Source organism: Vigna umbellata, chromosome 9, assembly GCF_029865625.1.
Source record: "Vigna umbellata cultivar VRB3 chromosome 9, Vumbellata_1.0, whole genome shotgun sequence".
Classification (NCBI taxonomy): Eukaryota; Viridiplantae; Streptophyta; class Magnoliopsida; order Fabales; family Fabaceae; genus Vigna; species Vigna umbellata.
The window spans coordinates 41,098,940-41,171,028 of NC_142173.1; the positions used below are offsets into that span (position 1 = coordinate 41,098,940).

A 72,089-nucleotide genomic window follows, 5' to 3' on the forward strand; every position below is an offset into this window, starting at 1 on the left:
ATTATATGATATCATTAATATAATAATGTTAGTACATCAGTAATATAATTATCACTAACGAGAAAAATGAGCAAAGACACGTGGATATTTTAGTCTTTTTATTATTCAAATTCAAATTTACTTTTACAATTATGACATTAATTATATATTCTTTTTAAATTACACGTCCAGATATTTTAAGTATTACACATTTATTAATATACCGGTTAGTTTATTTTAAACTTAGTTGGAAATATTTGAAGATATAACACAAGAATAATAGTAAAAAACGTAATATTAAGAATAATAGTAAAAGACGTAATTATAAAGAGTGTGGAGCACTGACTAGAGCGTTTTTTTCATTTGTGATTGTGTTTGAGATGGTTGGATCGGCACCCGTGGTTGGAGGAGGTGTGGATGATTGGTTGGAGGGAAGACTGTCGTTTCGTGAGATATAACATGACTTTTTTTTTTGGAGTTTTATATTTTTCAAAGTAGCTAATAAAAAAAATTAGTCAAATATTTTTATTAAATATTCTTTTAATGTTTGGGTACAAAATATATATACTTATTTAGATATCTATAAATACGTGTGATATTCTTTTGTTTTAATTATCATTTTTTTCTAAAGGAAAATAGTCGAATTTTGAAAAAGTTTATTTTATCAGTATGGAGAAGTACATTGATAATTTGTGTAGAGATATTTTGTTAATAAAAGGAGATAAATCGTTTACATATTTAAACATTTACAAAAACTTAATGTAACTGGAAAGTATTTAAGTTAATAAAAGACATTTTTACTCGGAAAAGAGTTTTATGAATTTGTCTTTTCATCTTTAGAAAATATATGAAGGATTTTGACTATTAAAACTTCAAATTTATCTCCTAATATTTTTCGTATTTTCTCTCAAACAAGATAATTTATTTTGTTGTTCATGAAACTTACAAAAACTCAATGTTGGATTTACATTCATGACCTTCATTTAGAATATTAACAACTAAAAACAAATTTCTTTATGTAAAATTGGTACACCTTTATCTTTATATGATTATACCAAGAATAATTCTCGAGAATTCTTTGGATCTGTCTTAGTTGATTTTGATTTGTTATTTAATTTGCCAAATCAAATTTTGGTGAAAGGATCGAGATTTGCATTTATTGTTGATGTATATACTATGGGAATTGCCAATATTTTGCTCAAATTGTATGATAATTAGTATTGATCTATCTAATTGTAAAATGTTATAACATGATATCATTGTTATTTTTGTTGGGAAAAATAGTTGGTGTTGGTGCAAAAATACAACAATACTAACATCCTAAGCTAGTTGGTGCACAAGATGGAATTAAGGGTTATTTAACTCAAGTGGTGAAACATGTGGTGCAACTTATGATAGTGTCTATAATGGAGCTTGTGGTGGAAAATGTGGTTTAGTTTTTTATGATGCAACCAATTGTGGTACAATTTGTCACTCAGTTTCAGTGAGGGTTAATAATGATAATATTTGTGTTGTGAATGTATATTTTATTGTTAAGAATTTAGATGGTCGTGTGTTAATGAAATTTGATTCTTTGGTGCTGGTGTAAAAAATACAACACTATTATCGTGCTAAGCTAGTCAAAATGAAATTTTTTTACTACAAACAAGTATATATAAGTATGAAAATGAATATTACAAGTAAAAATACCTATTTTGAGAATTTTTTTTACTACAAACAAGTGTTACTTGAGTAAAAAACATAATATCACTTGAATCAAACTTATTAAACTTTAAATATATTTTTAATAAATTTTAATTTTAAATTATGTTTTCATTATTACTTCTAAATGAAGTAAATCTTTTATTAAATAATATTTTATACAAATATTAATATATAACATTATTGTAGAAAACATTTTTGATGAAGATTAAATTGAACTCGTTGTCAAATGTTAGACAAAATGAAGACTCTTTCAAACCATCATTAAAAGCTTCAAAAATTGTAATAACTCGTTAAATTGAGTCTTAAGAATAGATAATGTGTTCTAAATAATGAGACTACATTATTCTAATAATAAAAAGTTAAAAGTATAAATAGAAATTTCATTAAAAGTCTCACTACTTAAAACATACATCATTTCTCTATAGCTCGTTCTTTGAACATCTTTTTCCTTTTCTCTTAAAGTTATAACCTCACAATCATCTTTTTGACAATCAGGAAGTGTCTAGGTAATATCATGGCAACGAGTCTTCACTTTTATCTGATAAGTTTACTCAAAAGAGTAAGTTAGTTTATATTCTTTGTTTGAACTATGTTTTCTTTCATGCATCTATGAAGTAGCATGATGCATGCATTTTATTGGTTTTCTAGTTGGTTCTCTACTAATTAGTGGTTCTAATCGTGCACCCTGATCATAAATTTGTGATCAGTAGGTGTAAATATAGTCCTCTTAGCTGAGAGAGTGGTTGTCGATATCTTAGTGCTATTGAACCTTCTTATCAAGTAAAGGAATCTATATGTTAATTTTTAAATCTTTTTTGGTGTATTGTATTATGATTGCTTTGAATTGGTAAAATTTAGTGTTATCAGTGATTAACATAGTCTTGCTGAAAATATTGATTAATTGTGCTTGTTTTGATGACTTGAGATTATATGTTGAGGTTATAATTAGTGAAATTTGTTGGTGTATCTTGAGGTAGTCAATAAATTGAGTTTTATGCTGGTTTTTGGTCCATTTTGGGGGGTTTTGACTGGTGGAAACTAAAGCAATTATACTTAGATGAAACTAAAGGCTTATGGGTTGTTTTTGAGTCAATTATGACTTATTTAGAGACAAAGTTTGCTGATTCTGGTTTGTGACATCTAGAATTGAATAAATGAGTTTTTGAGTGGTTTAGTTGATATAGTGTATCTCGTTTATGACCAAATGAGCAAATAGGTACTCAATTTCAATCATAAGCATGTTTTTACATCAATTATAGTGTTAAAGATACCAATTTCATCTTCTGGATAGGTTCGAGGTGCACCACGATTAGAAATATAAGTTGTTGTAATCTGGTATAGCATTGACTGATCTTTTTGAGTGTTGGGTGCTCCTTTTGAGCGCTGTGCACCAAAACCCGAGAGCCCTTGGGCTCTAGGACGTTGAGTACCATGAAGTCAGAGAGCTTTCTGACTTGTGACCGCTGAGCGGTGGAATTGGGTTTTGCAAGCCACTTTTCCCTTGCGGGTTTGAATATCTTTTTCCCTTAATTCATTGGGCGCTCTGTCTCTTTGCTGACGTCCTATTTCTCGTCATTAATGTGGTTTTTCCTTGCTTTCTTTTCTTGGTTGTTTGAGTTGGTTATTATTATATTATGTGTATCTTTTGATGTCTTTAAATGCTTGTGAATGGTGATAATGAATGTGTATTTGGTTAAGAATGTTGTGAAAGGAATTCCATAGAAAAGATACTTGTGGTACTTGTGTGTAATGTATTGTTGTAGCAGTTTCGAAATGAAGAATGTTTCTGACACTTAAATATCCATCCAACCTCAAGTAAAGATAGATGGTTATGTCGTGAGGAGTAGTAGGAGATCCTTAGCTTAGAGTCAATTTGACCATAGGTGTATGGCAAATTAACCTTGTGTGGTAGTTTGGGTGGTATGTTGTTTTACTACACATGTGCGGGTCTCCCAATAGTTTGACACCAATACATGTATCTGAATGATCTGTCTAGAGTCTAATTATGCATTTAGGTATTTGATGGTTTTAAGAATGAGATTGTGAGATTATTGCTTTGATTGAATTGAATGTTGGGTTCTTTTATAGAGTAGCTTATCTTGTTGCTTGTATTTGTTTATTTGAGTTTTTCTAATTCGCAATAATTAACTTATTGGTGTGATCAGATGAAGAGATTACAGTTAAAAAGGTGTTGAAAGATGCAAATACGGATACCTACATAGTTACAGAAGTATTAATTTTAAATTTTAGGCTATTTTAATAAACTTTTAGTCTATGTTTATAGAATATTAAAAATAAAATACCTTAGATATAAAATTTGATTTATAATTATATTTTTAAACAATTATAATAATATTTCATATGTTTTCTTTTGTATTGTGTTTATTAAACATATAATAATTACATAATAATAATGATATAAAAATCAAAAAAGTTTCCATAAGATTTATTGTTAAATCAAGTAAAATATATAAAACATAAATTATTAGTTATACACTAAAGGCTAGTAAATGTAAGGGCCTGAAATTATATGGCAGTTGGGTCTTATGTTGAGGCAGCCAGACCCATAAGGCTAAGAGCATTATGACCTTAGTAAATGACCTTTCAAAAATCTGAGTTCCTTATCTCAACTTCCCATTCTTTTTCTAAGGACTCAGTTGTTCATTTTCTCTGCCTTCTCTCTACCATATTTTTCTTTCTCTCTTCCAGCCCTCTTCACTGAACTACTGGAATTTTGTTTAGGTGACGCCAAAACATCCGCAACATAGAGAGCTTCGGAACCATCCGATCAGTTTCAGATTCTAAGCCGGTAAGCCCCTCCATGCAAGCTCTTCTCTGTCCTTGAACTAGCACATGCAATCTCTGTAGTTGCATGTGGCTTGTGCCTTCATTTTTCCTTCTGTTTTTCCACTCAGTTCTAGCTCTAAGAGCTGTTCCCATCGCCATTTTTGGTGGTTGTAGGGCACTTTTTAGGTCCTTGTTGTGAGGTGATGTTAGAGTTTTTCTAGCGAGTTGTACGGTTCAGTCAAGTCACTCCAAGGTAAGGGGAGCTAGAATAATTTCTTATAAGTTGTTATATGTTAGGTGTATGGACTGATTTATGCATCATTGTGTTGTTTGTGTTGCATTTTTAAGTTCTGAGTGTATGGAATGATATGTGCTGAAATGTTCATCTGTGAATATGTGAACTAATGTTGTGTGAACTGCTTTAAACGTGTTGTGTGGTTGCAAGTGAGGATGTTTGATGAGTCAAATCTTATGTAGCAGCTGTATGTTGAAAGTTAAGAGGATTATTAGTGTTTTGAGTTATTTTGGAGGAAGTGGGATAATGAATTTGAGAGTTAAGGGTCTAGGGCTCTTGTAGTATGTTGGGACACTATAGGGAGGTTATTTGTGACTTGTTATAGTCATCAAACTGATCAAAACAGGTGCAAAATGGTTGAATTGAATTTGGGCCCCTAAGTGGTGGAACTTGGTGTTTTAGAGTTGAATTTGAGTTGTAATTACTTTAGAATGGTAGTAGGAAGGTTTTAGATCATCTAGACAAGTTTAATTAAGTATAAACTACAAATTAGAGGTGTTAGAAGTTGGGAAAGATGACTAGAAATGATAAAGGGTGTGTGAGTTGCATAATTCTGCAGACCTTGCGTCCTGCAGATTATGCAGACTCGCTAAGCGAATGTTTTCGCATAGCGAGTCCTCACAGCAAGGTGCTCTCTGTTTAGTCATTTGCATAGCGAGTTGGTGCGCTGTGCTAGTGACTGGAGAAGGTTGTTCTCTGTCTGGTGATTCGCTTTGCGAATCTAGTGGCTATGCGACTGGTAATGATTTGAGTTTAATGTCAATTAATTCGAATAGCGAATTTGGGGTGCTATGCGAGGGTTTAGGGTCTGATAATGTGTATTAGAATTTTTAGTTTAGCATAGCGCATAGACTTGGTGCGCTATGCGAATTTTAGTTGTCCCCGTGTCAGGAAAATTCGTTCAGCGCATCAAGGGTGGTGCGCTATGCGAATTTTAGCTGAAAAATACTCCCCCGTCAGGAAAATTCGCTCAGTGAGTTTCACATTTTTCCTCATCTGTTTGAGCTGTTTGGTGTTGTTTGACTGCCATGGTGTATGTATGTCTATATAACTGATTTGGGTGGCTTGATTTTGCAACATGATTGAGGGTATGTTGTATTGTGTGTGAATTATAGTTTGGAAGTATGTATGAAACAAAGTTGTGATTGGCGTAAGTGTAACAAGTATGGTTAATGGACGTAATTCCATGGATCTCAAAGTGAGGTCACATGGTGGTGCCCTATAGTGTTGGACGTAATTCCATGATCTTCAAGGAGAAGATTCATGGTAGTGCCCTTAATGTTTAGAATGATTTGCATGGTAGCTCAGTCTTGGGGGTTTTCCTGACACTCCAATGGTCTTTCATTCTCAAGTAGAGAGGATTGATCCACGTGGTGAGGAGTAGCAGGATGTCCTAGTCTTGGGTGCTTCCAGTACGGCCCAAGGTGAGTGATAACGGACTAACCTCGTGAGTGTGGTAGGGTGAAACCCATTGGCAATGACTTTGCAAAGCAGTAGAGGCCACCACGAGTGCATAACCCGCCATAGCTCGGGAATCATTCTAGTCCGGATGAGTCAAGTTTAAGTGCAACAAGTCATGTTTGTATAGTATAGTATATCCGTCTTTACTTGCATGTTGCCTGTGACTGCTATAAAACGATTTTTTATATCTAGCTCACCCTTGCTTGTGTGTTCGTGTTGCTTGGGTATGCTTTTCTTTTGCAATGATCATCCACTTAGATGTGAGCAGAGGTGGATGAGATGCCTCTGGAGCAGGCTTTGGAGGAAGACGATGTTGTTGCTTAGTCTCCTTAGGATTCTCCTAGTGTTTCTTGTATTTTGATTTACTATTTAGTTGTTGAGGATTTTTCCCAGTGATTCCTATCCTTGTGAAATACTCTATTTACTTTTAAGTTTTAAATTATGTTTCATTCTAGGATGACGGTAAGCTTAACTACTTTACTTACAGTCTACTTTAACTGTTTTCTTTCATTTAAATGTGGACTTATTATGTTATATGCTTCTATATAATCTGAAATGTTACAGTAAAAAGTTATTATTTTTTTAAAATATTTTTCTTAAATTGTTCTATAGAGTAGTACAAAATTTAATATAATTATAATCACCCCACTAAATGGTTTAAATTATTTAAAATCTGTGAATATACCAAACAAATCAAAGCAATACATTTTAGGTTTAATCATTCACTAAGTCCCTATTTTCGCATGGAATCTCAATTTCGTCCCTTTCTTTCTGAAAATCTCAATTGGGTCCCAATTTTATGAAAATTGCAACAAATCGATCCTTTCCGTTAATTTGGCTGGACGGCGTTAAAAAAATTGATGAGTGAATGCTGAGATGACGAACGAACGCTCGTCCAGCAGCGAACGAGCGCTCGTCCAGCAGCGAACGAGCGCTCGTCCAGCAGCGAACGAACGCTCGTCCAGCAGCGAACGAGCGCTCGACCAGCAGCGAACGAGCGCTCGACCACCGAACGAACGGTCGTCCAGTGTGGAACGAACGGTTGTCCAGCAGTAAGAGGTCGACGAGCGTTCGTTCTCTGGTGGACAACCGTTCGTTCCACACTGGACGACCGTTCGTTCGATGGTCGAGCGCTCGTTCGCTGCTGGACGAGCGCTCGTTCGCTGCTGGACGAGCGCTCGTTCGTCATCTCAGCATTCACTCATCAATTTTTTTAACGCCGTTTGACACTTTTTAACGGAAAGGATCTATTTGTTGCAATTTTCATAAAATTGGGACCCAATTGAGATTTTCAGAAAGAAAGGGACGAAATTGAGATTCCATGCGAAAATAGGGACTTAGTGAATGATTAAACCTACATTTTAAACGAGAAACTAATAACTATTCAATGCATTTGTCCAACAAGAACGATAAGATAATAAATAAAAAGTAATTTTCGTAGAGTCTAACAATATTTGTTGGAAGTGATTCTAAATAATTGAATTGAATATAACCTACAACATATTCTAAGTTACTAAATTTAACCTTTTTAATTTACATATAACAGATGATGATGCGGTGAGGAGGATTTTGCGTCCCGGCACGCAGAGCTTCACCGGAGGTTGCGAATTAGAAGAGCCTCGCAACATCTGACAAGGCCGGGGTGGGTTTTGTGATGCGATCCGGTGAAGATGAGAAGAAAGAGAGGTCTGATAGAGAAAGCTGACCAAAAAAAGAAAAAGCGGGACTCAGAAGAAAAACAAGTTCATCGATTGTTAGTTCCACAACCATAGTTACTTATTTAAAAATTGAAATATAAGATAATTTAAATATTACATGAATTGTATGATAAAATAAAAAAATATATGAGATAAAATGGATGGTGTTAACGTGAACGGTGTTATTAATATTATTGTGTTGAGTTGGTGTTGCTTTTACAGGTACCCAAACCCAGTGCATGCTTCAAAAGCTACTGTTTGCTTCTTTCTTTTCAGTTTTCAATTTTGATTGATTGATGGATGGATGGATGATGATGATATGATGGTTCACTCCATCTCCTTTCCTTTCACTCTTTATGGGTCACAACTCAATGCATTCTTTCTTTTCCATCGTCACATGCATCTTTACTTTAAGTATATTAAATTATACATATCAATCCAACTCTCAACCCTTTCAATCATTTTTCACTTTCTTTTGTCAATCTCGACTCAAAATAAAATACATCTCATTTAACTTCGGATTTATTTATCAAGTCAATTTAACTTAATAATCATGCTAATGATGTCCAAAGAGTATTACTTATTGCTAATATCACTTCTAATAAAAATAAAATATGAATATTTATTTGGTTCATTTATTTCAAAATCTTTTATTAATTTTTTAAACTTTTCTTCATATTATACCAAACCACATGCTGGAGATCTTCTACCATATAGCTGCATGCTCAATGAATCTAATTAATGTAGTAAAGTAATGTGGTAAAAAATTTATAAGCATGTATATATCTTGAATAAATTGTTGTTTGTTCGTACCCGTAGCATTCCTTTCACGAATTAGAATTATATTATTTTACAAATCTAAAAATTACCCTAAAGTGTACATATAATGTTTATTTTTGTTTGTAAAGTTTGTTGTATAGTAATTTCATGTTTATTAAAGTGTGTTTTTGCTTGTAGGTCTGATTATTGATTGAGTGAATGAAACAAGACTTGTATTCGAGTTCATGAACATGGATACATTTTCAAATATAACAAAATATATATATTTTTTAATATATACATATAATAACTAATATTCACAATTTATTCTTATGATTATTATTTATTCTGTTATTAAGATTGCAGCGATTTAAAGACGTTAAAAAAGTGAAGCAAAGACAGGGGTGTTGTGCATATGAAAGTGCAGTGTACGTAGCTGTGAAGGGGACAAGAAGTACTGCATATATACGATGAGTTTGTGGTTAATTTGGTTGGTGCTGCCGTGCATGGCATGCCTCAAATTCTATATAGTTGTTCCACTTGCGAAAACTTTGTTTTCTGGGATGTTACAAACAGCTTAGACAAATATCACAAAATGAAAACCTTCACACACATGAATCAATCAACATAGTTTCTTGACTGAGGTTCAAGAGTATGAGGGGATTTATGTTTCTTTATATAGGTAATTTGACGAATATGATGATATTATTGTATGGTCTGGACGGTCATCCATTGTCTCGTATTAATCGGACGGATGGTTATGTAAAAGAGGAAAATAAGCTTAATAATTATGGAACATTACTCAACCAATCGATAATGCCGGTCGGTAGAAAGCAAAGACGTTCGGCTACAGTCAAAAGACATACCTTACTACAAGATTAAAGTAAATGATAATTAGGGGTAATGGACTTAGATTGGATGGTGATTAGGGTTTTGCTAATCTCAAGTTCATATAAAAAACTATAAATACATGTCAAAGGTAAGAGGTTGAGAGAGACATTTACTTCACATTTATTACTATTTCATTGAACTCCCACACGGACAATCAACTGACTTAAGCATCGGAAAAAATTTGACGGGTACATCTCCGGGCGGTGGCACGAAGATGAGGACTCGAGAGAACAACTTGACAGCCATCGAGGAGAAATTGTGTAGGTGTTTGAAGGAACTCAACCCCACTACCGAAACATTTTGGCGTCCACCGTGGGGCCGAGTAACTCCTTATACCTAATGGTGACCACGAGAAACATGAGCACTGAAAACCCGACCAAGATGATCAAAATGCTACAATAGAAAATGAAGAAATGCAGCAAAGACACGAAGCCGAGTTGGCGCACGTCCAGGCCGAGTGTTTAGCCCGGATTGCTCAGGAAAAGATCCCCGAGGCATGAGAGAGGGCTGGGGAAGGACAAGATAAGGTCTTCTAGGAGGAGAGGACAGAGCAGAATACCGCACCGGACGAGAGGTGGAAACCGACCGAAACCAGGGTTCGTGAAAGTGGAACTAAGACGGTCCGAGTTGAAACCGCCACCGTTAGCAAACAGCTAGTGGTGAAGGCCGAAAGCACGTCCGACCTATTACCGTTCGTCTAGGCCATTATTGATGTCCACATATCCGAACAGTTTGTCCCGCCCCAGATCAAGATATACGACGAGACCACCGATCCCGACGACCATATTAAAACATTTACCAATCGCATGACATTTCATACGGGAAGCGATGCTATTTGGTGTAGGACTTTCTCCCTATCATTGGAGGGGAAGCCTTATAGTGGTTCAACTCACTGCCTCCCAACTCCATTGAAAACTTCGATGGTCTCAAGTCCATGTTTGGCCGTCAATTCGCGAGCAACCGTACTCAAGACTTGACCATTTTCGAACTGGTGAACCTCAAGTAGGAGAAGGAGGAGACACTGAAGGCGTTCATGGACCGCTACCAGAGATCGTTCGGAAAGTGAAGGGTCTCAACTCTGAGCTCGCCCTTCAATACGTTCTGTCAGCCCTCAAATCGGGGCCTTTTAAAGACGGTGTCTACCGCCAGGCTCCCAAGACTATGCAAAAACTACGAGAACGGACGGTCGACGAAATAATGGTGGAGGAGATGAAGCAGTCATACAAAAAGGAGAGCCAAGAAGCAAAGAGGGAAAAGGACGAAGGTAAAAAGCACGAAAGTTAGTCCGAAAAGTCTGAAGGGTTCAAACTCAGAGAGCCGCCTAGGGGGCCTCGTTTTCAACAATACACCCCGTTGAACACTCCCCGAACTAAGATATTACAAGAAGCGCTAAGCGTAGAATTGATGTCGGCGCCAAAGAGATGGTTGACGCCCCCGGGTGCGGATGACAATAAACACTACCTATACCACAAAAACATGGGCCACACCACTGAGGAGGATCATCATCCTCGACCAGGAAACGACACGTCCGGGCCCTCCGGTCGGTCCATGCGATAGAGCGGCCACGAAGAACCATGCCCCCAATAACCTTCACCGACGAGGATTTTCACGCACCGATCCGAAGCAAGACGATCCCATGGTCATCACGATTGAGATCGCCCGTTACGGGGTGAGCAAGGTATTGGCCGACTAAGGAAGCTCCGTCAACATCCTATACTAGAAAAAGTTCCAACACATGGATTTGTCGAAAGACCTGATCGTCCCTTATAACGAATTGATCATCGAATTTTCCAGAGAACGAGTGGACACCAGGGCCTACGTGGACCTGCGTAATCGCCTTGGAACTAGCCGAGATAGTGAAGAGAAGAGAGTGTGTTTTTTGTTGGTAGAAGCAAACACTCCGTACAATGTTCTACTTGTCCGACCGTGCCTCATTGCCTTTGGTGCCATCATGTCGACTCCCCAACTCACCATGAAGTACCCGTCTTACAGGGGAACGATATATACCGTACGAGCGGACTAGAAGACCGCTTCAGAATGTTACACAACGGGATTTAAACTATACCCCCACTTAGTGAGAAGGAAGGCACCCGGGTCGGAGTTGACGATGGTGGACCTCGACCCCCGGATGAACGCTGATGATTGGATGGAACCCCTAGGGGAGCTACAACAGTCAAACTCAGGAACAACGACTTTTATGTCACAACAATGGCTAGAGGATTGACAAGGGAAACCGAACGAGATCTATAGATGATTCTTTGGCGTAACCGCGACCTATTCGCTTGGACGACTGCTGACATGCCGGAGATCCATCCTTATGTCATGTCCCATAAACTAGCACTTTTCAAGGAGGCCCTGCCGATCGCCCAGAAGAAGAGGCGGATGGGAAGCGAGAAGGGAAAGGTTGTGGAGGAGGAGGTTGCCAAGCTGAAGGAAGCAGCCTTTGTGAGCGAAGTAACATATACCACGTGGCTTGCCAACGCGGTCATGGTGAAGAAGGCCACTGGGAAATGACACATGTGCACCGACTACACCGATCTAAACAAAGCTTGCCTTAAGGACGCTCACCCCTTGCCAAGCATCGACAGTCTGGTTGATGGGGCGTCCGACCATAAGATGCTTAGTTTTCTGGACGCATACTCGGGCTACAATTAGATCCCGATGTACACCCCCGACCGGACGAAGACCGCTTTCATCACCGAGAAGGCCAATTATTGTTACGAAGTTGTGCCTTCAGCCTCAAGAATGCCGGGGAAACTTATCAGTGACTGATGAACAAGATATTCGCGGATCAGATAGGAAAATGCATGGATGTGTACGTCGACGAGATGGTAGTTCGATCTGAATCTGGTACCCAGCACATAAGAGACCTAGAGGAAGTCTTTGGTCGCCTTTGGCGATTCGAGATGAGATTGAATCAAGCCAAATGCACCTTCGAGGTGCGGGCTGGAAAATTCTTGGGATTTATGTTAACAGCCTGTGGCATCGAGGCCTACTCGGACAAATGTTCGACCATTTTGGAGATGAAAAGCCCATCAACCTTGATGGAGATCCAAAGACTAGTAGGTAGGCTAACCACCCTTTCTCGGTTCATACCCAAACTGGCTGAATGTATTAGGCTGATATTGAAAAATTTGAAGGAGGAAGCAGATAAGTGGGACGCGAGATGCGAAGAAGCGCTACAGGGAGTAAAGGCAGTGCTAACCTGCCCCCTGATTATGAGCCGACCGGTCGAGGGCGAGGATTACAAGTTTACTTAGGGGTGTCAGACGAGGCCCTCAGGGCTGCCCTGCTGCAACAAACACTCGAACCAAGGCTCATTTACTTCGTGAGCCGAACCCTCCAAGATGCCGAGATCTAGAAGGCTCCAACCATACTTTTAAAGCCATCAAATAGTGGTTCGAACCGATCATCCTATTTCCAAAATCTTGAGGAAACCCGACATTGTCGGTCGGATGGTAGGATGGGCAGTTGAGCTGTCAAAATTTGGCCTACGGTATGAACCAAGAGGGTCAGTCAAGGGTCAACACTTAGCTGACTTTGCGGTGTAATTGCCCTCAACGACCCCCTATTTCGAGTGGGCTCTGTACGTGGATGGGCGTTCGGACAGTCTTGTAGTGGCACTGGAGGTCCTGTGAACTTACATATGCACTCCTCACGGGACGACCGGTGAAACTCCCTTGAACTTGACATATGGTACTGACGCCATAAAGGAACCACTGTCAATTTGGCAAGACGGTGAACAACAAGTTCATTCTGCGAACCACTACCGTCCGGATTCAATTAAATCCCAAGTTGATGAACGACGAGTTCCATAAAGGAATCACTGTCAACTTGGCCGGACGGTGAATGACGAGTTCATTCAACGAACCACTGTCGTCTGGATTCGGTTAAAACCCAAGTTCATGAATGGAGAGTTCCATAGAGGAATCAATGTCAACTTGGTCGGACGGTGAACTACGAGTTCATTCAGCAAACCACTGCCATCCTGATTTGGTTAAAACCCAAGTTGATGAACGGAGAGTTCCATAAAGGAACCACTATCAACTTGGCCAGACGGTGAACGAAGAGTTCATTCAGCGAATCGCTGCCGTCCGGATTCGGTTAAAACTTAAGTTGATGAACAAAGTGTTCCATAAAGGAACCACTGTCAACTTGGTCGGACGGTGAACGACGAGTTCATTCAGCGAACCACTGCCGTCCGGATTCAGCTAAACCTTAAGTTGATGAACGAAGTGTTCTGAAAAAGGAATCACTCTCAACTTGGCGGGACGCTGAACGTTGGGTTCATCTAATGAACCAATGCCATCTGGTTCAAACAAAAACCAAGTTAATGAACGAGCAATTATTAAAAGGAAAATCTTTGTCAATTCGATAAGAACCACTGTCGTCCGGTTCAACCAAATGTCAAAACAACGTGAACAAAGTGCCCGATCAAAAGAACCATTAACGGTAAAAAAAATTCATTTTTGCATTGAAATCATTAAAGTCGGACTCTAATAACTTAGCATAAAATTAAGGAAAAACGAGACAAAAAAATGAAAGCCATTAAAAAGTATGTTCGAGGTATACATCATAAAAATCGTTGAGCTGGCGGAGCAAACACTGGTAAAACAGAGAGTGTCTGCCGCCCGGACACATAATCAACAAAATATCCCCCCCTCCCCAACACTAACAAACTAATACTCCTAAACTATTCCCTACCAGCATCATTATCGTCACTGGTCGGCTCTTCTTCTTCGGCAAGTCGCTCTTCTACTGATTTTCTTCAAGCTGCACCAACTCCCTATCGATGACGTCCTTCTCAATGTCGAAACCTGCAGCAATGACCTGGAAAAAGGCCTTATTAAAACCCTCCTCGTGCTCGTACACGACCGAGGAATTCAGCGCGGCGACCTTCTCTTTCGCCCGTTGGAGCCTACCCAGGAAGGCCTTATTCTCTGCCACCAGCTCCTGCTCCTTTTCAGTTTGCTTCGTGGCAGACATTTTCAGCTGGCCTTACTCTTCGACCAGGTGATTATTCCTGGCGTGAGCATCTTCCAGGAATTCGGCGGTTTCGTCTAACTTTCGCTTGGTTTCGTCAAGACTGAGCTAAAGGTCAGTTTGTTTTTTCTCACATCCGCCGTGGGCAATCCGCAGCGCCTCAACTTCGACTTGAAGATCGGCCAAGATCTTTTTCTCGGCCGCCAACTCCCCTTGCATGTGTTTTGCATTGCGCCGATCCGCAAACTCCTAGAGGTACCACGCCAGCATGGACGCCCAGGTTGACAGCTCCAACATGCCATTTGTCACTTCGCTTTCAGAGAGCGGCTCCATCAACATCCGCTGATAAGCCTTTCACCACCACACACGGTAGAGTTGGGATCCGAACTCCCCCTCTTCGTCACGTATCGAGGATGGTAACTCTGGGCCCCCCTCGTTCTCAGATCTCTCTATGTAGGACGACGACACTAAATTGGGAGAAGACCAGTTATCGCCGCTCGTATTAAATACCTTGGAAAAAGAATGAACTTTTAACCTAACGACTTAGGAATAGATACGAAAAGAAAAGTGTGAAAATGACAGCACCCCAACCCCCTATTTATAGATCTTTTTTTTGAAAACCATCAAGTCATCACAACTGTTAACATGTATCACGTTTAACGACCCAAATCAAGCGACGCTACCACTACCTGAGAAGAAAAACATACGAGTTAGCAACATGTGTTTTTTTGCCCAAACAAAGCTTCAAGATAGTGCCATCTGGTCCTTAACGAACACATCATGCAAAATAGGACACCTGCGGTCAAAACCCTACATCAACTATGTTGCTTAGGGCTTGGGGGCCTGTGTACTGTATGGTCCGGACGACCATCCCGTTGTCTCGTATTAGCCGGACGGACAACCTTGGAAAGGAGGAAATAAGCTTAATAATTATGGAACGTTACTCAACCAATCGACAATGCTGATCGGTAGAAACCAAAGACGTCCTGCTACAATTAGAAGACAGACCTAGCTACAATGATTAAGGTAAGTGGTAATTAAGGGTAATGGGCTTAGATTGGGCCGTGATTAAAGTTTTGTTAATCTCAATCCCATACCAAAAACTATAAATACAGGTCAAATGTAAGAGGTTGAGAGAAACATTTACTGCACATTTATTACTGTTTCATTGAACTCCCGTACGGACAATCAACTGATTTAAATATTGGAAACCTTTAGCAGGTATATCTCCAAACGGTGACATAAAGACAAGAGCTCGAGAGAACGACTGGACAACTATCAAGAAGAAATTGTGTAGGTGTTTGAAGGAACTCAACTCATTACTGAAACAATAATAATGATACATAGTCAGATAATTGTTTTGTACAAGTATATATGGTTATAGATTTGATTTATGGTTTTTCATAACTGTCATAATTTAGTTTCGTATGGAAAAAACTATATTACTTTTGTTTGACTGGATAAGTCAAACAGGCCAAGCAAAGTTGATGAAATGAAGATATATAAACTATATATATCAAGTTTATTTGATTTGATATTTCTTATAAATACATATAAATTAATGCAAAAACAGAAATTAAGTTACAAGTTAAATCGATTCAATAAGTTAGTGACCCATATGAAAATCCAGTCGAATTAATTTGATTATTATAATGAGATTATAAGAAATGAGACGAGAGGTAAGAGAATCAATCGATTCATTTTTATATTTGTCAATATTTTTTATTTTATATAAAATTATTCAAAAGTATTTCTTTAAAAATATAAATTTAAATAAAAAATTAATTTTAAAATAAAATTATATAAGAAAAATAAATTTAATCTTTCTAAAAATACAGTCTCATAATATAAATAAGAAATATACAAATACAATAATTAAATTCTGTAAAATTTATTTAACGATTCATTTTTTATAAATAATTTAATTTAATTATTTGATTCTTTTAAAAAATATTCAAATAAAATAAACTATTGATTAACAAATAAAGAACATACGTATATTGAATACTGATACTTTATTTATCTGGATAAGTACCGTTGCATCTTTTACCCTTACATATACGTTAATATATTTTTTTTTTCATTTACCTATATTGGTTTATTCGTTTTATAAAAGTGTGTAGAAAACCGTCCCCCTTAAATGAACTTTATTTACTTTGCTCCATGTTCTTCTACACTACTTATTAATTAAAGGCTAGTTAGTACAATTAAATTATTTTCCATAATCACCTCTAATTTAGTCAATCATTCTCTTAATTTGTTTTTCAAATATCATTATCGGTTTTATTTCTTTCAATAGATCTCATTTTTAATAGGATAATGATACTTTAACAACATTTTTTGACAATATTTTAACACCATCTACGTGTCATTCTATGATTGGTCCAAAATTATTCTACAATCAATAATAATAATCATAAACACCAACATGGATCAATCACAGAATAACATGTAGATGATGTTAAAATGTTGTCAAAAAAATGTTCTCAAAGTATCATTATCCTTTTTAATATATTTGTTGTGACTCTACTTTTTATTGAATGTAGACAAATTTTCAAAGTGATTTTTTAAAGGCAGAATATATTACAAAAAAATATTTAAATAATAGTCAATTTTATAAATGAAAATCAATTCATTACCACTACAAAAACATGCAATTTTTTCACGGGTTATTGCAGGGATTTCCTCCGAAACCGCCAGCCATTTCGTGTAAATTTATAAATAAAACTTTATTGATATTTAAAATAGTCTTTATAATAAATAAAAAATTTGGGTTTTGAATTATACTTTAAATTGGTGTTTAACATTAGTTACAAATGTTATAACTACAAAAGAAATTAGTATCTAAATTGAAACGTGGCACACACTGAACATGAAAGTTGACATTAGACGTGGCACACCGTTAGCCACCTGGAAGAAAATTTAACGCCCTTGCTTTTTGAGGACTAAAAATTTGAGTTCATTAGAAACCGATTTAAAGTTTATTTCACAAACAATTATAATTTCTTATTCTTAATAAAAATTACTTTAGATACCATCATTTTTAGTAAAGTTGTCATAGTGAATTAAAACCCGTGAGCAAACCAAACCTATCATGGGTTTGAGCATCGTCGAGTTAAACAAATTTACAAATTTTAGTAGGTAAAAAATGAACCTGATTCTCTAAAAACTCGATTCATCTGGATTGTACTCGTGGTGAGTCAGGATGACTCACCAACCCAGACATAATATATATATATATATATATATATATATATATATATATATATAATTTTTGGGATTATTTCGATTTTGTTTAGAATTATAATTTAGTTTTCGAGACTAATGATTTATTTATTGTCTAAAATGAGAAAAAACCAATTTTTAAAATAGGTTTGAATTTTTTGGATATTGGTTATATATTAAAAAGAAATGTTAGATTGAAGAAAAAAAAATAATTAAGTGAACCAACGAGTTTAACCCAACAATCTGTGTTGGGTCAAATGGGGCTCAAATTTTTTGATGTCAATAATAAATGAGTCGAGCTTGATTGACTCACTAAGTAACCAATTCATAATGAACCGGGTCAGATGACTCGTTTTGATAACTCTAAATTTTAGTTTATAAATTGATATCTAAATTACTCACTATAGTAACTAATTATTTTTGTGTGACTAATTTATTTTTGTATTCATTGTTATTTAAGAATTTTATAGTAGTGGTAACATAAAGCAATATTGTATTACATTTATTGTTTATTAAATTAAATGTATTTCATTAAAATTAATTAGTACTCAATTTAGCTTATTTACACTTGAGACATTATATAATTAATAAAAGAGAATAAACCAAGATAACAAAAGTTATGACTAATAAGAAAAACAAAAGTTAAATTTCTAAAAGATGAATAATACATCATAAACTAGTACGATTTATATAATACAAAACTTATATATTTAACTAACAACAACTTTTTCTTAATAGTCTTTTATCCCTTCACAGTCCTTCCACCTACAATGTCATTTATTTATGTATAACATGTGATCATTTTAGGTAGACAAACCACAACATAACAGACGGCAAGGTAAGCTAGCCTTATTATACGAGACCATACAAACGATAAGTTTTCTCATAACATGGAAAATTTATCATTATCATATCCTACTAATCACTTATAACAATGATCATATGTCTAAGCAAAGCTTACCCTCACGACATACACATGAAATCACTTGTATTGAGTAAACTTAGAGTTTCTACAGACGTTATCTCTCATCCCTGTCTCAAAAGAGCTATAAATGTATATATGTCAAGGTCGGGTCATCCCTTTCAAAAGCATGATAGGATGAATTTTATATCTGCGAGTTTGATCTCTTATTGAAGCTTCAAATATGAACCTCCATCCATTCTCACAACTAGATATCTTCCTCTAAGTGAGTAGAATACTAGTAGAGTCATGATAATATCTACACAAAATCACTTCTCAATACACCATGTATAATCACATCAATGTAGTACTCTCTCACTGATGGTCCCTACTTTCACCAGATTCGCACCATGGCTCACACATCACATTCTCATATAATCTTAAGTTATCGCACATATGATAGATATGTATCTTACTTCAATCCAAAATAATCTCGTAGCATTAATAGCCTATTGTTCATTTCAATTTAAAATTTAATAATTCATCATTTATTTTCTTTTGTATTAGCATAATATTAAAATACAATATTTCCATTAAGTATGTCAAAACAACAAAAAGCATTTGTCTAACCACATACCTCTAACCAAAGATTCCAATGATAAAAAACATGAATAATTTCTCAAGAACCATCTGCCAAAATTTTAGTTTGATCCAACGTTTAGCGAATCAAAATTTGAAATCATACCAAGATTGCCCATAATCCAAAACAGGATGGCACCCAACGTCCTACACTTGGTGGCTAGTGCTAGATCGTCTGGTGGTCACTATGAAGTGAGCGCCCAATAGCCGTAGAGTGGCATCGATGACCTATACCACTAGAACCACTAACTTAGGAGTGCCTAGAGATCCCTGGGTATCACTAAACACTGTAAATCTCTTGTGGTCATTGTCTAGGTTCCCATAAATGGTGCTCATCAATTATGTGGTATCTCCCAACGCTGTATCACATTTTTGCTCATAAATTGACTTGAATGGGCTGTTTATCTCTACTATTCATGCAACTTTAGCTCCTTCTTAGTTTAAAATATTTTAGTCCAAATTAATGATTAGATAGATCAAATTGGATAATCCTTGCGAAATCAATTCAGCTCCATGAACAACAAACACCAATTCAACCAAAACATCAAATCCAAATAATAAGATAAAAATTTAAATACATATTTTTAGCTTCTAATGTGCCATGTCACATACTCAATCTCACACAACCGTTTTTATGACAAATTCAAATACTTCAAAAAAATTTACTCAATTAAACAAAAATATGCAGTTTCATCCTAGGTACATATAACATATTGATTCAAACACTAGTACAAAATTTCATTTTTAACTCGTACATTATGCCTCGGTTTTTTTGGAACCGAAGCGTATCAGACGCGGTGGCAGAGTTGTAATTTTCAAATCATTATATGCTTCGGTTATTAAATAACCGGTGTCTAAAAGATATATTGACTCGGTTGACAGAATAGGCCGAGGTATATACCTCAGGTGAAAAAGTTACTGCCTCGGTTACCAAATGGACCGAGGCATATGGGCTTGGACTTGGACTGAAGCACGAGAAAACCTAGGAGCTCTCTCTTCTTCCTTTTATTTTTCTCGCTTCTCTCTCGTTCCCTAGAAGCTCTCTCACTTTCCTTTTATTTTTCTCGTTCCCTAGAAGCTTCTCTCTCGTTCCAATCTCGCTTCTCTCGTTCCAAGCTCGCTTTTCTCTCTTCCAATCTCGCTTCTGCTGTTGTAAGTGTCGCTGCCGCTGCCCCGCTGCTGCCCCGCCACTGGCGGGAGCCACCACCACCTCGTCCTGGGCGACGGCTCGAGTGCAGCTTCCACCTCACCTGCCATTGCGTCTCTGGAGCGAAGAGCAAGCGGCCCCGCCGCTGCCCCGGCGCTGCCCCGCTGCTACAAGGAGCCACCACCACCTCGCCTGTGCAAGCGGCCCCATCTTTGGAGTGAAGAGCAAGCGGCCCCGTCTCTGGAGTGATGCGGTGGCTGTTGGCGGTGGCTGTTGGCGGTGGCTGTTGGCGGTTGCTGTTGGCGGTGGCTGTTAGCGATTGCTGTTGGCGGTGGCTTTTGGCGGTGAAAAATCTCAGATCTACAGATCTGAAGGCCCGGCTCACCCGCAACAGAGATCCCCAACGTCCCAACCGACTCTCGTTCCAATCTCAGATCTACAGATCTGATGCCTCTTCGCGGATTCACGTCTGGGGAAGTGTCGTTCGCAACCTCACGTTGGAGCCGAGGCCAGTCGTCGGACCGCCGTTGCTCAACAAAGTCGCCGTTGTTGGCTCCATTTTTGTGTTTTCTTTTTTGTGTTTTTTTTTATATTGTATGATTCTGTTATATTTATGAAAGAATCTGAATATGATTTTAGCCTCTCTGGATATTTTCCTCTCTGGTTGTGAGATTTTGCTTTCTTTTTCTGGTTGTGGTTTTACAGTGTTTGAGATTGAAAGATGCAATAGAGAAAATGATAATAAGTTAATGTGATGGAAGGCCTGGAACATTGGAAAATCGAAAAACACTATACTCACTATACTACCTCGGTTCAGGTCTCGAACGAGGCAGTAGAATCCAAGATATTGACTCGGTTCAGCAGAAACCGAGGCAAAATTCTATCATTTTTTGATTCGGGTCACAACCGAGGCAAAAAGAGGTAACCTTTTTACCTCGTCTGGATATGCACCGGTTACCGAACCGGTGTCTATAACCCAAAATAACCGAGGCTATATCCTTTTAATGCAGTAGTGAAATTTCATCATCTAGAAAATATAATTTCAAATCATTCACCATAAAACAGATTATGGCATTTTAGCTTCACACAGAGATCCAAACTCATCATATAACAATATATTTTTAAATTGAAATCTAGTTTTTCTTAGTTAGATAGATGCTCATAAATTTAAAAAGGTGCTACCTACAAACTTCGACTCTCTTAAACTCCACGGACTCAATCTCACATAGGTTGCTCTACCTAAATAGAAAACTCTTAGAACCTATCAGGATATACCCTAACTATCATAATTTAACAAAGATTCACCTTGAGCCCTTGGATGCCACGTGCATGTCCAAAACACACCACATGCAACAAATTCCTCAAAAGACAACAAAAGATGAATTTACTTTGTTCAAAATTCTAATGGGGATAAGATTGTAGACCTCAACGTCAAAAATCAAACAATGCACTCTGATACTTAAACAAATGAAAAATGAATTTAAAAATGAAGTGAGGAGGAAAAGTTTAGAAAGATGATGATTTTATAAATCATCTTTTATTAATAGAAAATCTATTTATAATTTATTATATTTATTAAAATATTTTAGTGTCGTTTTTTTAAAAACTAGTATTACTCTTAAATATTTTTTATGCTCTTGCAAAAGAAAGTTCGAATAGTAAAAATATAAAAATGTTTTAGTAACTTGTGATTATATTTTTCTCTAATTTAATTTTTTTAGGTCATTTGTTATTTAAAAGAAATAAATGTTTTGAACTTTATATTATAATAAAGTTAAAATGTATTTGTAGATTTAATATAACGTTTTTAAATATATGTAAAAATTAACCTTTTTTAATTTCTTTTCTTTTCCTTGATTAGTATTGTAACATATGATCAAGTTTATACTAAAGACCAAACGACCATTTATTACATTTGGGTCGAATGATTTAAGTATCACGAAATTACCATTAACACTAATTAGCTTAGAGCAAAGTGTGATTACTATAAATTTGGTCGCTGTTAATATGAAACTCATTCTAAAAACTATAAATACAAATTTAAGGTAAAAATGTAGGTGATTGCATTTAATACACATTAATTACTCAGGAGACTAAATCTTTGCTAATTTAATCTTTACTAACTTTAACATCATAATAATCTTTGCAGGTAACGTCACAATTTGACCTAACGAACAATCAAGAAAACAGTGACAAAGTATTGACTCATACTTTTAGGAAATACATTAAACAATAATCAATAACCTCAATCTCATAACTAAAACAAGTATATATATATATATAAACTAACACTAGTGTAGAAATCACTTTAGACGTCCGTTATTTTAGGCTTTTTACATCTGACCCGTATCGGACGTCTATATGGGTGACATTGATGGGACGTCTGACCCTACACAAGTCGGACGTCTAAGACCATGGAACGAGTTTGGCCTCTATAATTCATTGGACGTCTCTGTATACACTAACAGACGTCTATAGACGTCCGATGTGGCATTAATAGACGTCTAGTGGGTATTATTTTAAAAAAAATTATTTATTTTTGTTATAAAACCACACCTGAAAAATAGAAAATTGTCCCAGAACATTGTAATATTATATATCAACTCGTTTGAAGTTAACAAAGTAATAAAAAGGTTTAATAGCCAATTTAATCCTCACTTTGGTTGAAAAATCTCAATTTAGTCCCTCGTTATAAAAGTGTTTTGAATTAGTCCTAACTTTTAAAATAGTGGGTCAGATTGGTCCTTTCTGTTAAATATAAGTTAACAAAATTAATGGATGATGATGTGACACAACTTAAAGCTAACGAGGGACCAATCTAACACATCAGCTTTAAGCTGTGTCACATCATCATCCATTAATTTCGTTAACTTATATTTAACGAAAGGGACCAATCTGACCCACTATTTTAAAAGTTAGGACTAATGTAAAACACTTTTATAACGAGGGACTAAATTGAGATTTTTCAACCAAAGTGGGGACTAAATTGGCTATTAAACCTAATAAAAAACAATCCAAAACCTAAACTATCAAAAGTTAAAGTTAAACTAAATCTAAATATGTTGAACAACGATAATAAATCTTCCTACCTAAGTCCATTTTGCAGAAGATAAGTTGTCCACTCTTGTCTTATCTTCTTAATTGCGTCCTCTGGTATAGCAAATGTACTCTTGAAGCGCTGCAAAATGAAGAAAGATGCATTATGTACCTATCTTATAACAAAGTTAAGTTGTTAGAAACTAAGAATCTAAATAAGTTAAGCATCATTACCTCATTCCAGTCAACTGTAATAACAACTCGAATGATGGTCTTAATCCAAGACATGACATAGTACCCACATTCCCATGAATCTAGCTGTTTGTTACACTAAAATGACAAACTAAATAGTCAAACATTTAGATCATTCAATAACTAGTAAAATAAATTAGAACTATAAATGACTTACAACCTTTGGATACAGGACGGATACTAGTTGACCTCGATTTTACCCATTATTCTATGGTTTAAACCCTCCCTTGGTCCTCAAGTTTGTATGGAAATCTCATTTGGGTCCTCAAGTTTTTTTCTGTCTCAATTGGATCATATTTTTTGTAAAAGTGAGCACATTATACCATAACCGTTAAGTGGTGTGAGACGGCGTTAAATTGATGTGAGCTGGATTTTTTCATTTACTGATGTGGCATTGTGCACTAAAATTGACTGTTTGTTGTGTTTATCCACGTAGGCTATGAAGCCCTAACATTTAAACCTTATTTTAATGTTTTTCAAAATGGGATAGTTTGAGTTTGTAAAATTCAAACTGAAGTTAGAGTATATCCATAGCCAGAGGAATGAAAAAGTAACAGAGATCTCAGAGTAAAATAATATGCAAGGGAAAACCAAATAAATTTGAAGACTCAATCCGTGTTCGATGTAATTTTAGTGGCAGAAGAAAAATGGGATTGAGTTGAAAAAGGTGAAAAGTTGTGCTTCTGCGTCATCTACCTGCGGGCGGCTATGGAGGTACCAAGCGTGGAAGCCAAACGTATTACAGTTCCAACATTATTTTATTTTGGTTCAAGCACACCAACAGTCAAATAAAAAAACACAACTCATTATCTATTGGATAAAACATTATCTATATTTCCTATTGACAAACATGAACTGTGGCTTCCCAATCTCATTCTCTGTATATAAATATAAACCCACCTTTCTATTCTTTCCCAGTAAACCAGTTTCGTGCTTTTCCATTTTTCATCAAACATTTCGACACACATTTTTCGCATTGGTTTATTGGGTTGAAGTTTAACTAAGATGAGGCCTGGTGCGGAGTTGTATTTCTTTAAAGAACAGCCAAGGAAGGTCATCAATGGTCCTCGTCCTTCTCCGCAATCCCCAATTCCAATTTCAAATCCCTAATTCTGATATACCTAATATGAATAAAGGGTACTTATGCCACATCAGCACTATTTTTTTAAACAAAACAGTCCACGTAAGAAACCCTAAACACATCACCACATTCTCTGTGCTCCAGCTCACACCAATTTAACGCCCTCTCACACCACTTAACGGTTATGGTACAATGTGCTCAGTTTTACAAAAAATATGATCCAATTGAGACAGAAAAAAACTTGAGGACCCAAATGAGATTTCCATACAAACTTGAGGACCAAGGGAGGGTTTAAACCTTATTCTATTTACATTGAAAACACAAGGTAATATTAATATAACTATATTTATCATAAAATACGAAGGTCAAAATGAATTTGAAACATAAAAAGAGAAACATTTACCCTTGAAGCATGTTTCTTAAGTTACTTTTCATCTTCCTGTGCAGTAAACAAAACCATACAATTTTACATTGTTTGGGAATGATGAGCATCAGCTACCAATGAGACCTATCATGATTCATAAATAGTTAGTAAAACTAACTAAGAAAACTTTAATGAAATTTTACATCAAGCAACCCATACCCATCAATGTATGGCACAAAGTATATGTCTCTGTTTGACTCAGCCATCCATGTTTCCAAATACTTTTGTTTGCTCTCAATTGTGTTACTAGAAGGTTGGATGGTCTGAGGTTCAACAAATCCGTACATGGAAGACCGACGTTGGTCCAATATGACTGTGTCCATGTACCTAAAACAACAAAGTTAAGTTGTTAGAAACTAAGAATGTAAATAAGTTTAATATGAAAGACAAAATTAACTATCTTACATGCATCATAGTTGAAGGATGAAAATATTCAACATCCTGTCTCCCCCAATGATCTCCAGTGCATCATTGAATGTGACATATACTGGGATATGGGGGGATACCAAATACTCTATTATCCCAGTACACTTCTACTGGTCCTCTGTTCAACCTGGGTAATTTTGTCATGAGCTTTGCTAGAGGATCATCCTCCGCTTCAGCCAAGTCATCATCTTCATCTATGACTGACTGATTCATCGGCTTCTTGTGGGGACGTATAAACTGAACATAAAAATTTCAAAGTTATCAATAAATATTTTTAAATTTAACATACAAAGACTAATAATAAAAATATTATACCTGTGGTGTAGCAATGTGTGACATGATCAATGCTTTAGGCCAGGCTATAAATGTTCCTATGGCCTCCCCCACAAAATGAATTTCTGAAGTGCGTACAGGCACCTAAGGCTGGGGATCCCGAACCTTGTCAATCGTCACACGCACATGGTGGGGTAATAGGGGAACACCATGAACAGTCTGCCCTCCCTCAAGTACTCGTCCAACAACCACAATGCGTGGGGGATCCCCATCAACCAACAGCTCATACTGACCATTATACGTAGTAGGCTCTACAGTAGAGCATGATCCCCTAGTGCTGACCCTAGGTGGTGTGGGAGCTTCAGTGGGCAACCCCATGGTGGGTTGCGTCATGGAATGCAACTTCTCTTCAAGCGCTCTTTGAATTTCTTTTTGTTCTTGTAGTTGCTCCATGAATCGTTGCTCCATTGATCTCATGCTTTGGTTGAGCCTTTCCTCCCACTGAAGATTCATCTTCCTCAATGCCTCCTGACTCATGGATTGAGTGTTTTTTTTTTGCAGGGCCAAAGTACTCACGAAGACCAATCGCCCCAGGAACTCCACGTACACGTCCTGCGTGCTCGAGCTTTCCAATGGCCGTTGTTAGAATGTCGTCTCTACCTTGGCCAACAAATGTTCCCTGAGTTTGCTGTTCAACCAACTCATCCCGCATATTTCAAAAACTTTGTAAGAAGGAAAATGAAATGATAAATACACAATCAAACAATGTTTTGGTTTAAACTTACAATTTTTTGTGAGATCAAGGTAGCTAAGGAAGATGTCATTCTCCCATCAGATTTAGTACAAGCAGCCTTCCATAGCTCGTACCTAGCAGGTGCAGGTGTTATGTCGGGGGACTCAAGTCCTAAGGCCTCCGCTCGAGTCTTCCTCATCTTCTTCTCAAGTTTTGCATAACCACCTCGTGATAACACGTGTGGTGCATCATTTAGCCTTTGCCTTTCTTGGGCGGCTAACCTTTTACCTTGTTAAATCATGTATATTCATAAGTGTAAAATCATAATAAATTGCATTAACTAAAGACTCTGTAGATGTTGAGACAAACTTGCCAGTCGGCAGACTCTCTAGATGCACGAAACTGCATCTACTCCTCTTGTGTGAAATTGTAGTGTTCCCATGGATTCTCATGTTGTCTGTCTCCAAAGACATATACACGTGTTAGTCTTGTCTTGAAATCCCTCCATCTGGTTGCTACAAGAGACAACACTTTCTTTCTAAGCTGAGTAGTGTTTGAAATTTCATAATTTTGCTGTTTAAAATAAAGAACATGTTAATGACATAAACCTATAAGAGAAAATAGTATATTAAATTTCTTTTGAGTATACATATTTGAATATATTTTCATAAAAGGTTCTTGTGGACCTTTAGGGCATCCTCACAAGAATTAAGAAGGATAGACACATGGGTTTTTGCTAACACACCCAGATAACTCCTAAACCTATCAGCATTTGGCCCTAATGGCACACCTGATCTGGGGTCAATGTCAACATGTCTCCTCTGTCCATCAATGCGTTTGGATGTCACTTTTGACAATCGTGTGACAGATCGACGACGTGATCTTGAGGTTGACATACCTGCAAAATATATACAAGGTTAGTACTACATCAAATATGATGAATAAGACAACATTTTAAAGTCACTAAAAAAAATATCACAAAACCTATTAAGATATTGTTTTCTCCCAGATCCCTTCATTGTGATCACTACGAATTGCGTGGATGTCATCGGCTACGTCATGGACCTTGTCTTCAATGGGTATTGATGCAACAGATGTATTCTCAAGTATATCAAGAGAATCTTCATCATCATAGCCGTGCATGTTTTTTCCTTCCAAAACCACTGACCATTTTTTATTTGTTGGATCATTTATGTAGAATATTTGTCTTGCTTGACTAGTCATAATAAATGGTTCATTAGTGTAATTCATCTTGTTGAGGTCCACCAATGTGAAACCAAAGTCATATGTCATGACATTGGAATTGATATAAACTCATTTACACTTGAAAACTGGGACTCTAAAACTGACATAATCAACTTTCCATATTTCTTGTATTATTCCAAAATAACTCATGGATGCTCTGATTGGATTTTTGTCTTTAGAACTAGCAAAGTGCACAACCTCAACTTGTAGTGTAACCCCACTATTTTGAACTCTACTTTTGTCATCTTCTACCTTTGTCTGAAAAGAAATATTGTTTATTAGTACCCACCATATGTAATGACATCTGTGTTCAGCTCGCGAGATAGCCTCAATAGACTTTCAGAAACATCTGGAGTCGCATAAATCTTTTTCTTAAACCATTGTAAGAAGGTTTTGACATATTCATTAAGATGCCATTTTTCACTCATTCCTGGGTATGCTGCCTTTATTTCATTAACGTGTTCAGAAATGTAAGGAATCACATCAACGGTGTTATTTAAGATGTACAAATGAGCTTGATCAACTTCTTTTCTACTAACACACTAAATTCTCACACCTTGAACACCCTTACCTTCACATTTTCCTTCATGTCTGCTCTTAGGAAGACCCATTGGTTCACAACTTGGCATATAACTTGAACAAAATTCAATGGCTTCTTCTGCAACGTATCGCTCTATGATTGAAGCTTCTGGTCGATACTGATTCTTGACATATCCCTTTAAGATCTTCATGTATCTTTCAACAGGGACATCCACCTTAAGGAAATCGGTCCATATATTCTTATTCCTTCATTTTTCAATTAATCTAAACCTCTAGAGTCAACAACTTTCTTGCAAATGACATTAAAGAACAAACTCAGACGTGTCAGAATACCTCTAACAGAAGGAGGTAATATGCCTCAAATAACAACTGGTAACAATTGTTGCATCAATACATGACAATCGTGAGACTTTAAACCAACTAACTTTAACTCTTGCATAGCAACAAGGTTACTAATACTTGAAGAATAACCTTGTGGAACCTTCACACTTCTTAAAGAGTTACAAAAACTTTGTTTTTCTTTTTTAGAAAGAGTGTGACATGCTGTGGGCAGATAGGTGTGTCTTCCAATTGACTATGGATATAACTCAGAACAGATTCTCATGCAAACCAAATCTTGTCGTGCTCTTATTCCGTCTTTTGTCTTCCCTTTCACGTTTAATAAAGTTTCGATGACACTGTCACAAACATTTTTTTCCACGTGCATGACATCTATACAATATCTAACATCAAGTTTACACCAGTACGGAAGATTAAAAAATATTTATCATTTTTTCCAAATGTTTTTTGCAAAAGTACTTTTACGGTGTTTTCCGAAGACAATGTCAATGTTTTTGACTTCGTTGTACACCTCATCCTCAACATTTTCATTAAATGTTTTTTTCAATCTACAGTAAGAGTGATTACGAGGAAGGAATTTTCGATGTCTTGTATATACTGTCTTTTGACCATGCTTCAATTGAAGGTAACTAGTGTTTTCTTCACAAATGAGACATGCAAAATGACCTTTTACACTATAACCGCTTAAGTTTTCATATGTTGGGAAATCATTTATAATGCAAAACAACATTGCACGCAAATGAAAAGATTCTTGAACATCAGAATCGAACACTTCGACCCCTTCTTCCCACAACATTTTCAAATCATCAATTAAAGGTTTCATGTAAACATCAATGTCATTTTCAGGTTGTCTAGGACCCGATATCATCATGGACAACATCACATATTTTCTCTTCATGCACAACAATGGAGAAAGATTGTATATCATCAACATAACTGGCCATGAATTGTGTTTGCTACTTAAGTTCCCATAAGGATTTGTACCATCAGTTGCAAGTGCAGGTCTTAAGTTTCTTGGATCTGCACCAAATTCTAGAAATGTTTCATCGATCTTCTTCCATTGTGGTGAATCAGCTGGGTGTCGAAGAAGATTATCGCACTTTCTTCCGGTAGCGTGCCATTTAAGGTTCTTTGCATCTTCTTTAACAGAGAACATACATTTGAACCTAGGTATTATAGGTAAATACCACATCACTTTAGCAGGTGCACCATCATTACCTTCATCACTAGTGTTTTTGTCATTTTTCTTTTTAAAACGGGATAAATCACACGTTGGACAATACTTTAGCGAAGCAAACTCCTTTATGTACAAAACACAATCATTAAGACAATCATGTATCTTTTGATATTCGAGTGTCATTGGACATAATATTTTCTTGGTCTCATAATGATGAATAGGTAGAGTATTATTTTCTGGAAGCATATCCTTCAACAACTCCAACAACTCTGTGAAACTTTTATCAGTCCATCCATTCCTTGCTTTTACACTAAACAACTTCAAAGTTGCAGACAGACGTGTAAAGTTGGGTATCCTGGAAATAACGGTTGCTCTGAATCATGTTTAAGAGAATCATACAAATTAGCTCTTCCAAAATTATCTTCACCGACATCACGTATCATGTCCTCTAAATGATCACTCATTCATTCTTCCACATAATCTGTTCCTCGTGACGTGGTAGGCTGGTCCAGTACTTCTCCATGCCAAGTTCAAACGGTATAAGTTCTCATTATGTCAAACATGAATAGATGGTCACACATATTGTCTAAGTCTTGAAGTGTTTGATTAAGACAACGAACACAAGGACAAAAATATGTCTCATTCACAGACTTAGCATTTTGTTCAACATATTGCAAGAACTCTGAAACACCCTTCTCATATTCTTCATTGATGCAACATTCATTCATCCAGCTATGTTCGTAATATAATTCATCAGTTTCAATTTTTTAACTCTCACAAGGTTAGGCCCTACCTATTCAGAAAAATTATTTTTCATAATTTGCTAAGACACATGCAAAGAAGTCTACATCATAAATTTGATAAGATTTCGGCAACATTTCGCATTGGTCTCCGATATACACGAAATGAGAGTAGTCAAGGATGACCACAATCAAATATGCATCTAGAGAACAATACAAATACTGAACCGAAACTTTATCAATCTTATCCATAAACTCTAACGTACATGTTATAGCAAATTATGAAAAATAATTTTCTCAAACTGTCCAATCAGACAATTCAAAATTTAACACAAATAATTAAAATATTAATCGTTTGTGTTAAATTTCAAACGAGAACTAAGTTTAGCTCAATTAGATACTAATAATCTAACATACCAATCATAACAACACAACAAAACTTTATCACATGCATATTCAAAAGTCAATAACATGCATACGCAAAAGTCAATAACATGTATATCTCCAAAAGCCAACAACATGCAAATCCAAAAGCCAACAACATGCAAATTCGAAGATTAATAACATGCATATTCAAAAATTAATAACATGCATATCCAAATGCCAAAAATATGCATACCGAAAAGCCAATAACATGCATAAACAAAAACTTTTAAACAAGAATGCTAACCTTCTTAACCGATTACAAACGTAGTGGAGGAACTGGAGGATTGGAAAACGCAAAAAAAAGTTGTCCAAAACGCAAGAAATCGCCGCCCAAGGAAACTAGCAAAACTGCACCAAAACACCGCGAAAACTCATTTCAATCGATTCAAATGGAAGATAATCCATCAAAGACTATTTAATCGGAGTAAAAGTAAGTTTTAATGGTCCAAAAGACGAAAAACGTACATGAAAATGCAAAGCCGAGAAAGAAAACACGAGGAGGAAGATGATGAATAGTGCGCGTAACTGCCCCGAGTTCGCGCAAAGTGTAATAAAACACCATAGACGTTGGGGCCCTCTCCCATCGGACGTCTATAGAGATATCAGACGTCGGACATATGGGACTCAGACGTTTATGTCTATTTAAAATTTAATTTTGGCGGAGGCTATATACGTCCGATATATGGGGCCCGGACGTCTATAGGGACATTAGACGTCTGACATAGGGGCCCGAACGTCTACTCTACGAAATAAAAGTGACTTTTGAAATTCTTTGCCACCATCACACGTCCGACATGGGGGCCCGGACGTCTAAAGCAATGGAACAAGGCAACTTTTCACCTACCTGTCAGGTTAATAGGCGTCCGACATGGGGGCCCAGACGTCTGACATAGGGGCCCGGACATCCAAAGCAATGGATCAGGGCAACTTTTCACTTACCTGTCAGGTCATTAGGCGTCCGACATAGGGGTTCGGACGTTTATAGGGACATCTAACGTTCGACATAGGGGTCTGGACGTTTAAAGCAATGGATCAAGGAAACTTTTCACTTACATGTCAGGTCATTAGGCGTCCGACATAGGGTCTCGGACGTCTATAGAGACATCAGACGTCGCGGACCAACCTGGTCGAACGTCTACAACAATAACTTATTTACAGAAGTGTCACCGGTCATTTTTTACGTGGAATATTCGGAGACCGAACGTCTAAAGGGTGGCATTAAAGGTCTTTTCTGCACTAGTGTAATATTTATAAATAATTAATTTATTATGATTAATCAAATATATTATAAAATAAAATAGGTGTAATTGAATAAATTAGACATTTTTATATTTATTTTATGTAATTCTTGAAATAATAAAGTGTATTTGATGATATATGTTCATTAAAAATTAATGTTGACTGAATACATATGTTGGTGATAAGGTGTAACTGATCTTATATGTTGTATTTACTTCAGTTGATGGTTTTAAGCAACAAATTAACAAAGTGAATAGCATATTTTTTTTAGATTGATTTAAAAAACGTTTTAGAGTAACAAATTTAAAATGTAAAAGCCTAAAAATTATTGAATAACTCAAGAATTTTTTTTTGAGATTAATTAACAAAAAAATTTAAGACTAAAGAAATCACTTATGTAACTATTAATTACAAGTTTTATATGATAAATTCAATTTCATACTTTTATAATAAATTATGCAATCACATGTTTAAATTTTGATAACACTCTCATATAAAATATATGGATAGAAAGACTAAAATATTTTTTAAATAAGTAAAATGTTAAAAAATGAAAGATCTGAGAACGAATTTAACTCGAACAGAGGATTTTTGGGGCGGTGGAATATAGGCATAATGTTGGTGCCAAATTCCACCAAAGGAGGATCTCCCATTAATTAAGTTATCTTGAAATTTAGAGAATCCAAATCTGATCTAAATTTTTCATTTCTCTTCACCATCAAACCTTTTTCCAAAGTGCACTTCCTTATGACTTTCATCCTTCATTTCACTATCACTATATACTATATGTATTCACCAACATTTATATGCCATTTACTTTTAATTCTTTTAAAAAATATTTCATAAAGACTACTTTAGATGTTCTATTTATTATTATATAAACAATTATAACAGTAGAAATAAATTTCATAAGAATTATTTTCTATTATATTTTTCTTTTGTTATTTGAAGATTTTTTTTTTATGTATATAAATGACGCTATGAAGTTTGATTGAGACAAGATTATATATTATCTTTTATTATATTACAAGTTCTTCATGTTATTAGAGATATATTATATTTTTTTGTGGAGGATAAATAAAGAATGCATATGTTTATATATTTGCTTATTTATAATATTTTTCTTTATAGAATTTTACATATATATAAGCATAATTTATATACTTGTGTATTGTCTTAACTCCGTTTCTTCAATTAATCATCTAATTACTTATTTAATGAAAATTATTGTCTAAGTTCATGTTACAATCATTATATCAAATATAAAACTTTATGTCCATGACAAATATTTTATTTGTAAAACTTTATGTCAATGAAAAATATTTTATTTGTAAAACTTCATGTCAATGATTTTTTTTTAAAAACTAAAATAAAATATTAATATATTATAATAATAATAATGGAAATATGAATATGTTTTATAAGAACGAGCAAATTTTAATTTTTTTTTCTTTACCTTAAAATTAAAGCCTCAATTCGATGATAATCATGATAGCTTTTATGTCAACTTATCCTGTTTGAATTACAGAAATGAAATTTTATTTTTATAACAAAATAATAAAAAAATATATAAATATTTTCATTTAAATTTAATCCTTTTTATGTTCTCTTAACTATATCCCGTTTAGAAAACCATTTTTCTTTTATAATGCCAGTTCTCATAATTATGGGTGCGTAAAAAAATTTAAATATACATATTTGATACATAATCATCCATTTCGTCACCATATAAAAAGATCACATTACCACAATATAAAAGAAAAATAAGAAGAGGCTTATACGAAAAAATAATCAAATAGTGAGCAAAGTTAATGCATAAAGAAAAAAAGAGACTTCAATAAGAGTCATCTAAGACTTGTGTCCACTTTTTACACCATTGCGTTATCATCCTTTTAGAATTGAAGAAAATAAATAAATAAATTTTTAATAGTTTAAATTAATTTATACATAAATTAAAGATAAAAATTTAGAAAAATTATATTCAATAACTTTACAAATTAGTTTATGAAAAAACTAATTTTATTCTTCTAAAAACGTTTACGAATGTTTTTAAAACACATTATAAATTATATTATTCTTAAAGTATGATTATTTTTCATTATGTCGATAATATGAACCATTTACTTATTCGAATTATAACTAATTATGGTTCAAGAATCTCACTTGTTATTTCTAATAATTTTTTTAATGATTTTATTTAAAAATCGTATTTTAAAATTATGTTTAAAGAATTTATATTTTTTTATTAATGATATAATTGATGTAAGAGGGAAGAGGGACGCTTTTTACCATCAGAACGAAACACAAGTAATATGATGAAAATAAATGAAAATTGAGTAGAAACAATATAACATTTATTTTTGGTTAAACTCTACTTTTTCTGATTTTCACGTGTTCAATAATATGTAAAGAGAAAAAAGAGCAGCTTTTTTTTTGTGCTGTTTCGGAGTGCACGTGCATAGTTTCCCTTTCATCGTCCATCATTTTTTTCAACCTTTTTTGTTTTTTATTCATAAATAGACAACCACTTGAATTTATTAGTCAGCAAATTATTAATGGAGCATGTTAGTGTATAACAAATGTTACAAAGTACAAACTCAGTAGTGTATATAAGATTTGTTGCCAAGTAGAAACTCACTAGTTTTTTTATTAAATGAAAATAAAATTGGAACTAATTTTAATTTTAAAATCTTGTTACATATCCACACAAGGAAGTGTATAAGTAAGGTGGTCCTTGATCATCACTAACCCTAAGTTCGTAATATATATATATATTTTAAATAGAATTATGGGAAAATGATATTCGAACTTGACACTTTAATTCTTAAAGATAATTTATTTCCTAAATATATATAAAAGAAAAAAAATAAAAGAATATAATATTAAAGTTATTATAGCATTTTTCTTATTACCGTTGATCATAAATACAAAGTGGATTACGTTACAACAAAACCAAACATATTAAGAAAAGTAACAACACTATTTTTATAATTTATGAATAGTTTCTATGTTTTTTTCTTGCATGTTTTTTTTCTCTCTTTAGCTCTTGCTTCATAAGTTAAATATAAGTGTTGCATTTATTAATATGATTATACACTATTTAAGAAAATTCTCACACCCTTTTTTAATTTACACTATCTCTATATATCTTTTGTTTAATGAAAAAAAAAAGGAGGACGAGGAGAAATTTAATTGAATTTTCCGAAAGTATTTTTTTCCACTAGAAAAATAAGCATGAGAGTAGCATTGTATAAAAAGTCAAGGTGTTAACATATTAACTCTTTTTGTTGATGTAAGTGTATATTATTCATATAATGTGGTCCAAACTCCACATCTCATCGTTATCTAAAGGCTAAAAAATTTGTTGAATTGCTGATTTTGGTCTTCCATTTGTACAAAAGAGAAATCTTTTGACATCTTTAATTTAAGTATTAATTTTGTCCCTTTTGGATAATCTCCTTTACGTATGATTTGTTCTTACTTTCCATTCACTTTCTAATTTATTCACCTTTGCTTTATTCCCTTTTAGGATAGCTTAATAATGATACATAATTTGAAAGTCAATTTCGATATATGTTTGTGATGTAACTTAAAACAAAACAATTATTAGTTAATAAAACTGCTCCAACGGATAACTATTCATTCTTTTCATTTTCAATATTTGAAAGCTATATTAAATATTTATAACTCTACACAGAAAAGAAATTTAATTCATAATTAAATTACATGACTAGCATATATAATCTATAATATAATATACAGGACTGAAAGAATAATGTAGCCTTTTTCAGGTTTAATAATGGACAGGTGTTTATGCAACAATACTCCAATTATTGGTCAAAGATTATTCAATATCACGATCTTTCTAATTTGTTTGTTTATTGAAAACCATGATCTTTGTGATTAGTAGATATTAAAAGAAATGAAGGAAGAGATTGGTCAAAAGAAAAAAGATTCATAAACCACAACCTGAAACAGTGAGTTAGTGAGTGAGTAAAGAAAGTTATCATGATCATAAGTCAAACGCAAAAGCCAAAAAAAACAAGGTGGTGAGTTCGAAAAAAGAGAAGCTAGCAATGAAAACGAGGTGTAAACGTGTGTTATTAGTTGGTTTAGAAAACTTTGTTCGATGGTGAAGATGCTTTTGGGATGCTCATAGCACAATGAATGTGCATTGAAAAAATAATTAATGAGGATTATGAAGAAGATGTAGAGCATAAATAAGGAGCCGACAAGGGTGCTTGTGGCGCATAGCATTAATTGGTTAAACAATTTGACATGATAAGCTGCGTTTGGCATATTAGCCCACTAATTGAATTAATGGGAAGTCTAGGTCGTAGCTTCATAGTTCTACAAGTGTGTTCAGTAACTATCCCTATTGCACATTATCAAAGTTCCAAACATTGTGCTTGACTTTTCGAAAACGATTGTTTCGGGTAGTAGGCTATGAACTTCTACAACTTTCTGTTACTTAATTTAATCGATTCGTTTAGAACTTTGTCCAACTAAAGCACAACAAGGAGAAGATACATGCTTCATGCTTTTCTAAATTATTCTCATTGTCCTCTTCGCCCTCAAAAACGAATCCTAACCAAATCATGACCACCTCTAAAACATTGTATTGGATGAGGAGGTTAAGAAGTATATTTTAAATTTAATTTAATTTCATAAAATTAATTTATAAAGTGAGATTTGTATTCATTTATATACTTAAAGTCGTATTATTTTTAGTCGATGTGAAATCTCTAACATTCTTTCACATAAAAACATACATTTCGAGTGTACAATTACATATAAGTGATTTCATAACTAATGACAAGGTAAACCCAACAAACAACAAAGCGTCCGATAACAAGTGACACAATAAGTCTGATAAATAACAAATTTTATTAGGATAAAGCTCATATAAGACTCTGATACCATGTATAATAGGAAAAAGAAAAGAAAAATATATGTTGTCTATTCCTATAAGTCTCGAGGTTAAAACATAAAAGGAAAATAAAACCTAACCAACTTCAAAAAATCTAACTATACAACACAAAATAAAATTCATTTCTGATAGTCAAAGATTTCATATTAGTTAAAATAAAATAAATTTATGATAATTATAGTAAATTAATTTTAAAAAGTTGATTTCAACAGGTTAAGTTATAATTAAATTTAATTATATTAATATATTTTAATTCTTTAGGATAATGGACAGGTGAAAATGTATAATTTTTTTTAATGATATGAATGGTACAACTGGATACAACTTAATGATAATCATATTGCAATAGAGGAAAATGTCAAATGTTTTTGTCATGGCTGAATTATATGGATGTTTATTTTCTTTTTGTTGTGAAAGGAAAAGCATGGAACAGTGGTTAGTGGTTGACGTGATGAAGATCTTCAAACCTTAATTTTTTTATACTCTTAATAAGAAGATAAGAAGGAGTGGATTATTAAAAAAATTATGATTAAATATGATTTTCGTTCTTTAATTATTATATTTTTATAGGGTCAACTTCAGTGCACACTCCAAACCTTCCAAATTTCTAACTTAAGGAGTATTTGTCATTTCTAAAAGTATTTCTCTTCTTTTAGCTTAAATAGGAGTTGTGTCTATAGAGATCATTTTGACGTACAAGTCACCTAAGTGCATAAACATGATGACAAATATAATAATTAATGAATATAGTTAATATACTTCATAAAATATGCTATTTATACCACTATTAAAAGATTCTTACTTAGATGAATCTAGATCACATGAACTAATTATTTATTAATCTTAAATTTTCCTAGTTAATTGCTGATCTTCTAGTTTTATTTATAAATTTTATAACTAATAGATAGTTGACATGATCTCGTCTTAATTAAATAGGTACGAGCTGAGTCCATGTCAATTTAGTAAGTCGATATATATTTAGCAAATAGCCAGTCATATATTGTCATGTCCAAGAGATTTGAACATATACAACACATATTATAAACAATGTATTTCGTTCATATACTAATTTATAAAATATTCCATTTTTATCTATAAAAGTCGCATGAGACATAATTTTCAATAAATAACACGTGAAGTGTTCTATATGAGAATCAAAATTTTACAATAAATTATAATATAATCTTCACATATTGTTTTTTGAGAAAAATATTTTATATAATTTTTAGAAGATATACACATGGAATATTTTATAATTAAATTTAAAATTGAAGATTAATTTTTATAATAATTTAAAAATAAAAACGTATTTAACTTTAATATTTAATTTAAAAAAAGCTTTTGAAAGTAGTGTTTGCAAGGAGGTCATGGTTTTCCAAGATAAATGGAAGGTTGTAAGAAATTGTACCAGAGAAATTAAATTGCAGAATCAGCTTTGAACTATTCAGGCCTCATTTGAGGGCTGAGTCTAAATTTGTTTGAAGGGCGCTTCTTCCTGCACTCACTTTGTTTCTGTCTGCACGCCGCTAAATTCAAATATTTCAATTTAACCCTTGGGTCAATATTTAGTCAAACCTTAATTTGACATCTTCATTTCTTCTGCACCTCCTTCCATCTACCTTCTGCCGCTTCCTTGTTTCCTGCACCTACACAGATCGTTAAGACGACAAGTCACCATGTTATGGCGCCAACCCAAAACCACAATATGAAGCGAAGAAGAAGAGATTAAAATTGGGTGCACTCGTTTCGGATTCACCGTTCTGGAATGTACTTTATCCCTATTGTCAGGTTTTGTTTGATGGATGTGCGCATACCCTCCAAAGAGTATGAGTTTGAAGGCCAAAGGATGGTTGGTGGCAAGTGAGTGAAAATCGAATTGTGTAAAAATCCAGATTGGGTGAGAATAGGATGGAGAGGAAGAGGCACCTGTGTTGCATAATGGAGATATGCATTCCAATGAATTGGTGAAGAAGATCATGGCTCTTGAGTTTCCGCATGGAAGAAGAAGAGAAAAAAAAGGAAAGAAATTTTTTGGATGGGATGTTACCTGAAAAGTTAAAAAAGATACATTTTGGATTTACTCTTCTAGAAAGTATTTCAAGATTAAAAAATACCTTCTCGAACAGTCATTATAGAATATAAAATAAAATGTTAATTATGATTTTTAATTCTAATTTGGTTGTCTTTACTTTCAAAAAAGTTATGGAAGTAGCCCTTCACGACTAATTCTACTACTTTTTTTTACGTCACAATGACACAGTTTAAGATATATGTAGGTGTTATTTTGTTTACTAACAAATGATTTCACAGAGTTTAAGATAAGATATGTATACGATGTTGTTAGGTTGACAAAATATGTGTAATGTTTCTTTATATATACGATATTTGAATAGTCCAGTAGAAAGTTCAGATAATTTATAAAGTGAATAAAGAATTCAGATAGTAAGATGAGAAGTTCAGATAGTTTGATAAGATGTATGGAGAATTCTGATAACTCGATGAAAAGTTCAGATAGTTCAATAAAGTGTATGAAAAACTCATATAGTTTGGTGGACGATATAGATATGCTTAGTAAGATGCATAGAGAACTCAAATAATTCAATGAGAAGCAAGATAACTCGGTGTTATCCAAGTTACCTACGGTGCCCACCAAGTTATGAGTTATCCATACATTTTATTGAGTTATCTAAGCTTCCCATCGAGCTATTTAAGTTTTCTATCCACCTAATCTTTCTAATAAGGAAAGATAGTATGTTTGTCTTGTCGACTTTACTAGATTAGGAATATGGCCCAAAGATTTCCACAAAGTGTCTTGTCGACTTAGGATACAATACAATATTTGTCAAGTAAAGGAAAAAAAAAGCTAATCATTTCAATTATTGAGGACTAAAAATTTTGCAACTTTCTTATAGAGTAGTGATAAAAGTAGAAAAAAAAAACACGTGATAGTTTAGAACAAAACATAATTAACCTTAAAATAAAATTTTAAAATTATACTTTTGGAAAGTATTTTCAAATTCTGAAATACTTTCTAGAATACTCAGTCTGAAATGTTTTTTTTTAACTTTTAAGATTGAATGTTCCGAAAAGTATTTTATAGTTGCAAAAGTACCTTCCGAATTTGGAAAATATTAAAAATAAAGAGCTGTAGAAAATTTTATTATAATTTTAGTGAGAGGTAGTTTGATAGTGACTCATTTAATTTACAGTAGCAGGAAGAAAAATGGAAGGTGAAAAAGAAATACTCTTGAATGAAGGGTACCTTAATTTGGGCCCAAATTCTACAATGGGCCACTAAGTTCATGATTTACAACTTTTGTTTCTACTCCAACCACTTGAAAAACATTACTTTTTTCATTCCATGGTTTATTCCTGCACATACACGAGGGTGTTGGAAAAGTCTAAATGACCATTTGTTTTAATCATATCTAAACTTCTTAATTTTTTTTCATTATCAGTAAATATAATTATTCAGTCGTTATTTTAATATTTTTAAAGTATTTATCATGTAATATCGTCTTGTCAGGGATTAAATTAGTGTAATATGTATATATAAAATGTAAGAACATAGAAAATAGAGTATTAGAGTAAATAAGTGTATTAAAATAATGAGACCGAGTATTTTATTTTAAAATAATCGTATAATATAAATAAAATTTTCTAAAGCTTGTTTCATTATCTAAATACCTTCTATCTCTCTAAAACATTGTTCTCTTCCCTTTCTCTCACATCTCTCTAACTTTTCTCACGATTGGATCCTCTGTTTGACGATTGGGAGGTACCTAGACGAGCACAGCGTCAAGGGCTACTAATCTGACCGATCAATTGATCGAATCGAACAGGTAAGCGGTTAACCCCTTTCTTTAGCGTTTAAGGTTCTTGATCCTGTGAAGGAATTCTATTTGCATGGATCAATAGTCCCTCTTCTTCAATTCTTGACTCAATTTAAGTTCTAAGGTTCCTCTTCTATTACCATTTGGTGATTTGTAGGTGTTTTTAGAAGTTCATTACAGGCAAGTTACGGTCGGGGTGTTTGTTTGAGCGGTGCGAGTTTTCTAGAAGTAAGGGAAGCTAATAAACTACTTTCAATAGAAATATATGGTGTGAATTTGATGGTTTATGATGATTAAAATGCTTGAGTTAGAAAATGTGGTTTTGTGTTAATAATCATTTCAATAATTGGATAAAATTTATACTTTGTATGTTAATGGATTTTGTTAATGTGTGAAATCTATTGTATGTATGTTTGTGATGTTGGAATTGATGTTGATGAATTTAAGTTGTATAAATGAGGCTATTAAAGGTAAAGAACATCTTGAGTATGGATTTGTTGGTCTAAAATGGGAGCTTAAGGTAGTAGAATGGTGTGATGGGTGGTTTAACTGATTTTGGTGAAGTTGAGGTTGTTTATGAACTGGTTTTGGTTTTGTTTAACATTTGGAATGTTAGAAAAATGAGTTAGGAGGGTGTGGTGGTAATGAAGTAGAGTTTTACTTGGTTTAGAACTAAAATTTTATGAAGTGGAGTAGCGAAAGCTTGATTTTTGTGTTTTGTGTGCAACTGGTCAATGTGGAGAGTCAGTATGTGCTTAATGCGATGCAGTAACAGAACGCTGCATTGGTTCAGCAGAATACGGTGGCATTGCAGCAATTAGATGCTGCCTGGGGGTCAACAGAGGTCTCTCAGAGGCAGTATGTGGAGCTCATGAGTAGTGGCAAGGCTACAACTAGACCTTCATCATCTTCTTCGGCTCAACCTCAAGAGTGAAGTCTTGAGAGTTTCTTGCAACATCGTTCGACCAAGTTTAATGGCAAAGTCAGTTTTGATGAAGTAGATAAGTGGTTCAGGGATATAGAGACGATCTTTAATGCTAAGAGATGTTCAGATGAGAACAAATTTGCTTTCATTGTGTATTTGCTATCAGGGAAAGTCAGTCATTGGTGGAATAGCATAAGGATGCTATAGGAGGATAGTGGTACTCCTATCTCTTGGGAGTTGTTCAAGACGAAGTTATACACGGAGTACTTCCCTGATAGTGTAAGATTTGCCAAGGAGATAGAGTTTCTTCAATTGGTTCAGGGGAATATGTCAGTATCTGAATATGCTGATCGGTTCAAGCATCTTATTAGATTCCATAATCTGGTTATGGATGAGGAGTGACAGTGAGTGAAGTTTGAGAATGGTCTAAGGGGTGACATCAAGTTGTTGGTCAAAGTTTTATGCATTAAAGAGTTATCTGCTTTGGTGGTGATGGTAAGAGTGATGGAGAAGACAAAGAAGGAAGTAGAGGGTCAGTGGAGTCAACCGTTGAAGATTGGAGGGCCATTTGGGTCTCAAGGAAGTTTCAGTTCCAAGAGGACACCTTACTCTAGGCCTCCTTCCTATGGGTCTAGGGGTTCATCTTCTTAGTCTTTAGTGTCGTCAAGGCAGTCTAGCCATACGGGGAGTATGTGATGTTACATCTGTTGAGGACCACATCCTCAGTCTTTTTGCTCTCAAATGACCGATTATAGGGGGTGTAACATTTGCAGAACTGAAGGTCATTATGCCAAAGATTGTTCCATTGCTAGGAGGACAAGTCAGCAATTACATTAGGCGAGTAGATCTCAACCGAGGGGCAGTGGCAGACCGTAGGCAACAGGCTGTGTGTACGCTTTATTTGGGTCAGAGGCAACCAGTTCAGGTAATCTTATCATCGGGAGTTGTTTGTTGCTTGGGTAAGAGTTGAGGTGTGTTGTTTGATTCTGGAGTGACACACTTTTTTGTGTCTGAGGCTTATGCTGAGGAGTCATGGTTGGTTTTGAGAGAGCTATAATATGATTTGACTGTATCGACTCCCACTTCGGGGTTGGTTAAGACATCTACATTGTGTGCTAGATGTCCAGTGGTGGTAGAAGGACATTAGTTCAAGGTGAACCTTATGTATTTACCTTTGCAAGGATTGGATGTGATCTTAGGGATGGATTGACTTTATGCCAATCACATTCTCATAGACTGTGGTGGAAGAAGTTAGTGTTTCCTGAGGTAGAAGAGTCAATGTTGCTTTCTTCAATGTAGTTAAAGCAAGAGTTATTGGAAGGGTCTTGTTGTTTTCTTGTGCTATCTCACTTGGAGGTTGATCAGAGTGGGCAGAGTCTAGATCACTTAGTTGTGAGTGATTTCTTGGATGTGTTTTCTGAGGAAGTGTCGGGGTTGTCTCCTTAGAGGGAGGTTGAGTTCTCTATTGATTTAGTGCCAGGTGCAAGGCCAATATCAATAGCTCCTTATAGGATGGCTCAAGTAGAGTTGTCTGAGCTAAACAAGCAGATTGAAGATTTGCTTGAGAAGTAGTGATGGAGAGTAGTCCCAGCGGGAAACAAGCAGGCAGAAGCTCCAAACCAGAAGAAACCAGCCATGACTGAAGGTGCATCGGATTGATGAAACAGTGTAGTGGTTTGAAGTGTTTTAATGGAGAAGAGGTGTATGGGTGAAGCCTCACAGCTCAGAGGGCCTTCCTAAAGAGGAAGGAAGCTTGAGGAAAGGAAGAAGAAGTAGTAAATCAAAGGTGACTTAAGAGCACAAAAGCTGGAAAGCAAATCCTGCAACATATCATTAAGCTCAAAAGTGAGGAAATACAAAGAGGAGGCCCTCTTATTTATAGGTGAAGAGGAGCCTAATTGCTGATTTAGTTCCCTCCTAAATTCAAATAGGATGCACGCCCATTTTGATCCAGTAAGGTCCATGCCTCATTCCAGCTCAGCCAAGTCACGTGAAAAATTCTGGTGCCTTTCCCATTCCGCAAGCACCTCCCATTTTGGCTCCTTTGCTTTCCTTTATTGATTTAACTTCTTGGATGACTCAATCATGGTCTCCAAGCTTTATTAGTCCCTACAAAACAAAGTATAAGTGCTTTAGTTTTGAGAAGAAGGATTTTTATAAGTAACCTTCCATAGAATTAAAATGTTAGGTGATCCTTCTTCTTCTTGAATCTTCCTAGCCATGGCTCTAGTAAGAGTTCCAATGTGATTTCTTGATGGTCTTCCATCAAGTAGTTTATCCGGCCGAGTGTTTCACCTTGAGGTGCGCTTGTATTGCTTGTGAAGAAGAAGGATGGTAGCTCTAGGTTGTGTGTGGACTACAGGAAATTGAACAAGTTAACCATTAAGAATAAGTATATGTTGCCTAGGATTGATGACTTGATGGATCAGCTGCATGAAGCTATAGTGTTCTATAAGATAGACCTGAGGTCAGGTTATCATCAGATTATGGTAAAGGCAGGTGATCTGCAGAAGTCTGCCTTCAGCTTCAGATATGACCACTATGAATATGTAGTTATGCCTTTTGGTGTGACTAATGCTCCAGCCATTTTCATGGACTATATGAACATAATCTTCAGGCTGTTCCTAGATAAGTTTGTTGTTGTCTTCATTGATGACATACTTATTTATTCGAAGACTCGTGAGGAGCATGTGGAGCATTTTAGGACAGTGCTTGGGGTGTTGAGAGAGAAGAAATTGTATGCCAAGTTGTCCAAGTGTGAGTTTTGGATGGAAGAGGTATAGTTTATGGGCACGTAATCTCAGCTTGCGGTATTTATGTGGATCCAGCTAAGGTGCAAGCGGTGCTTCAGTGGGAGAGACTTGTAGGTTTGGGGGGTTACTATCGTCGTTTCATAGAGGGATTATCTAAAATTGTAGCGCCATTGACTCTGTTGACAAGGAAGGATCAACCTTTTTCTTGGATGAACCAATGTGAATCTAGCTGTCAAGAGCTAAAGCAGAGGTTGACGAGTGCTCCAGTGTTAGTGATCCCTAACACAGGTAAACTTTTTGAGGTTTTTTGTGATGCTTCCTATTAGGGGCTAGGTTGTGTGTTGATGCAAGAGAGGAAAGTGGTTGCCTATGCTTCAAGGCAACTCAAGGTTCATGAGAAGAACTATCCCACTCATGATTTGGAGTTGGCAGCGGTTGTGTTTTCCTTGAAGATTTGAAGGCACTATCTTTATGGTGCACAGTTTCAGGTGTTCAATGATCATAAGAGTTTGAAGTATCTCTTTGATCAGAAGGAGCTGAACATGAGGCAGAGGAGGTGGATGGAGTTCTTGAAGGACTATGAGTTTGATTTACTCTACCATCTAGGAAGGCGAATGTGGTAACAGATGCATTGAGTAGGAAGACAATGCATGTGTCTGCATTGATGGTCAAAGAGTTAGAATTGGTTGAGAGCTTTAGAGATTTGAGGCTGTAGGTGGATTTGGAGTCAGATCGTATCAGATGTAGTAGCTTGGTAGTTTTGAGTGATCTGTTGAGTCGTATCAGAGAGAAGCAGTTTTCAGATGTTGAGCTACAAAGATCAGTGGCTTTGATGGGCATAGAGCAGGGCAGAGACTTTACTTTGGGGGCTTATAGCATTTTGAGATTCAGAGGCAGAGTTTGTGTTCCTGATGGTAATGAGCTGAAGAGATTGATCCTCAAGGAAGGTAATCAGAGTTGTTTTAGCATGTATCCTGGCATGACTAAAATGTATCAGGATCTCAAAGAGTCTTTTTGGTGGTCTGGGATAAAGGGAGATGTAGAAAGGTTTGTTGCTTCTTGTCTAACCTGTGAGAGAGCTAAGGTGGAGCATCAGAAACCTGGTGGTTTGTTGTAGCAGTTGGAGATTCCTGAGTGGAAATGGGATAACATAGCTATGGATTTTGTTACCCATTTACCACAAATGGTTAGAGGTCATGATGCTATTTGGGTTGTTGTTGACAGGTTGACCAAGAGTGCTCATTTTCTAGCTGTGAATTTGAGAATGTCTATGGTGAAGCTTGCTTAGTTGTATATCAGAGGATGGTGAGACTGCATGGGGTGCCTTCTAGTATCGTATCAGATAGAGATCCGCGGTTCACTTCTAGATTCTGACAGACGTTACAGAGTGAGTTGGGCAACATACTTCAGATGAGTTCATCTTATCATCCCCAGACTGATGGGTAGTCAGAGAGGACGATCCAAACACTTGAGGATTTGTTGAAGACGTGTGTGTTGGATCATTTGGGAGTCTGGGATGAGGTGTTGTCGTTGGTGGAGTTCACCTACAACAATAGTTTTCAGTCTAGTATTGGTATGACACCGTTCGAGGCATTGTATGGTAGACGTTGTCGGACGCTTTTGTGTTGGTTCCAGGAGGGAGAGTCTGTGTTGACTAGGCCATAATTGATTCAGCAGACTACTAAGAAGGTGAAATTCATTCAGGCAAGGATGAGAGCGTCTCAGAGTAGACAAAAGTCCTATGCTAATCAAAGAAGGAGACCGTTGAAGGTCGTAGTTGAAGATCATGTTTTCCTCAGAGTGACTCCTACTACTGGTGTGGGAAGAGCCATTCGTGCCAGGAAGCTATCTCCTTGGTTCATTGTTCCTTACCAGATTTTGAGACGTGTAGGGCCAGTGGCGTATGAGATAGCCATGCCACCCCAACTAGCGAATCTTTATTCTGTTTTCCATGTCTCACAGCTCAGGAAGTATGTGCCTGATCCCTCTCATGTGCTAGAAGTGGAGGATGTGAAGATTAGAGAAGATCTTTCAGTGGAGGTGCAGCCTGTCAGGATTGTGGAAAGCCAGACGAAACAACTTAGAGGAAAGATAATCAATCTAGTTAGAGTTGTCTGGGACAGGTGACTCTACTTGGGAGTTAGAGGGAGTCATGAGAAAGTCGTATCCGCACTTGTTCTCTGGTAAGTATAATTTTTGAGCTCGAAAATTTTGTTGTTGGGGGGAATGTAAGAACCTAAAAAATAGAGTATTAGAGTATATATGTGTATTAAAACAATGAGACCGACTATTTTATTTTCAAATAATCGTATAATACAAATAGAAAATTCTAAAGCTTGTATCATTATCTAAATACCTTTTATCTCTCTAAAACATTCTTCTCTTCCCTTTCTCTCATATCTCTCTAACTCTTCTCACGATTGGATCCTTTATTTGACGATCAGGAGGTACCTAGATGATCACGACGTCAAGGGCTACAAATCTGACTGATCAATTGATCGAATCGAGCGGGTAAGCGATTAACCCCTTCCTTTAGCGTTTAGGGTTCTTGGTCCTGTGAAGAAATTCTGTTTGCATGGATCAAGAGTCCCTCTTCTTATTTTCTTGACTCAATTTAAGTTCTAAGGTTCCTCTTCTATCACCATTTGGTGATTTGTAGGTGTTTTTAGAAGTTCATTGCAATGCAAGTCACGGTCGGAGTGTTTGTTTGAGTGGTGCGAGTTTGGTAGAGGTAAGGGAAGCTAGTAAACTACTTTCAATAGAAATATATGGTGTGAATTTGATGGTTTATGATGATTAAAATGCTTGAGTTAGAAAATGTGGTTTTGTGTTAATAATCATTTCAGTAATTGGATAAAATGTATACTTTGTATGTGAATGGATGTTGTTAATGTTTGAAATCTATGGTATGTTTATTTGTGATGTTGTTATTGATGTTGATGAATTTAAACTGTATAAATGGGGCTGTTAAAGGTAGAGAACATCTTGAGTATGGATTTGTTGGTCTAAAATAGGAGCTTAAGGTAGTAGAATGATGTGATGGGTGGTTGAACTGATTTTGGTGAATTTGAGGTTGTTTATGAACTGGTTTGGGTTTTGTTTAACATTTGGAATGTTAGAAAATTGAGTTAGGAGGGTGTGGTGGTAATGAAGTAGAGTTTTACTTGGTTTAGAACTAAAATTTTATGAAGTGGAGTAGCGAAAACTTGATTTTTGTGTTCTGTGTGCAACTGGTCAATGTGGAGAGTCTTGGTAAGTCATTTGGGACTTGTTAGAGTCCCTAAGTTGCTTGGAATTGTTCCACAAATGGTAGAATTCAATTTGAGTCTCTAAGTTGAGTTTTTTTAACTTTTTGGGTGAGATTGAGTCTACTTGTTTATATTGAGGTTAGAAATGTTTAGACAACATTGGTTAGGTATATTTAGGTATATAACACAATCTAGGAGGGTTAGAAGTTGGGGAAAATAGTTAGAATTGGTAAACTTGGTGTAGGTTGCGTAATTCTACAGATTTGGTGTTGTAAATTATGCAGCCTCGCTGAGCGAGTGGAGTCGCTTAGTGAGTGGTTGTGGAGGCTGGCTCACTGTTGATGATTCACACAACGAAAAGGTGCGTTGAGCGATTGTTTGAGGTCTGAGAGTAGTGTGAGTTTTATTCGAATAGCGAATGGGTGCGCTCAACGAGTGTTTGGAGGGTTTGGACACTGTTTGAACTCTTGCATAACGAGTTGGGGCTCTAAGCGAGAGGGTGGGGTCTGGTACCACTGGTAGTTTAGTTCGCTCAGCGAGTTGGGTCGCTGATCGAGTGGTTTGGTGGTTAGGGGTACTGTTAGTGGATTCGCATAACGAGTTGGGTCGTTGTGCGAAAGAAGTCTATGGTCGCTTAGCGATTGTGTGCGCTGTGCGACTGGTCCATGTGTTAGTTTCCTCTTTATTTCCTTGTTCTAGTTTGATTTAAATGAAGTTTTGGGTTCATTGTGAAGTATGTATGGATGTGTAATAAGGTATATGATTGGTCATGTCATGGGTTATGTTTCAAAATGAAAGTATGGTTTCAAAGTGGTGAAAGTAAGTTCCAAAGTGAATCCTCTTGGTGATGTTCAAGTATGTTTAGAATGAATGCAGGAGTTTAGTCTTGGGGTTTATCCTTAATGCGATACAACAACAAAACGCTACATTGGTTCAGCAGAATATGGTGGCCTTGCAACAATTAGATGCTGCCAGGGTGTCAATAGAGGCCTCCTAGAGATAGTATGTGGAGCTCATGAGTAATGGCAAGGCTACAGCTAGACCTTCATCATCTTCTTCTGCTCAACCTCGAGAGTGAAGTCTTTAGAGTTTCTTGTAGCATCGTTCGACCAAGTTTAGTTGCAAAGTCAGTCCTGATGAAGCATATTAGTGGTTCAGGGATATAGAGAGGATCCTTAATGCTAAGAGATGTTCAGATGAGAACATATTGGCTTTCACTTAGTATTTGCTATCAGGGGAAGCCAATCATCGGTGGAGTAGCATGAGGATGCTACTAGAGGGTAGTGGTACACTCTAGCTAACAAATGCACATATATTTTTATACTGGTTCACTCCAGCTAATCTACATCCAGTCTCCTTATCCATAGAGGGTTCCACTATAATTTTCACCAATACTACAACTGAGTATTGTCACCACTCTTGGTATCCCTAGACACTCCTGGTATCCCTAGTCAGCGAATAACCTTTCGTTACCCTAGACTAGTTGAGTATTCGCACCACTTCTGGTACTATACAATTGTTAACGGTTTAAAATACTGTTATCTGTGATGTAATTTTGATACTAAATGCATGCTTTTTTACTTAGAAACTTGCTTGCACTCATGCTTTTTAATTAAGTTGTGTGAATAAGAGAGTTGAGGTTGAATTTGATGATTTTATGACTAATTCCCTTTGTTTTGATAGAAAATGAGTTAATACAAGAAGCAGAGATGAAGTGCTAAGGATATAGAGCTCAGAAAGGCCTGAAAAGCACCAGAAGAGGGAACCGCACGAAGCTTGGGCGACCTGCAGGAGGCTTGAGCGTTGAAAAATCGACGTCCACCTCCCGGGCGCCCTATATGGGGCGCCCGAGCGTCGTGCGTTGCAGATCTGGCCTAGTTTTTGCTCTGTTTCGACTCTTTTCGACCGGGCCTTGTTTCTACTTTGCTCCAACTCTATTTAAAGGACCCAGGCGCTCTAGGTTTTGTATCTCTGGCTAGAGCAACACAACAACACACTCTTTTATTCTCTAAAGGCGAATCTGGAGGCGGGAGCTTCCTCTTCTACTCTTAGGGTTTCACTATCTCATGCTTTTCCATTATTCATATAGTTTCTCCATGTCTATGGGGAACTAAACTCTATTTTTTGTTGGGGAATGATGTAACCTTGTGAAATCTCATGTATTTGAATTGATTCTTAATCATATATGCTTTATTTATTAATTGTTAGGGAATTCATCCGTTTCAATGCTTGCTCTATTTAACTCATTTAGTAGCATGATTTATGAATTGCATGAGTGCCGGGAGGTTCCTTACAATTCAGGTTCTTGTTGAATTCTCCCAAGGGTAATATTTCTCAGGGATGAGGGTATGAGTACTTGGTCGTCTTAAGCTCTTGATCTTCAGACTTAATTTTCTAGGAACGCTAGGAATTGCACGAACTAGGAATTAAGGCAGGCTTATTGCGCTGAGGGATCGGGTTCTAAGTAATTTAGTGAGTGACGTTAATATTAATGTAAAAAAGAAGAATTCTTATATACATGAGAGTAAACTTGGTGAAATCAAACCCTAACAACATATTCATCTCATTTTATAAACAACCTCCGTTCATCTTTGTGTTACTCTACTATTGATCAATTTGCATTCATATTTAATTTTATGTCTTTGCATTTGAAACCAACAATCGCATTTTATTTAAGTCTTAATTAATTGAGTCATCACACAACTGTTTAGTGCCGAGAGTCTTCAGGGATACGATACTTGGTCTTACCATTTTATATTACTTGTGCGATTCGGTACACTTGCCGATCCATCAACAAGTTTTTGGTTTCGTTGCTGGAGATCAAAAATATTGTCAACAACAATCCTGATATCCTTTGACATGCTACCTAGATTTCCTTAACTCCTCAGAGTTTCAACAACAAGTGTTTTAATTCTCTTTAGAAATGCAATAAACGATTTTTTACAAGTCGTTTAGACTATTACTCTGACAGAGATGATATGTGTACAATACAATACTGTCTAGAGACTCCCTGGGTGTTTCTCTCTTTTATATTTTTATCTCTTCTTACAATAGTAAGCAAATAATATAGTGAAGCTCAAACGTGTTGCTTGATTATTCTTCTTTTTCTCTACTCAGATAATTTCTTTTTCTTGAGCCTTTTTGCGCTTCTCTTCTAAACGCTTTTTGTAGGATGAATATTTTCGTTGTAAGCTTTTCTCTTGTGTTATCCTCTTGATTCTTTCTTTGAGTGATGTATTATTTAAAGGCTCTTTGAAAAAATATTCGTTAGACTGAGCTCTTGGCCTTGAATCTTGTGTCTTCTCTTTCTTTTGAAGCAGTCGTTTGTTAAAGTCAACTTGTCAAAGCATACATGCTTTTTCAGTACTTTGCTTGAAGTAAGTTGTACTTTCTTTCAGACACTTCTTCTTATGAAGAGAACATTATATGAATGTCTCTTTTGTCTCAAACGTCCACTTATGATATATTTCAAATAAAGTAGTGGATGCGTGTAGTAGGCTATCCACATAAAATAGAGTAGATTGTGCATGCAATAAATATGTCTTATCTCTTATTACTTTTGTTGTTTTTTTGATAAGTGTGAAAAATACTTGTTTTTATACTTATATATGAGCTCAAAGTTGTACTTATTCATGTGTTTCCTCATTAAAAAGTTGTAATAGGAAGTAGAAAGTTTTGTAAACAATTGTACAGGAAATTCTACATTATTTGGAGTGTTGAAAACCTTGTTTCACAAAGCGCACATCATCAGTCGCTCATCCAAAAGAAGACTTCTCGCACATTGCACCAGAACTATGCGCTGAGCGAATTGAGGCAGTTGGAGGTGTGCAGTTGAGATTTTCGCTCAGCACATGCATAGTTGTGGGTTGAGCGAATTAATTAAATGAAGTTGGTTTTAAAAGTCGAGACAAAAAGAAATAGGCTTCTTCTGACATAACACAACACGAAAAATACTGGAGAAACATCAGGAGACGACTCTAAGGCTTCAAGACTTCACTTTCTGCAAGGAATTGCAGTAAAGAGTATGTTCTAGATGACTAGGAGTGGCAAATTTTACTGTTCATTGGAATTGGTTATAATGACTCTTCATTAATCTAACTTTCCTGTGCAATATATGTCTATGTTCATGTTTTTTTCTTGACTTGCTTACGATTATACGAAAGTATAATTTGATTTAAACGTTCTTTGGTACTGGAAGTATTTTTGGAACTGGAAGTATTTTTGGAACATAAACGTAAGAAAAGCAACCAAAAGTAATGATGCTAGGAATAGTTTTCGATCTTTTGGTCATTCTTAACATCAAATTTTAATGCAAAGTTTCTGTTAAATTAATTCAGGAATTAATGATTTAATAGATGACTTTAGAACTTGTTTTAAGGAATTAAATCAAGATACGTTGATGTGAATGCTTGAATATAGAATGTATACTGTTGAAGATGTTACTGTAATGTTAGTCTAAAACCAATTCCAATGACACTTTCATTTAAATTTACAATATCAAATTTCTACGTTTGTTAATTTTATGCAATTTTCCAAGTATGGAATCAAAGACTGTAATCATTAAATTGATCTTGATAAACAAACTTGATTAGATAACTTGACTCAAATTCCCCTGGGAGACAATACTTTTACTTATTCACTTTATTACTTGAGACAATTTTGGTACACTTGCCGAAGGGTTATCATTTTTAAAAGTTAAGCATTTAATGAAATTTAATGCTTGTTCAGAACAATAAAGTGCTTTTTCAATTCTCTACCATTGAGGTACATTTATCATTAAAGCTTTTTTTAAGATAATAAGCATTGAGTTGGAACTTCCTCGTTGGACGAAGTAAAGATTTTAGCTTATGGTATCGTCTAGGCTGATGTAAACGATTTTTGGAATATTGCCTTTTAGATCTTGAGCATTTAACATGTTTCCTTCTTTTTGAGACATTGCCTTGACCCCTTTTTGATTTTTGAGAGTTTTAACTGAATACCCTTGGGTACATATAGCTCATGTGTGTAGCTTAACTCTCTTTCGACGCTTTTCCTTGTGGGTCTTTTAGCGTTGTGTTGGAAGCTTTTATTCTACTTGTTTTCCTAAGGCTTTTCTATGCTGATGGATGATTTAGGAATCTTATTTCTAGCGTTTGTCTTTCTATCTATGTAATTCTTTAGACTTTGGTATTTTCAGATTCTTATTATCTCGTTTAATGTTATTTGATTAAACTTCAAAACATGAGAGTGTTTGGACGTGTAGACGATTTTGTCTTAACAATCTCTCCCTTTTTAATATTTAACAAATACACATCTAAACAATATGATCCCTTTTGGTTCATCGCAGAGTTTTATCTCTTTTATTGTTTTTATCTTGTGCATGCAGGTTAGTGGACAAAGTCAAAATATATATGAAAACAATTAAGTAAAGCAAGGTAAACAATTAGAGCATGAAATATAATGCGGTAAAACATTAATGATAAACACATAAACATGAATTTAAATATGGAATCCTAAGATGAACTTCTAATAATCTGGAGAGTCCCCCTCATTCTATGTTATCCTAGACTATCAACCATGACTGTAATACTATGTCGAAGATAGTATCCAAAACTATCTCCTCCTTATTTGATAAATGATAAAAAGGGTATTCCAAAGTGAAGTTTAACCAAACATATTGTCCAACTATTTTGACTTAGAGTGTGTGAAGGTAGATATTTTCAACAATCAGGTGCAATTATCATACATCACATGATGCTAGGTCTATATGCATGTCTATGTGAACTATCTATGATACAGTTGTTAATTACCACAAGGTATGAGTATTAATGAATATAGTAAGTCACACACTTAAAAGTATTTTTCAATGTATTATTTTAAATGGGTTAAACATTGTGTTTATGACTCATGACTAGAGGGTTTAAGGTCATTTGAGGAGGGGCTTGGTTGTGACGAGTTGAATAAGAAGTTGTAGTTGGGAGGAAAGTGTTTCAAGTCTTGCTTCGACTTTAGCATCCTGCTTCGCTAGAGTTGACCTGACCACAATTAGGACATCTTCAAGTATGAGTTGTGAGGATGATAGGGTAGGAACAACTGATTGTGGTTGATCTGACAAGGGTGAGTTCTCAAGCTGATCTGTTTAGATGCTTCTTCATTGTGAATTTCTTCCATCTTTGGTGGTGAGGTGGAAGTCTTTGATCTAAGTAACTCAACATCATTTTCTTTTTGTTTCTTCATTAGCCTGATGAGGTTTATGCATATGACTTCTAGTTTGACATTTTTCAGTATGGCCTATAGCTTGTTGAAGGGAGGTGCACGAGGAAGACTAGGTAGAAGTCAGTACCCAATGTCATATGCATCTCTTAGGAAGGCATCATTGGTGTCATCAAAATGATAAATCCTATTTGGTTGTAGAAGACACGCTCCTTTGGGCTGTATTTCATTCGTTTCGTGCTTGAACAAGAATGGACTTGTTGAAGCATGATCAATTTTCGACTCATCAGTCACATTGAATATGCTTTGCTTCTAGTAGAGATAAACATTTGATTCATTATTGTGAGCATGGATATTCTTATCTCAAGTCTGTCTAGGGTCTGTCAACGATGGTTTTGTGGGTGCTCATCTTATTTCTTTGATAGTTCTGACCTTCTTCATCTTTAGACATTTTTTATCCACAACGGGAAACTTTGGAGCAATTGCCTCTAACATTACAAGTACCTATCTTAGACGCCTTTTTCCATACTCATTTTCCTACAGTATTGTCAGAGCCATGAGTGATAGAATTCTATAGGGAGGCTACCTTTCACATATAGTGGATGGACAACAGGGAATTGAGATAGATGAGTATAGGACTAAACATGATCAATATAACCTCTTACTGAATTCGAATGGTTAAATTCAGCCTATGATCGCTCTATTGCCATCCTAAATTTGTATTCTTCAATGTCTATATGTTGATATGTTGGATGTGAGTCATAGCAGATGAATGCCATAGCCCCTTTTGGTATATGGTTAGGTGGTGATTGCTTGAGGTTGGGATATACTTCTTTCACGATAATGGGTGTTGGAAGAGCAACAATAGAGTTTTGTGGTAGCTTTTGGTATTCTGGTGAAGGGGTATGGTCGTATGACGATTGATAGGGAGTTATATTATAGGATATTTCAACAAGGAGTTTGTGAAAGGGTTCAAAGGTGGGCATATTTTTACGACTGTCAAGTGGAGGCCTAGGTTCATAGTCTTGGTTTTGCGGGGTACGAAGAAGTGGATAGTCGACGTGTTGGTATGGTATGGGTTGAAAGGCTAAGGGATAGAAGGATTGTATATTTAAGGTAGGTCTGAAGGTTAAGTCATGGATTGTAGATGGTTTAGGTGGTTCTTGAAGAAGTTGATTTGACAGTGGTTCAATTTCAGCACGCAAAGGTAGAGGTAGAAGTGTTTGAGGATCATTAGGTCGTGGAAGAGTTTTAGTTGTATGTGATTCCATGGAAAACATGTCTTTAACTATAGCAACCTGGTTTCTTTCAAGATTGATTGGTCGACTAGCATCACTTCCTTGGATTAGTGAGGAGTTTCTACACCTTGAATGATCTGAATATCAGTTTTTGCCTAACTAGATTTGAACGCTTGAGCACTTGGCACTAGTTTTGCAGACCATCTGATCACCAGTTTTTTTTTAGTGTTGGCTCTTGGTTAACAGACTTGTTTTTTAGTTCTTTTCTCTTGTTTGAAGATGTTGTCCGTTTCTTCAGTTTGTTTTGACTTTCAATGGTTAACCTTTTTGTTTCTAAAGGAGGAACCTTGCTGAGTTTCTTCACTTCTAGCTTCATTTGTTTGATGTTCCCGGTATTGAACTTTTGACTTCTGACTACACTATTTACCAGAATGGGGTTTCTGTCTGGGGATGAAGTGGATGGTGACATTAAGTGGTGTTCCATTAATTGGGAGATCAAACAAGGGTAATAACTCCAAAAGTTGTAACTGTCCATTCCTCTAATTCTGCTCATCAAGTTTATGTAAATTAAATGGGGTAGATTGAATGGAATACCAATCATCATATGGAAGATGGCAAATCTACCCAATTCTGTGATGTGATCGCAAGAGCTATTTTTGTGAAGGAATGTCTTAGAGCAAACTTGTTGAAGTATCTTTGCGTGTGGGGTCAGATCCTTGTAGATTAACTCTATATCCACATATTCAGGTTTGAAGTTTTGCCCATAGAGTAGCTTCCCAACTTTGCCTTCTTCTTTATACACAAAGTCCCAATTGTCGTAGTATCAATTGTCCACTCTAGGACATTCAGTAGCCTTGGCTATGGTCTTGATGTTGAGAGTTACTATTCTACCTAGCACTTTCAAAGTAATTCTCCTTTCCTCTTAGTTCCATATTTGTCCAGAACTGATAGATTAGTTCAGGTAGAATGGGAGAATCCCGTTCAAAGAACCGGTGAATCCCGCATTGATGTGTGTCATGCAGTATGTCGTAGCCATGGATTCTTAGTTCCTAGAGATCAACCAGTGTTCCACATAAATTCTGATTGCTTTGTCCATGGGTGAAGGTAGAGTGGATGCCCTTTTTGCATTTGAGAAAACTTCATCAAAGGTGATGACTTCTTCAGGTTGAACAACCATGGTTTTATAGAGGCTCTTTTTAGAAAAAAAAAAAGAGATTTTTGAGAGTATGGTTGTTGTGGCTTGAGGAACACGAAGACGAGGGTTTTTCGTAACTTTGGAGAATACGAAGGGTTTCGATTTGGCAGTATTGATGTGAGAGGAAAGAGTGTGATCATAAGGTTGTAATTGTCAGAAAAAGAAATCCTCATTTCTTATTTAAATGAGTGCTACCTAATAGACTATGACGCGGAGGGTTAAGTTCTAAAAGGAGTTATATCTTGAGTGGCATGTCATAAATCACACTATGATTTTGTTATATGCGATTTGTGCTTAAGCTTGTGAAGGTCTGTGGAGGGATTGCATTAGATAATGTTGAGTATGACATCAGACATACTATGAGTCCTATACGTTTGACTCTCTAAACGCTAGGAGAACACACTAACACATGTTGAATCAGATTCATTCAACAATCCTTCTACCAAGTGGATAACATCAATTGAGTAATACATCATTGGTTTAATCCTTTTTGACGTCCCTATTTGTGTAGGAATGTCTCAGATAGGTCCTCGTTTTCTAAAGTGTATCAAAATGGTCCTTAATTTTGAAAATTGATATCAATTGAGTCCTTTCCATTAAGTTGGCTGGACGGCGTTAAAAAAATTGATGAGTGAGATGCTGAGATGACGAACGAACGCTCGTCCACCAGCGAACGAACGCTCGTCCACCAGCGAACGAACGCTCGTCGACCTCTTACCGCTGGACGACCGTTCGTTCCACACTGGACGACCGTTCGTTCGGTGGTCGCCGAGCGTTCGTTCGCTGGTGGACGAGCGTTCGTTCGCTGGTGGACGAGCGTTCGTTCGCTGGTGGACGAGCGTTCGTTCGGTGGTGGACGAGCGTTCGTTCGTCATCTCAGCATCCCACTCATCAATTTTTTTAACGCCGTCCAGCCAACTTAACGGAAAGGACTCAATTGATATCAATTTTCAAAATTAAGGACCATTTTGATACACTTTAGAAAACGAGGACCTATCTGAGACATTCCTACACAAATAGGGACGTCAAAAAGGATTAAACCTAACAAATACTATATAATATAGACGTCAACATACCAATAAAGAGAACGGTCGGAGTATGACGTGTAATTAAATGTGAAATTACAGTCATCCAGAAATAAAAGAAACTGAAAATTTAAACTTGAACAGTTGAAAGGATTAAACACTATAAGTGTTCAATCAGGAAATTCCTAAGAAGACTACTCCGCAACATCAGTAACCTCCAGCTCTTGCTCCAAGGGAATCTCCGCGACAACATCTGCTCCCATCCAAGTGGATGATCATCGCCAAAGAAACATACCCAAACAGCACATAACAAAAACAATGCAAGGGTGAGCTAGATATAAAAAGCATGTTATACAATAGCACAGTTAATTCATGTTATCATAGATAGATTCATATACAAGAACGAGTAAGGCATACTCATTAAACCACAACTCACACACTCACACGACTCATCCAGATTTGTATAACTGTCGAACTATTGGTCGTCTTTGCACTTGCATAGTTTAGCTGGTCCCCCAACACTATGCAAGGTAAATTCTCCAATTTGTCTATGTCTACCATCAAAGACTATAGACGAGGACCTCCCTCTACTCTCACCACTTACATTGTTCTTCTCTACTTGAGCATGAACAATGCTTTGAGTGTAGGGATAGACATACCAGTTCAAAGCTCCACACAGTTATACAGAACAACCACTGTAAGACCCTAGAAAATTAACTCTGCAAAACCTCTGTCAAATCAAATTAATGCATTAAAAACCCCTCTATAGTGCATTAAAAACGCACCCAAACACTCTGATCACGTATGCCATGTGTCGAGAATGGAATGTTCTGAAATCAGTAGTGGAAGACAAGTGTCAGCAAGAGAACGGACGTTGGTTTTTAAACAAAACTGACTTTCTGAAAACAGCGTCACTCTCTGCATGCACTCATTTTCTCCAAAAATCAGACCTTTCATTTTCTCCTCCTTCTCTCTAGAAAACCTTTCCTTCTCTCTACTGAAACTTATCCCTCCTTTCTCCGATCCCATTTCAGAAACCGTAGAAGGAGTCCCGGCGTCATAAGCTTCATTCTGAACCGAACATCTTCAGAATCTGTAACTGGTAAGTCGCTCGTCCCTAGTTGTTGTTCGTATGAACATGCAAACCAAGCCTGGTTGCATGCATTCACTGTGTCTGAATCAAAATCTTGGTTCTGTAAATTGTTCTAGTTTGAAAGAATTAAGTGACCGTTGAGGGTAGAAAACGTTAGTTGGACGAGCCCCAAATCTTGCGTTTAGGACAATTTGCTCACAAAATCCAGGTAAGGGAAGCTTATTTGATTTAATTCGTATGTTGTGTTTTGTATGAACGATCGCTGTTTGATTTGAATGAATATGGTGTATGCTGGTTGATCTGTATAATGATGTTTGATTTGTATAAATGTGAAAATGAGTTATTAATTCAAAGTATGAATTATTAATGTGGATGCTATAAAGTCTAAAAATTGATATTTGATGTGAAGAATAAAAGTATGAACTGGTATGTTGAAAAACTTAAGTTAAAAATAGTTGCAAAATTTGAATATGAACTTCTGACTATGATTATGTACGTTCGTCATCGAACGGTCCTCTACCGTTCGGTTTTCTAGTAAACTGGTTAAAATGGAATTCTTTCATTTGGAAAGGATTCCAGCAGAGGACGAACGCCCTCTTATATTAGTCTTACGTTCGAGCGTTCGGCCAAACGTAGATATCCTGAGTGTTGTGTGAGAAATTGAGAAGCTTAAAAGTATACATTCGGACACTTAGTCATTCTGTTAAAAACATAACTTTCCCATCTCGCCATATATAAATCCCTTTTTCTATAATTTTGAATCAGCGATGGGTCTCGACCTAAAGCGTACGTTATGAGTGACGCTCGGTCTTATACCGAACGCTCGTTCTTTCCTTTAATTGACAAACGAGAGAAATAGCGTTCGCCCAAAACTTCAATAAATATCCATTACCGCGTTCGGTCATTGACTGGCGGTTAGTCTCTTTGATTAAATCATACTCTGTATAAGTATTTAAACACCTTGTGGTGTCTCTATTCATTTGGATTCGATCTATAGTTATTGTACTTAAATTATTCTAAGTATCATATGAAATGTTCTAGGATCAGTTCATTTAACTGATTCAAGTTGTCACAACGTCCGTCATTGGAAAGGTATTCGTTTCCTTCTGTTCAGAAACGAGGATTCCTATGTATCGTGTTAACGTTCGTCCTTATCTTGAAAAGGACTGAACGCTCGTCATTTTATGAAAGAGGAACGAAAGATTGAATTGATATTAATGTGGAAAACTGTAATGTGCGAACGGTATAAGAAATGAAATTATGGTTGTGGATTTTGAACGAGCGTTCCAGGGAGGAACGACTCTTGGATGAAAGTTGAGATTTGTAAAGTATGAATGTGGCAATGCTAAGCTGTCGATTCATCCTGATATTCCGTGAGTGCTCGTTCTCAAGTAGAGAGGAGTATGTCATGTGTGGGAATGACAGGAGGTCCTAGTCCATAACTGTAACTTGGACGGAACGGACTAACCTCGGGTGGCAGCTGATGAGAATTACAGCTATTCCACCTGGGTGCACAAACGTCGTAGCTACACAAGATTCATACAGTCCGGACAGTCAGTCTAGCATCAGGGTTTTGATGGAAGTGTCTATTAGAATGTATTTGATTGCTGGTATATGTGATTGTATGTTATTAATTGAATTAAATTATATAAGCTTACCCTGTGTATTTTCCTTGTGTTGTCCTGTATTTGTACGTCCGTCCTTGTCCTTGCAATGATCATCCGTGTGGATGTGAGCAGAAGGAGATGCCTTGTTGGAAGAGGCGTTGGAAGAACAATACTTGGGGGAAGAGAATTTAGTGGAAGTCGAGGTGAAGACCGAAGAATAGGACGCTCGGCCTGTGTTTTCTTATTTTGTTATGTGGACGTTCGTCCGTTTTTGGTTTTTATGTTTCTTTATGATCGTTCGGTGTTGGTTTGTAAACCGTTCGGTCAAGAATGATTAAGTCGAACGTCTTTATTCTTATTTATCTTCTTGTAAGGCCGTTCGGCCAGAACCTGTGCTTTCGTTTTAATTAAGACTGATTTGGTTTATCACTAAATGTGATTAATTCTACTATATGGTGTTTACTGTATTTTTGGGATGTTACAACCACAATCCCCCACATAACCACTTTCATCCATCTCTCCCCAAGATGTCCGAATCATACTCAAATTCATCATTTTACATTCATAATCATATTATCACAGTAATTTATCATATTTCATACATTCTCATATTTTCACATACATCACATCGCAGCATATATTCCAAACATTTGTACACATAATTCAATTCCAGAGAAAATCAACTTAGAACCCAACACTATTTGCATAACACTATTAATCCGAACACTATTCATCTGAACGCTCTTTGGACGAACACTATTCGCCGAACGCTAGAGGACGAACGTTATTTACCAAACACTATAAGGCGGAACACTATATAGATCTAACTCTCAATACTTTTTGAACGAACGTTACGAAGACCGATCGCTACTAATACGAACACTCGCTACTACCTACGGACGCTCGCTACCTGAGAACAAGCAACATCAAGACCGAACGCTCGTAACCACTTATTGACGCTCGCTACCTGAGGACACCTGAGAACAATTATTATCAAGATCAAAAGCAACTTATGGACGCTCGTTACCTGAGAACAAGCAACATCAGGACCGAACACTATCAGATTTAATACATTACTAAGAAATCGAACACTGAGATCAAACAGTGTGGACGAACACTACCAGACCAAACGTAATGAGATCGAATACTGTGTGCACGAACGTCTATAGACTAATTACCACGAGACCGAATACTATGAGGTAAATACTGTTTGAACGAACGCACAATATACCGAGCACTATCAATGAACACTGTTTGGACGAACGCTCAATAAGACGAACACTATCAGATTACTGCGAATACTGTTTAGACGAACGCTACACAGATCAAATATGATATGACCGAATAATCACTGTTTGGACGAACGCTTTACAGATCCAATACGAAGAGACCGAATAAACACTGTTTAGTCCAACGTTGTACAGATCAAATATGATAAGACCGAATAATCACTGTTTGGACGAACGCTTTACAGATCAAATACGAAGAGACCGAACGTATATAGAAAAATACTACAAAACCGAACATGTAAATACTTTTTGGACGAACGCACATAAAGTCAATACTATGAGACCAAACGCACATAGCCAAATACAACGAAACCCAATATGTAAGCACTGTTTGGGACGAACGCACATAGACCCAATCGTATGAGACCGAACACTCAAGTTTGAAACCTATCAATTTAAGACCGAACGCTAAAATCATAAGCTTAAGTATATCAGATCAATATCGGACGCTCAAGATTAACACTTAAGCATACCAAATTAAGACCGAAAGCTACTAACACTAAGACCGACCGTTTAAGATCCAAACCTAAGAACACCAAGTAAAGACCGAACGCTTACCATTACTATTACATCAAAACCGAACGTTTAATAGGAAGATCGCTATGAGGTGGAATACTGTTTAGACGAACGCTAATGCTCGTACATGATAATACAAAACCGAACGTTTAATATATTTCTAACTTTACCTAAGGACGAACGCGAACGCTCGATACTTTAGAACACCAAAACCGAACGGTCATACTATTTGGCTGACCACTAATTGGTCGAGCGAATGGGACGAACGTCCCATTTTGGCTCACCAAAAATTGAACGTACGCGCGTTCTGCAGAATTCTGCAGAATCGCACCAGATTTTCCAGAAAACCCAGAAACTCCATTTTTCATCCCCTTCTTCCCAGATTTGCATCAAATACAGTATATTTCAACAATCAAACAAAAGATCTAACTCCCCTTACCTCTTGAAGACTTCCTTGAATCTTGAAATGCAGTGTCTTGATCTCCTTCCAAATCCAAAAGCTTTCTACTTCTCCTCTCCCAGATTTGCAGCAAGCCTTTCACTCCTCCAGATGCAGCACCGAACACCCCTCTTGAATCAATCTCTCCCAAGACTTGCAATCCAAGGCCTCCTTGCACTTCAGCAGCTCCCACTTCACCCTCTCACAGATGTTTTTGCAGCAACCTTTCCAATCTGCAGAACCCAGCCCCCTTGAATCCATGGAGTCTTCCCTTTAAGGGAAGAGGAACTGGACACTCCACTGCTGGAAGAACCACAACCGTTCCCTTCCACTCCTCAGTGCAGTGTCCACTAACGAAGGAGATGATGGAGGTTCCTGATGATGGCTGGAGCACTTCCAGGTGGAGAGACCCACCACCATCTGCTGCTGCCCACTTCTTTGCTGGACGTGGAGCCCCTCTCCCACCACTACACGAACGTGCAGCCGCCCTCTTCCCCACTTCTTCTTTTAAAATGGACGCACGGTCCTTACATTAGCAACTCAGAACCAATCTCCGTTTCTTCGCAGATTCCGATCCTTCAAACCTCACCGTTCCAGATTTCGATGTTTGCTTGACCAAATCGCTGTTCCGACGTCTCTCTCTCTCCTGTTCTTACTTCCGATAACGTAATCGCCGCCGCTGCCAAAGCTGCCTCCGTCCATAGCGCCGTTTCTTCAGCCATCACACAGGTTGCTGTCACCGCCGTGGCAATTGCCTCTGGCGCTTGTCTTTCCACTAAGGTCGATTTCCTATGGCCAAAACTGCAGGAGCAACCAGGTTGCGCATCTTCTTATTCTTCTTTTCTGCTGCTGCTTTCCTCTCTTTATTTTATTTTTAAATTCTCCTGCACAATTGTGTTTGAATATTGTATAGTATAAAATATTAACCGAGTGGTTACAAACAACCAACCGGATATTAGGTAATCTGTTTATATCTTATTCTGTTTATATTTTATTGGGCTTATATCAGCTCAGGATCCATGAGATAAATTATAAATACAAAGCCAGGGCCAAAAGCCAGGTACGTTCCACTTAAACGTTCCACTTACTCTACATGACTCTCAAATACTCAATAGTGATAACCATTCACTAAATATTCAACCAAGAGCCGAGGCTCTTCAAATCACACGCCTAACTTGGGCGTCGGAGTACCTTTTGCAGGTACATCCCCCTCGTCAAGAAGGAGACCGATCGGTTTGCGCCAACACCGATCGGCCAACAGGAGGAGTTTGGAAGCGAGCGAGCGGCCCAGACGCGTCAGCAGGTTAGTCTCTCGGTCCCTAAAAGTATCTACCGAAACATTTTGGCGCCCACCGTGGGGCCGAGCGTCAAACCCAATGATGACCACGAGGAGCATGGAGGAACAACAAAGCACCAGAAAGGTTATTAGAAACCACAAGAAACCAAGACGAGCGTTCGGTCTCGACATCACTATTTCGGATCAACACGAGAAACTTTCGACAAAGTAAAAACTACACGTGAGACGTCGTCAACAAGATAAGTATTTTTTGAAATATGAATATTTCATAAAATATCTAATTGATAATAGATATTATAACAACTATTTTTATGTTAAATATATAGTATAATCCAGAATATATTATATGATATATGATATATAATATAGTACATAACTATAAATATAGTTATCTAATTATTATAACCGAAACATTTTCTGGCATGATTCAAATAGTCAAATAAATTATTGTGTTAGAGATAACTATCAACAACAATATTATAAAATCTCGAAACGGTTTTGATACCTTGTTTATTATCTATGTTATTTATTCGGTGCAATTCATAATATCTGGTAACCGAATCATTTATTATACGGTTATATACCATAATATATATCATCATGAGAATTTCAGCAATGAACATCTTGAACAAATATATATCGAAATCCACGCCATCATCAACTATGCAAGTGCAGACTAAGATCTAGTCATAAACGAACTTCATGCTTAAAGTATCATGGAATTCAATTAACGAAGGGGAAGTCTCCTATTGCAAACACTGATTGCCAATTTTGTCAGCAAAGTTCATAATTAACGATCAAGTCCAAGACCGAGCGGTAAATCCCTCTCGGGAGAGAGGTAAAGCCCTCTCAAAGCCGAACGGTAAAGCCCGTTCCCTAGAAAGCACTCCTAGGTCGAAGACCGAGCGGTAAATCCCCCTCGGGAGAGAGGTAAAGTCCTCTCAAAGACGAACGGTAAATCCCGTTCACTAGGAAACAATCCTAGCTCAAAACAGAGGTAAAACCCTCTCAAAGCCGAACGGTAAAGCCCGTTCCCTAGGAAGCACTCCTAGGTCGAAGACCGAGCGGTAAATCCCCCTCGGAAGAGAGGTAAAGTCCTCTCAAAGACGAACGGTAAATCCCGTTCACTAGGAAACAATCCTAGCTCAAAACAGAGGTAAAACCCTCTCAAAGCCGAACGGTAAAGCCCGTTCCCTAGGAAGCACTCCTAGGTCGAAGACCGAGCGGTAAATCCCTCTCGGGAGAGAGGTAAAGCCCTCTCAAAGACGAACGGTAAGTCCTAGGTTAAAGTTGAAGACCGAGAGATAAATTCCTTTCGGTTCCTGTTGAAGGACGAGCGGTAAATTCCGCTCGGTTAATGTCGAAGGCCGAGAGGTAAATCCCTCTCGGTTCATGTTGAAGGACGAGCGGTAAATTCCGCTCGGTTAATGTCAAAAGCCGAGAGGTAAATCCCTCTCGGTTCATGTTGAAGGTCGAGAGGTAAACCCCTCTCGGTTAAAGTCGAAGGTCGAGAGGTAAATCCCTCTCGGTTAATGTTGAAGGTCGAGAGGTAAACCCCTCTCGGTTAAAGTCGAAGGTCGAGAGGTAAACCCCTCTCGGTTAAAGTCGAAGGTCGAGAGGTAAATCCCTCTCGGTTAAAGTCGAAGGTCGAGAGGTAAATCCCTCTCGGTTAATGTTGAAGGTCGAGAGGTAAATCCCTCTCGGTTAATGTGGAAGGTCGAGAGGTAAACCCCTCTCGGTTAATGTCGAAGGTCGAGAGGTAAACCCCTCTCGGTAAATGTGGAAGGTCGAGAGGTAAATCCCTCTCGGTTAATGTTGAAGGTCGAGAGGTAAATCCCTCTCGGTTAATGTGGAAGGTCGAGAGGTAAATCCCTCTCGGTTAATGTCGAAGGTCGAGAGGTAAACCCCTCTCGGTTAATGTGGAAGGTCGAGAGGTAAATCCCTCTCGGTTAATGTCGAAGGTCGAGAGGTAAACCCCTCTCGGTAAATGTGGAAGGTCGAGAGGTAAATCCCTCTCGGTTAATGTCGAAGGTCGAGAGGTAAACCCCTCTCGGTTAAAGTCGAAGGTCGAGAGGTAAACCCCTCTCGGTTAAAGTGGAAGGTCGAGAGGTAAATCCCTCTCGGTTAATGTCGAAGGTCGAGAGGTAAACCCCTCTCGGTTAAAGTCGAAGGTCGAGAGGTAAAACCCTCTCGATTAAAGTCGAAGGTCGAGAGGTAAATCCCTCTCGGTTAAAGTAGAAGGTCGAGAGGTAAAGCCCTCTCGGTTAATGTCGAAGACCGAGAGGTAAACTCCTCTCGGTTCCTGTTGAAAGACGAGCTGTAAATCCAGCTCGGTTAGTGTCGATCGTCGAGCGTCGATCGACGAGCTGTAAATCCCGCTCGGTTAATGTTGAAAGACGAGCGGTCAATCCCTCTCGGATAATGTTGAAGACCGAGAGGTAAATTCCTCTCGGTTCATGTTGAAGGACGAGCGGTAAATCCCGCTCGGTTAAAGTCGAAGGCCGAGAGGTAAATTCCTCTCGGTTCATGTTGAAGGACGAGCGGTAAATCCCGCTCGGTTAAAGTCGAAGGCCGAGAGGTAAATCCCTCTCGGTTCATGTTGAAGGACGAGCGGTACATCCCGCTCGGTTAATGTCGAGGGTCGAGAGGTAAAGCCCTCTCGGTTAACGTAGAAGACCGAGAGGTAAATTCCTCTCGGTTCCTATTGAAGGACGAGCGGTAAATTCCGCTCGGTTAATGTTGAAAGTCGAGCGGTAAAACGCTTTCAATTCCGCCAACACAGCCTCCCTCAAACTCATCAGTCCTATAGTTAACCACGGCTAAAGCCAACCGCTTAACTCGGACTTGGGGGGCATAATGTATAGTATAAAATATTAACCGAGTGGTTACAAACAACCAACCGGATATTCAGGTAATCTGTTTATATCTTATTCTGTTTATATTTTATTGGGCTTATATCAGCTCAGGATCCATGAGATAAATTATAAATACAAAGCCAGGGCCAAAAGCCAGGTACGTTCCACTTAAACGTTCCACTTACTCTACATGACTCTCAAATACTCAATAGTGATAACCATTCACTAAATATTCAACCAAGAGCCGAGGCTCTTCAAATCACACGCCTAACTTGGGCGTCGGAGTACCTTTTGCAGGTACATCCCCCTCGTCAAGAAGGAGACCGATCGGTTTGCGCCAACACCGATCGGCCAACAGGAGGAGTTTGGAAGCTAGCGAGCGGCCCAGACGCGTCAGCAGGTTAGTCTCTCGGTCCCTAAAAGTATCTACCGAAACAAATATGATAGGTGCTAATATGCTGACATGATTTGTGATGCCAAATTAAAGAGTCGCTTTAGCGCTTATGATTGTTTAATTTCACGAATTTGCGGATTGAAGAACTTTGCTGTAGATAGTATCATATGAAGCACGTGCGCGGATACTTATATTTGCTTCGTGTATTCAATTCTGACTGTACTTCAAACATATCCAAATCTTTAAACAGGTTATGAAAATATAGTATTGCAGATTACATTCGAGACACAGAAACATGTATATGATAGAAATATAGAAGCACTGTTCTCGGATGAACCAAAAACGGAAACTAATCCCCTTCATTGTTGAAGTTTAAGAAAGGAATAAGATCAATAGTTCTTTAGAAATTATGAAGTGATTTCTGAGGGCAAAGAGTCACAATTATAAAGTTATTAGTTTTTAGTAAGTGAATTTAAACACAACTCAATTTCATAAAATCGAGTTGTACGTCACTTATATATTATAATATAATTTTATTTTTAGTCAATGTAAAATCTACAATACAATACTCTATTACACTAGGAGCCTAATAACGGTAGCATAATTGTCTCAAAAACCTTGACTGCTATAGAATCTGAAATGACTTTGATACTATTTTAGTAAGTAGGTTTATGTCTAACTCAATTTCATAAAATCTTGTAAGAAAGATTGACATGTTTATATATTATAATCTTGCCTTATTCCTACTCAACATGGCATCTCCACATTACTAATGTATGGGAATCATATTATTAATTTGAAATTACAATTATATATTTATTATGTTTTTAGATTTTTTATTATACTTGTACATATGTAGTCCACATTTATCATATCCTATATATGTTTTTAAGTGTCATATCATAACTGAAATGCTTGAGGGGGAGCATCAAGGCATGTCACTAAATATGCAATTCATACCTCTTTGCATGCCACATAAAGTTTCTGTTGCCGCTTCTGTCACCACATGATAGGGTTGGGGTCTATTCATAAGGTTTCTTATTACCTAAATTTGTACATGCAGGTACAGTGACGCTGGATGGAGTAGATGTTACTGGTTTCCCAATATTTAACGATGCAAAGGTTTACTATCTGCATTGGGGTTGTATTGACTTATATGTTATCTCGTTACATCATTAAAACACCTTATGTGTGAAGGCAGGTACAGAAGGCTATAGCATTTGCAAGAAAAGCACACCGTGGACAATACGGAAGACTGGAGACCCTTATTTAACACATTGTATCCACACAGGAAGAATTTTGGCTGCATTGGTTCCATCAAGTGGTAAACGAGTATGAACTCCAATGAACAGCTAGTACTAGTGACTAGATTTGTTATGGTATTTATTTTACTTTCTGGAAAACAAAGAATGGATTGGCTGACTTCCTTTCCTCCTCAATGCCCCTTCATCATCAACGTATACGGAGAACCCATACCATTATGGAACAACTAAATTGGCACATCCAACTGTAATTTGATAAATTTGATCATGATGCCATCATCATTTAACCAAGCATATAATGACATTCTCATTAATTAGAACATATATGTTTTTTAATACACCATAAATTTCAATGAACATGCTGTGGATGGTCTTCTTTTATGATGTTACAACAATTCTGAAGAAACATATTAGTGGAACACTAAAGTTGACGAAGTATTATTAATTACAATGATACATATCAATATCATTTATCTTATTTATCCATAATTTTTAGTATTGATATTTAAACTATGGATAATGAATGATATAATTTTTTCTGGGGCTGCACATCTCAATTTCTTGATTGTTTGAAAAGCTATTTGAAAATATTGATTTTCTTTTTATCAGATTTAGCCTATGATATCACTGAGACAGCTAAACTGAATCTTTACTACTTTTGAACTGCATTAAGATTTATGTTACTGTTATCGTTTGCATTTTTTCAGCTTAATGCAGTGCAGGTTGAAAACATGTTTCTATTCAATTGTTCCTTTGTTTGAGATAGTAATACTCTATTTCAGGCTGTTGACACTGTCGTGGCTGGGATTTTACATGATGTGGTTGACGACACTAGCCAAAGTCTGCAGGACATTCAGGCAGAGTTTGGGGATGATGTGGTCAAGTTGGTAGCTAGTGTTTCAAGGTTAAGCTATATTAATCAGATACCATAAAGAATGTCTTTTTTAATTGTTTTGTATCTTGAAGAAGGTGGAAGGCACATAATAGTTATCTTGCTAGATTTTAGAATTCAATTTACACAACTTGATTGAAATATAGATATAGAAGTCTTCTTATGCGTTCATCTGACAAACTGATTCTAAAGCTTTTGGCTCGTATTGGTCTTGGACATGGTATTAATGTCTCTATCAGCTGCTCCATTTTTCGTAATAGAAACAAATTTCATTGCAAGTTACTATGAAACTGTAAACCATTTTCAATGCACCTAATATCTCAAGTTTTTAGAAATCTTAATCTCTGACACCTATCTCATAACTAATGCAGATGTATTGTTACGGCCTGGCGAGTGTACGAGAGAAGAAGATATAGAAGGGATAGAGGAGAGGACGAGCGTCCATCACAAGAGGACGAGCGTCCATCGCAAGAAGGGAACCGGACGGGAGCGGAAGAGCGTTCTGAGCAGGAGGCAACGAGGGGCGAGGACGAACGCACTCAGCGAGGGGAGGCCGAGCGAGCGGGGCAACGGGGAGTGAGGACGAGCGCCCGGGATGAGCAGAGCGAGGACGAGCATCGAAGAGAAAGGACGAGCGTCATGAACGAACAGAGCATGGACGAACGTCCTGAGCAAAGGGGAGACGACGACGAACGTCCAGCTACGTCTAGCTGGCAAGCGGGAGGATAGGCGGGAATTCAGGGGACGTTCAGCAGAGTATTACTGTAATAAATACAGTAATAAATAGAGTAAATAAGGACAGAATGATTCTTTCCAGATAATTATAATAAATAGGCAATTATGTTTAATTATAATAAATAGGCAATTGCGATTATTCCTTACCTTTTCTGGGAGGAGTAATTAGTATTAATTAAGGGGGCACCTAGAGCTCAGGATATGTTTTTGATTATTGAGTATTGTAAGAGAGGTTATGCTCTCGTGTGACTGAAGGAGAACCTGCTCCCAGTCATTGGTTGTGTTTTGTGTTTCCTAAACTTTGCAGTAATAAAGGATTTTATTCAGTTAATTCTCTTGTCAGTCGTGAGTGGAGAGATTACGTGATCAGGCACGTAACAATTGGTCCGACCTGCCGGATCGTCAAGGGAGGAAACTGCCGGATCCTATTGAAGGAGGAAAGCGTCATGGAAGGAAGGCTGAATGCTGTGGAAGGAAGAATGGAGACCCTAGAAATCTCCATGGGCGGACTGGAATCGGCAGTCCAGGAACTAGTGAGGGTGATAGGGGAGCGGGGTCGACGGGATGATGGACACTTTGATGGTAGTCAAGGATCGGTCAATGGAAGAAGGAATGACGAGGATGAGAGGGATGACGGCGGCTTAGAGGGGGGACACCGAGAAGGGCAGCCGTACTGGAGGAAGAGGGTCGAGTTACCCGCATTCGAAGGCAACGAGCCTATGAACTGGCTTTATAGGGCGGATAAATTCTTCGAATTGCAAGGGGTACCAGAGGACGAAAAGTTGCGCCTGGCCTACATCAGCATGGACGGGATAGCGGGACACTGGTTCCGGTTTTGGAGGGAGAAAGCCAGGAACCAAACGTGGGCAGGATTAAAGGAGGCGTTGGTGGTTCGGTTTGGAGGCAGGAATCGAGGAACGGTCTTCGAGAGGCTGGCATCCTGTAAACAAACAGGGTCCGTGGGAGATTATATACAAGAATTCGAGGTGTTGGTGGGCCAAGCAGAAAAAATACCCGAGGCACAGTTGATGGGGTATTTCATGGCAGGACTACAGGAGGGGATTCGTAACCAACTCAGGTTGCTTGACCCGAAGGAGTTCATGGACGTCATGAGACTAGCCAGGGACGTGGAGGCGTTCCAAGCTGGAGCAAGAGCAAGCGGGGGAATCGTCAGCAAAGGACAGACGTGGGGAAAACCGAGCGGGTCAGTGGCAAGGGTGGAGCCTAGCCGCCACACTCAGAACCGAACGGGGACAGCTGAGAAGGAAGGAGGCCCAAGGAGAGAAGGCGAACGCACGTTCCCTAACGCTCAAAACAGGAACGTACGTGATCTACCGTACGCTGAGTACGTCAAACGTAGGGAGGAAGGGAGGTGTTTCAGGTGTGGAGGACCGTTCGGTCCGGGGCATCGATGTCCAGAAAGGGGACTCCGGATGTTGATATTGGCAGAAGACGAGGAACCAGGAGGGGAAGACGAGATGGAGGTTGAACTCGAACAAATGGAGCTATCCGCGTTCTCGGCAGGAGGGCTCACCCAGCCCAGAACGATGAAGCTGCAGGGGCAGATAGGGGCGAAGCAGGTTCTGATTCTGATTGACAGTGGCGCCAGCCACAATTTCATAAGCAGGGAATTGGTAGAAGATCTGGCATTACCCGTAGTAGATATACCACCCTACAGGGTGAGTTTGGGGGATGGGCAGAGAAAAGAGACGAGGGGGTGCTGTGAGGCAGTCACGATCCACATGGGAGAGGTTGTGATCAATGAACGATTTCACCTGTTCGAGTTGGGCGGAGTGGATGTGATACTGGGAGTAGAATGGTTGGCAAAGCTGGGCGAGGTAACCTTAAATTGGGGGCAGCTAACTATGGCGTACGTTCAGGCAGGGCGCAAAATGACAATTAAAGGAGACCCAACTCTAACTCGGAGATTGGTGGACCCGGCAGCGTTGCGGAAGATGAAGGAAGTGGAGGT

General features: G+C 37.0%; 1 protein-coding gene and 1 pseudogene across 1 annotated transcript in view; one reads left to right on the forward strand and one right to left on the reverse strand.

Moving 5' to 3' along the window:
- Positions 1 to 20,376: 20,376 nt before the first annotated feature.
- On the reverse strand, positions 20,377 to 33,164 carry LOC148193551 (uncharacterized; annotated as a pseudogene).
- A 37,399-nt stretch (positions 33,165 to 70,563) lies between these two features.
- The window catches only part of LOC148193552 (uncharacterized), a 2,062-nt gene continuing 536 nt past the window's right edge, over positions 70,564 to 72,089 (forward strand). The window contains exon 1 of the mRNA XM_088099455.1: positions 70,564 to 72,089. This exon is cut by the window's right edge and continues 484 nt beyond it. Within this exon, the coding sequence (XP_087955581.1) occupies positions 70,564 to 72,089 (1,526 nt within the window).